We start from the raw sequence: 72,089 nt of genomic DNA, 5'->3' as shown, positions 1-72,089 counted from the left end.
GTTGAAAAATTTAACTCATCTAAAATGCACATCTATATTGTGTATGTGTTCACCTTAACGTTAGAAATTGTTATACTTCTATTTTAATGCATGACGCTTGATCCCTAAGGGTCTGTTCTCTTACGTTGAAATTCAGTTCAGTTCAGTTCAGTTCAGCTCAGTTCAGTTCAGTTCAGCTCAGTTTAGCTCCTAATTTCCTTCTCTTATAAAATATTCAGTTCAGTTCAGTTCAGTTCAGCTGAGTTCAGTTCAGTTCAGTTCAGCTGAGTTCAGTTCAGTTCAGTTCAGCTGAGTTCAGTTCAGTTCAATCAATGAGAACATGCCCTAAATCTCAAAGATACGAGGTGAGAGCGATGTCACTATTCCATCACCTCAACCTCACGGCGAATATTGAATAGTGCTTTAAAACTAACAAACATGTCGTGCTTGTATTTCTATTCATATACTTATATAAACAAGTAACCACCCGTCAAGTATAATTAAACGTGTCTACTGTAATGATGACCCGATTAATATTTAAACGATTAGAAATCCTTGATACAAATTCGTTTTTTGAGTTCAATTCGTATCATGATATCATGTTGAGTAAGATGTTGTAAACTACTAAACTCTACTCTGTTTTTTTTTTTTAAATGGTGAGATACAGGAAGGGCCCCCTCCTCCTATCACTAGAGGGGGGATGAGGATTAGGATTACATTAAACCCTCATTACTTGTGAAAAAATGTAGGACTAACCATCTCTTTAGCTCCTAGATCTTCTTATAAACTTTGGTTATAAGTTATAACGATAAATAGTTTGTAAATTTGGCAAAATAACGTGAATTATAGTGGAAAAAAACGATATTTTGAAAAGTAATTTTCTTACGAGTACTTAGAGTCTGTTCATATTTACTGAACTGAATTAAGCTGAACTGAACTGAAGTGAATTGAAGTGAAATAAATATTTTATGAGAGAAGGAAATTAGGAGCTGAACTAAACTGATTGGAACTAAAATAAAGTAAACTGAACTAAAATTAAGCTGAACTGAGTAGGCTCTTAATATCAGTAACGAAAAATGTGTTAAAAAAAAATAATAATAAAAATAATAATAAAAAAAAATAGAGGAAGAGAGAGAAAAAGAGGAGGTGAGCTGGGAAGAGGAGGTGCAACCGACAGGGGTCTAATTGGTCTAAAAGGAGACTGCATGTGATTTGCTGGCAATTAATCATTTGTAAGTTTGTTTTTGATGAAGAGAGAGAAAATTAACATTCTTCTTAGTTCTTACAACCAAAATACTGCTACTTTGGTATTATTATATTTTGGGGTTCTTCACTTTTTTTATATTCTTTTTGACTTTGCTTTCACTACAGAATTGCTCTATTCATTGGTTTAATGTTTTTAGATTTTGCTTAATTTTAGAGTGGGACTAAGGTTCTGTTGTTAACAGATTATTTTCAATTCAGTTCAGTTCAGTTTACTTTACTTTAATTCAGCTTCTAATTTTCTTCTCTCATAAGATATTTAGTTCATTTCAATTCAGCTCTAATAAGTTCAGTTTAGTTCAATTTAGCTCATTTCAGTCAATGAGAACATACCCTAAAATTAATTCATTTCTTGGATTCTTTTAAGCAACTTTTTTTGTTATCATTATTAGTTCATTGCTTGTAAAAGCTATGATTTGTGTTGTGCGATTAATAGGTCCAAAGTTGATGAATTGGGAAATTATTAATCATGATTCTTATTTTCACTAGTTGTAAATTACATCTGCAAATTAGAATTCATTTTTGTTGAATTGATAACACATAAAATCCAAGTATTGTTATAATGTTATTAAATTTCCTGATTAATATGGAGTGTATTTGGATTTTTTTTTTTTTTTTTTTTAATAATTAAAATAAGAGTGCATTTAATTTAATTTTGTTATAAAGTTCCTTTTTTTTTTGGCTTATGCACCCTTGTTTAATGTTTTATCTTGTGTTTTCTAGGCTATATATATAGAGGGTGTAGAGTATGTACTTTCTACATGTCAATGTGTCATGACGCTTAAGTGTAGCTTGGTGTCTTGGTGCTAGTTTACAACTATAACGCGTCCAGAAAAAGAACTATAATGCCTTAGATATATATATAGCTCAATAAATATGTTTGATACTTTTAAAACAGTTAATATTTTTAAAATAAAACCTCTTTAAGAAGTGATCAATGAAAAACGAAAAAGAATTAATGTTTCATACATATAACCTAAACACATGAGTTATTGTTATTGCCTACAAATTAGTCCCCCAACCCAAGTCCCCAACCCTTTGCATTGTTGCTTATTATATACTCATTCTCATCACCACTGGTGAGCCAATGGCGAGTCCGGTGGGTACAGGGGGGACAATTGTCCCCCCTAAAAATTATAAGTAATTTGTGTGTAGAATAATGATAAAGAAGAAGTGGTGATATGATGGTAAAAGTGAATACAATTGTTATTTCGAGGTCTCGAATAATTTGTCACGTTGAATGTGTAAAATCGCTCTTAATTGACCCTCACTCTTGTCACTAAATAAGCAAGTGTTTTGAAAGTTTAAATTGTTTGAATCGGATACTCATGTACTACAATACTAACCCTCTTTCACTTTTGGCTTGTTCCCTTACCACCTTAAACCAAACGTATGCTGCAAGACCCGGTGTTAAAACATTTGCATTATAACACTTAGATCCCCATTCTCTTCTACTCTTTTTTTTTTCTTCATATTGAGCTTTAATCTCTGTGTTTATTTACTAATTGAACTCACGTCTAAAAATTCACTTTTAACGTGTCCTTTAATGTTAATATTTGTTACTGTTTTAAATTGATGGAAATTTTGCAAAATAACACTACAAAGAAGACAATTTTGATAATAACACCACAAAAAAAAAAAAAATTATTATAACACCAAAAAAAAATACCAAAAATTTGAATTCAACACCACTTAACGGATTCTTGGATGGAATCAGTTAGTGGGGCCCTTAAAGACAAGCGTCAAGTGTCTACTGGTTTAAATGAATAAATTAATAAAAAAAAACCTAACCCTTAACTCAGCCAGCCCCACAACCAACATCACCTGCCCCAGCCGCCGGAACCTCCTGCCCCCACTAAAACCGGCGAACCTATCCAACTTCCACCCTATAACCGCTGATTCCACCGCTTCTCCCCTTCCCCCTCCCCGAAAACCACCCCAGGCCCATCAAATCATCGCAAAACCAACCTTACCGTCGAGCAAACCCCCCCTTCCTCCAGCCTTGAAACGGCCAAATCGGCCATGAAAATAGACCATTGTGGGTTTCCATGGTCGATTTCGACCGTTAGAGGGTAAAGGGTTTTCATGGTCTGTTTTCTTAGTCGGTTTCCATGGTCAATTTCGGTGGTTTCGATTGTTGTTTCGGCTTCTACGGGTTTTAGCGTCGGTTTTGCAGTGGTGGCTGGGGCTAGGTGTACGACTTTAGATACTCTAGGCGGAATTTCATGAATCACATATAAGCATCTAATAACCAAGATCATTGCATAACATATAAAGAACATATAATTGTACCTTTGAAGCCTGATTCCACGTGCAATCGAGCAAGAACAATGGGAGATAAAGAACCCCAAGCGTGATTCCTTTACTTGGTCCACGGGCACAAGTTAAACCTCCACTAATGCTAGTTAGTCGTGATTGAATGCTTCAATCAACCCCAACGGAGAAGAGAGGAATGAATGAGCCACGAAACACCACCACCACCACCACCGTGAGCAACCACCTTGCTTGGGTGGTCCGTACCGTATGGACAAAGGGGAGGAAGAGAGAGGCGTGTGAGATAGAGGGGTTTTTGGGAAAACTGGTTGCCTTATGTCACAATTTACTGACTGTTAATTCTAACTTATATCAACCCTAGGCATGGCCTCTATTTATATATCACATATATGATTAGAGTCCATGTGAAGCCCAAACTCTTAGCCCACTTCTAATTACACTAGCCCTACTCCTTACATGGCTTGTCATATCCTCATGAGACCCATTAATTGGCCTCTTACTTGTTTAACCCAATACCCCTGTTGTGTGACCTCATAGGATCCATTCTATTGGGCTTTGGACTATTTAACTAGCCCAAAGATCATTTGTCATATCTAGCACCAAACAATGACGACCCAAAAGAATGAACTTATTATCTCCATAATAGTGATCCTTGATATATCTAGTAATTGCACTTATCGAAGACATAATTCCTTCAATCTCCCATTTGTCTGAGACAAGGACGCAATATTCAAATTCCTTAAGTCAATGTGCGTCGATTTGATAATATGATTGCATCTCATGTCGTGATCATATTAATCTACAAATCTTTCTTGAAATCTGAGTGAGAATTACAAAACAAATGATTACTATGTAATCCATTTGAGCACGGCCATGCATTTTCTGAATTCTCCCTCTTCAAGGGGCCAAGACACCTTCCTAATTAAATAGGTAGACTCAATCCAATCTTGTGGCAACCAAAGCTCCCACTCAATTCTTGAAGTAACCGGGAAACATCCTTTATAATCTCCAGTTACGGGTAGAATCCTTTATAATCTCCAGTTACGGGTAGACGTTTGAATGTACCACAGTTAAATCAATTATTGAATGGAATTATTGTTCCATTCATGTCAAAGGAATCCACTAATATATCCGAAAGCTCTATACTTGAACTTCAAAGTGGGTCTATAGTTCAATCATGCATCATTCATGCATATCCATGTGATTGACCGAACATCATCACTATGTCCCTATAGCCCATGCAAGTGCGCTATCCAATCAATCTTACATGCTACCTAATGAGCCCATCAATTCATAATTATTTTGGACATTTTATTTAATATCAAAACCATAATTAAATAAGATTGAAACTTTGTTTCAATTGATAAACGTAATTCTACAAGTTAATGTATTACTTATGTGATATGATTTCTCAAAACACATACAACTTAAACTACATAACTTACTTCAATCCAAGAACCTTGGTATGACTCTCATACTTTGGTCATGGACGGGGTTTAGTAAGTACAATTCATGAGACATTATCACAAATATGAATTTTGCAACTTCTAAATTTTATAATAATATTCATCTCCATATATTAAGAATCTTCCTTTGTCCTTTCGCAAGGAACGTAGGAATTTCTAATTTGTATTCCAACGTTATATTGGATTTCGATTGAAATCTATCATCATTTGTTCTTAAAACACGTGAATCAAATAGACAAGTATAGTCCATGACATGTATGATGCACCCTTTGCATACTGCATAAGAAGCATCAATCAAAACCTTAATTTCATCAACCTTTCTCAAAGCATTGAATCTTGTTAAGCTTTGTGCCATGTTACATGGGATTGAAACTCTTTTCAATATAATGTTAAACCTCATAAGAATCTTATCAATATAAGCTTCTTAAACAAGCTCAAACACCCTTCGAGACCTATCCCTGTAGATCTTGAATCCCAAATGTACTCATCATCCTCTTCCAGGTTTTTCATACAAAATGCATTAGCCATTACTTGACTCTTCAAGAAATGAATAATTGCTCTTTATACTAGACCAAGAAGACTTTATAGCTCCCACTAAACATCTTGTGTACATAACATCTTCATTTTATGAGAACATCAAACAATTTTGATTAACTCCTAAAAATCAAGAACATCAATCAACTCCATGATGCGAACTTTAATCCATTCATACACTTGCTTATAGACTTAGAATCTATTCAGATTTCATGTTTTTTTAAACCACTTAGGGTTATAACTTGTCAAATCATCTTTATTACTTGCATAGTCATCATGTTCCAAAATATATATTTTAGAACTCTTAGTCATATGAAATCATATTTCTTTGGCTAAGTTTTACATATGCTAGTCATCATTGTGGGTTTTTATGCAACAATTGAAACTTATACAACAACTTTGTTTAGTTTTCAATGAGAAACGACAATAAAGGATGTGCACTTGGAATGTACTACCTTCAACACATGGTTATTATTCTCATTATACTTAATGAGACCACGCGTTATCATTTATAACATGAGGTGAATCATGCTCATATTGTTACTTTTATTTGATTAACTTCTCAAATTTCTTCAAGATTTTCGATTAACTTTTCTTGAACTCTTTCAAGACTCTCGAACTTTTCGAGATTCTTATACTCCCACTTGCCTTTTGAAGAGGCACATTTAGCATAAGGTGAACCAACCATAGTTTGAACCATGTTTGTTTGTTGTTTTTCTCGAACTCTTTCGAAATTTACACTACTCCCACTTGACCTTTTGTAAATGACATCTTTTCCATAAAGGGCACCTACTTGAGCAACAAACATTTTGTGCTAAGTATGACTTGTGTAGTAGTACCCCGTGCTCTGTATAAGAATTGAACTTGTATCAAACGATTTAATATAACTTTTACTCCTTGCTTTGTAGAAAGACTTTATAAGAACTTTTCTTATCCATATCACATATGAAGCCTTTGCTACATTTTGATTTGACATATGTAGTTTTGTTAGTTTTGTAGCTCATCTTAAAAGTGTATCCCCTGAATAATGGTTAGAAGATAGGGTATTTACATCCATTATTAAAATATATCCCATATAGATTGATAGCTCCCTCCATAGACACTTTATAAGGTTTTCTTTCGGAGTTTGTTGTAAAACGATTTCACAACTGTTGGATGTTTATCAAGGTCTTGGCTCAAATTCTTATTATTAAGATCATATCGCAATATTTTGAATATATTGCCAAGTAAATGTCTTGACTCAAACTTTCACCATTACAATCATATTGTGGTGTATTTATTATCTTGTCAAGTTGATTCTGAACTTCATACTAGACTTTTGAAATTTTCAAAATTTTCATACTTTAGCTTCAACTAAGCACAAGTGATCATATCACAAATGAAGTTTCATTGTCCGTCTCTAGCTTTTGAACCTTTGGTTTTCTTACATCGATATGTATTCGACCTTGAGTTCACATCATCATTTCTCTAAATGGTGACTTTGTCAAGATTTTCACATTAGAATGATATTTACATATACCAATGGATTCATAATCTAATGATATTGAAATTCCATCCCTTTGATCTTCCGCATGCAATGTTCATTTTCATTCGAATTAATTGACATTTTAGAGACAATTTATATATATAGAACTGGTTTATCTTTATCTATCATATAGAACTTTTAAACCTATTTAGCTTTTCAAAACACATCATGACTCAATAAAGCATAGAATAACATTTACTCCATGTTTTTGAATCTTCAATGCTTAGTCATTACTAACATTGAATGGGTATGTTTTGATAATGACAAGAATAAATAACATTTATTTAATTCTAGTCAATTATTAGGTTAGGTGAAATATAGGTTCTATTTATAAAGTTGCAACTTTTGCTTCCAGACTTGTAAATTCTACTTGTGAAGTAGCAACATTTGCTTCTAAACTTGTAGATTTATTTCTCCCTAAGCTATACTTCTTCATTTAGTTCAACCACATTCGCAATGAGAGAGAACTAAACATGACATCATATGTCCAAGAAGTAGTAATATGCTAGATCAATTTCTATAATATACTTCTTAAATTAGAACATTTCCATTCTTTTACCTTCCAACTGTATGAGGTTGCTTCTAATCAATTGGAATTGGTCCATTTAATTGAAAACATTTGTTGCTCATAACAACTTTTATCATATAAGTAGTTTTAGGTTTTAGAACTAGCAACTTTCTTGCATTTCTTGGCCTATAACTTCTTAATGCAATCCTCATATATTCTTAAACCTTTCCCTTTGAGCCACTTAGAACACTTCTCTTAGGTTCAAAATGATGCTTGCTTAACTTATTTAAGCACTTTTCATGATTTTGCTAAGTCTTATTCAATCATTATTCATATTAGAGTTTAATCAAATATTTAATTCTAGTTGAAATGGATGAAGAATAATGTCATTTGATCAACTTTTGATCATAGAGACTTCCAATCACTTTCTTATATTCAATCATATTGAAGATAAGAGATTTTTTTATTGGAATTCTATACTTGTCTTTTAGAGGGTTTGTACCTCCCATGTCATTATAATCGAATTGAAACACTTTTCAAAATGAAGATGTGTTGGCATTTTACTCAAACATTTTGAATAAAACCAACCTTAGACATGTGACATGGGTTTCTAAAACTTGCCTTTTAGAACCATCTTAGCAAAATTGGAATATAGGTTTATGGATTATCTTTTAACCTTTTGAGAACGTTTCTCAACTTTATTTTCAATCGAGGAGATTATATATTAAAATAAAATTAGAACGAAATATTACTCATAAATAAACGCAAAATTCAATTATGTTTAATTAAATTTAAAGTACCATAAACGAATTAAATTTGGTAACTTTAAAACACTTTATTCAATTTAAATGATCCCAATTTGAATTAAGTGATTCCAAGACCCTTTATTTGTGCAACAATTGACCGGACTTTGGCCCTACCATCAACCATTACATTTTCAAGGTGAGTAAACTCTTTACTAATTACAACTCTTGTAACTCTTGGTTGAATAATTAACCATCACATGTTTAATTATTACCCTTTGCTTCAAGGTTCTAAACACTTGAGGTAACCTTGTTGAGTATAACCAATTAAAATTGTAAAACTTGATTTACCCCAACTCTCCCAAGATATAAAATGACACCCAGCTTTGGCTTGACCTATCATAAATATCAAAGGTTTATTGGGTTTTTAATTGGAAGAGCAATCTCAATATCACCGAGACCTATATTCATTATGTTTGTGATTAATTTAGTGAACTCTAGCGCATCATCAGAAACATCAATAAAATCTAACATGCATAATCTACTAATACATAAATAAAACATGACATAGTATGGCCCCTTAACCCTATGAAAACTAATAAAGCAAAACTCTCACTTGAACCTTCATGGATCTCATCCATCTAGCTCCTTTGGGCCTTCACTCCATTGGCTTCTTGGATCAACTGCAACCTGTAATACTATTCTATTCTATCTACTACTTAAATAAAATAAAATAAATTACAAAAATACTTAACGGTACGCAAATCGTATTTAGATTACAAAAATACGAAACGATGTGCATATTGTATTTAGAATCTACTGGGCCATACTAGGTCATTATATAGCAACATAATATCATATATTATAAAATTGCCACATAATAAATCACTCATCATGCTTTCCTAAACTACAACATCGAATGTTCATAATTAAGGAAACATGACATCTAAATATCTTATATTTTAATTAAATTACCGCAATTAGATAATATCATATATTATTCATGACTATCAATAAAATATCATATATTTTAAATTAGGCATGAGATAGAATTAAAACTTATTTTAATCTTAAAAGATAAATCATATTTATCCTCAAAGATTATCCTAACAAAATTAAGAGATCCTATCCTAATTACTAGCCAATCACAAAATTTTAAATCAATTATTATCCTAAAATAATTATGGGATAATCACATTATTTAATCAATCTTTATCTTTTTGGAATCTTGCTCAATAATCCTTAAAATTTTCAAAGATTAAAACAAATTTTAAGATTTGAAATTATCTTAGATAAAATCAATCTAAATTTAAAATAAAACATATAATTTTAGTAAAAAAAATTTATTAATTAATTTTTTTTTTATTAAATTCTGTTGCCACGTCAGTCAGGAAGAACCCAGCCAACGCAACAACAGGAAAAACGCATTGTGCGTCAGTTAGGGAGAACCCCAACAAACGCACAACCGTAGCCAGGGGCAAAGCCCAGCCACAGCGCCACCAGCCTATTCCAGTCGAACGCCGGCGCTGTTGTCTGAGGGCTGTCTGCCCGTCGCAGCTAGGCCGGAGACCATCCATAACCAGCAAACAATAGGCTTCAGCAATCGTCAGTACCTGCTGCTGCCTGTCCGCGACTTGCTGCTTCCGCCTGTCCTCCAGCCGCCATCCTCCCTGACCTCCTCTTCGACCACCTGGGCAGCCATCGTGGCCACCTGACGGTGGTTCGTCCACCCAGCCACGGCTGCCCCTTCCCCAAAAATCAATATTTTTTTTTTTGAGATTTAATCTACTTAAACAACTTTTGTAAAATTAAATTAAATTGGGTCTTTTGAATTAAAACATAACATTTATACCTAATTTAATTTTGAAATTATATTCATAATTCAATTTCAAATCTACGGTTTTTCACAAAATTAATTTAAATTTAATCTAACACTTAGATAAAATTATTAATTATACAAAAATCACATTTTGTGTATCAAAACAATCCAATTAAATTTATGAAGCATAAAGTATTCGAAAATTATCAAAATTAAGCACAAAAATCAAAATTTAGGGCTTTATTTCAATCAAAATTTTCAAAAATCCTAGGGCTTAATTCGGATTTTGTTAGAAAAATTGAGCAATTTAAATCACATTTAAACAATTCCAAAAATTAAATCTCCATTTCCCTACCTGTAATACCCCGTATTTTTATGTATTTTTATAAAGTATTTAAGTATTAATAAAATATATTGTTAAGGGCTCAAATATTTTAATTAAATATTTTAAAGGGTTAAAGTATTTTAAATATAAGGTTTTATAAAAGTAAAATATATTTTGGACCAAACGTTTATTAATAATTTTCAGATTTTGTAAATTTTATAACCTAGGGTTTTTAATTATTGAAAATCACGATTTTAAGGTTTTTACGAACAATTGATTTAGGGATTTCATAGTAATGATGTTTGAAATATTGGTGATTATAACTACTGATTAGTTTAACTTAATCCCAGAATGTTTTGAACACGTAAATTCGTGTTTTAATTCTTAGATTTCCATTCGTTAATATTAATCCCGTTTTAATCCCGATTAGGTTTTGAACTCATCCGATTTTGATAAAAAAAGTAGTGTTTTCCATGTGGAAACAATGTTTTAAGAAAGACTCACTACCTTTGGTATTGAGAACCACCCTCTCGTGGCCAAATTCAGCCTCTAAACATGATTTTTGGGCAGTTTTTGATTTTTAACGAAGTTTTTTTTATGCTTTAAATTTTATTCTTGAGTTTTAAAGGGTTTTTGATTAGTTTAAAATGATGGAATTTTATTTAAAGTAGTATAATTGTGATTTTAATGAAAGGGTGTGATTACCCATTAAAAAGGAGTTTAATTAGGGGTTTTTAAATAATTTTCAGATTTTTTTTAAGTAGTCTAAAGTAAATTTAAGTTGCTGGAAATTGTGTATACAAGGAGAATTAATATAGTATTATTGTCCCTTTATGTAGGAGACTTGATTCGGGAATTGTTGTAGTGTAATCGGCTATTTTAAGGGCTTATTTGAGGTACGTTCGCGTACTTAGCATAATTACATTGATGTAGTAGCATGCTAAAGGTGTTTAATTGATTTCAAGTAGTATCATGCTAGGTTTGGTTTGGAAATTATGATTTGGATGTCATTGGTGATTGGATTATGAAGCATGATTTATTTATGATGGAAAATAATAATTTGGAACATTATTTATGAACCACATATTTATTTATGGTATGATAGAGAGCATGTTTAATTAAACTAAATGTTTAATTTGGTTTGGAATATTGAAAAAGAATTTATTTATGGTTCATATAATTTTTATTGATGCTATAAGCATGAGGAAAGGAGCTATATAAGTGTCTATGTACACGAGGAATAAATTGTATGTTGGTGCCTTAGTGCACTTAAGGTGTTTTTAATACCGAGGGATAGGATTTGTGGCGCTTTATGCGTTTAAGGTGTCACTGGGACCGAGGTAGAATTAAAAAGGGTTCAACATTAAATATTATGTGGTCACTAATTATTCAAGAATTAAATTGATATATTTGATTGTTTGAATAGTTATTGTTGATTGAATGATTATGGTTTGAGAGTCATCACCAAGTTTAATAATCGGTAAATAACGTAAAGTGAAAGAGATTACGCACCAAAACTCTTGGTACGTATATACCTTGAGTATGAACATATGGGGGGAGTTACGGGGTTTTATATTTAACCATAACTTCTAATGGAGTACAGGACGCTGTATATTCCTTTTTATTATTATTATGCGCAGGAATTCCGCCACCTATGTGTGGTTTTTTATGCTGGCACGGTTAGCTCCCGTGTCAGTAACCTCAATTTATTAGGGGAGGTTAGGGGGAAACCCGTTCGATGCGTAATCAATGCTAAATAAATTATTTAGTGTCTAGTGAGAATTTTATTGAATGTTGTATGCTTGAAAAAAACAGGTGCAACAAGGTAAGTCGTATGTTGATAGGGAATTGTATGCTAGTGTGTTAATTACGCTTATGTACTCAGCTTTGCTGATTGTGTGTTTTGTGTGTTTGTTGGCCTTGTCTTTATCTTGGCCCTATGATGACCCATTTTTAATGGAGAGTAGTAGAAATAAGTAGAGATAAGCTTTTCAGGTGATGAAGCATTTTCATGAATGGGCATGAGTGAAGAGCGTATTATGCTAGTTTCTATAAGTATATGATGTGTTATTGCTTTAATTATTTATGATAATATTATTATGCGCGACTAACGATGAATTTGGTTTGGTTTGGTTTTAATAAGGGCCTATAATGGTTCCAAGTTGTAGGTTGATTTTATTTTACTTCATTTGACTTTGGTTTGACTTTACTTTCGTGGATTGACTTTTCAAGTAGACTTGTTTTGAAAAGTTTTGAAGTTAGTCTTCCGTTGTGTGTCTTTGATAGTTGCCTTAGCCGTTCTCACGGTGGCGGTAATGTCTTAGATATTCCTATTTAAAGTTTTAAATAGGACAAAACAGATATTTTAAAAGAAAGGAATTTCTAGAGTGTTACACTACCTTATAAAAAGTAGGGGATTGTTCTTATGAATAGTGCACGGACCATTATACCCCTTAAAATTTTTGTTTACCTTATTACCCCCATATGAAGTAGAGCTTGGTGATTCCATTAAATGGATGAATTTGAAAGACCCACAATTAATTAGAAATTAATTGGAGAATGGAATAATAATCTTTAAAATTCTTTATATTGAATGGGTTTATGGTATAATTACATGACAACATTAGTCACTGGACACAAAATGTATTGCATTATGTGGGCGTTTTTTTCTTTATTTTGTGAAGGCAAAAAATAACGCCTAACCCATAATTGTGTTTAAAGGAAATTGAGACTAATGAAAATAACCTATGATTGTGTCGAAATAGATATACTAGGAAGTTAGGAAACCAAACTGACTACGGTGAAAAGCAGAAGAAAGCAAGAAAGGATTCAAGGAAATTATCAAGGATGGACAAAGAGGTTACAAGTAGAGCTTCATAGAGCTAATATTACTGCAAAACTAAATTCTTAGAAGCATTTTGTTCGAGTTTATTTTCCAATTATTTGTTAACTTCTGAGCATTGTTAAACGGGGGTGTAAATACCACCAACAATTTTTATCAAAACCGCCAACATTTTAGGTGAATGGACATCAATGCCCTTACTATACCCCCACCCATCTTCTTCTTTCTCTTTTATTTTTTTTCTCTCTCGTAACCTAGTAAAGGCCACAACCACCCCTTCCCAATCACCATCAACTACAACAACGACTTTACTTCGGAGGTGAAGGGAACCGAAGGCCGTACGTTGGAGGTGGAAAGACAGCGACGGTGGTCGGCAAATCAGTTGGAAAACCGATCTGTTTTTTTTAATAATCTCCTGCATGCAAAACCGATTAAACACCATGGAAAGTTGGAAACCGGTTTAGGACGCCGGTTATCGTGGTCAACTAGCGTGAAAACCGGTCACCCGAGACGGTAACCGGTTTTGGATGCCGGTTACCATGGTCAGCCGGCGTTAGAAATCGTTTATCGTCCTGGGTGACCGGTTTTGCGCACCGATTGTGCTGGTCGCCGGCAATATAAAAAAACCACCACCCTCGTGCCAATGAAGGAAGGTGGTGGGTCGTTTTTTGATGATTAATAATGTTGGTGGTTCCGATAACTCAAACAAAAATATGTTAGCTCTTGGTAAATGTGGACTTGTGGGCAGTGATGGTATGTAGTGGTGGTCGTGATCCTGGTGGCGTGGGTGATGTTGGTCGTGCTCAAGGTGGCGTGGGTGGTGGCAAAACTGGCAATGGTGGTTGCCTTTGTGGTGCACGGTTGACGGTTGAGTTTGGGCTTTATGGACTTAAGAGAGAGAAAGCAAAGTGGAGATGACTGAGGGTAATTTTGTCCCTTCATCACTTTTGTTGGCAGTTTGATAAAAACGTTGGCGGTATTTAGAAATCCACTTGTTAAATCATGTGTATCTGAGTACCGAGTATTATATATTAATGTCACTACTATGTATTGTGATGTACCTTAGACTGCTATATGTTGTACCTTGTTGTTTCCAATCAGGTCAATGAGCGCAAAAGATATATTAGCACCGTAAATTCCTATATAAAGTGTTAACATGTTGCTTCTAAAATCGTATGTTATCTTTATGAAAAGCTACTGGATCGTCTGGATGCTTTCTCTTCCTCACTACTATAGTATTTGGTATTTTTGAGTCAAATATCTTGTCCTTTTCATGTGAAGTGCAAACACAAGCCAAGAAAAATTAAGCTGAAACAATAGATAGATAAATCTGGTCTTACCAAACCTTTAGCCATATAAAGTGCAAACATAAGTCAAGAAAAATTAAGCCGAAAGGGCTTATCATCTCGCGCGCAACGCGCGCGTTGACTGCCCTAGTAATATAAAGATTGAACCATAATTAAATTATTCTCCCTCTTAATTGAATTAAAATTGTGGACTATCAAAGAATTAAAATTCATATGCGTAAATGCAATAGGCTAACTGATACCACTGTAGGACTTTAGATACTCTAGGCGGAATTTCATGAATCACATTCATAAGCATCTAATAACCAAGATCATTGTATAACACATAAAGAACATATAATTGTACCTTTGAAGCGTGATTCCACATGCGATCGAGCAAGAACAATGGTAGATAAAGAACCCCAAGCGTGATTCCTCTACTTGGTCCACGGGCACAAGTTAAACCTCCAATAATGCTAGTTAGTCATGTTAAGGCCACTTGTTATCATCTACCTGATTTTCAGATTGGAGAAGTGAAAGCTCTTAGGGAGGCCGCGGAGGTGGAAAGTCCACGGAGGCAGGGTAGTGGTCCAATTGTTGCTCCTGTGAGAGCCAACAACTTAAGAGGGCAGGCTGCATTACACCACAACAGCAGCACCCAGCACTGCATCCTTTGCGAGAGATGGAGCAGCTCTTGCGGGCCTTACGTCTGATTAAGTCCAGCAGCTCTTAGCCCCTTTGAATAGTCTTACATCCAAGACTAATGGTAAGTATGACTCGGGTTGGATCATTGACACCGGAGCATCGAATCATGTCACTTGCGATTTATCTTTGTTGAGGAACATTTCTAATGTTTAAAATTGTCCGGTGGGATGGCCGGATGGGAAATATGCCAATGCAAACTTAATTTCAATGGATGGTGGATTAACCATTGAGAATGTCCTCTTTGTATCGCAATTAAATTGCAACTTAATTTCAATGACTCAATTGAGTGATGAATCAAATTGTGTTATGCAATTTACTAACAAGCTTTGTGTTATACAGGACCTACTAACGACGAAGGTGATTGGAACGGGTGAACGAATAGATGGACTTTATTACTTTCGTGGTGTTCCTCGGGTGAAGGCTTTGGTTGTGAACGGGAATCAATTGTTTGAGCTTTGGCATCAAAGAATGGGACTTCCTTCAACAAAGGTTATGCAATTTCTTCCGATTGTGAGTGGTTCTAGTAGAAGTTTTAAGAATAAATCATGTGATGTATGCCCTCGAGCAAAACAACATAGAAGTAGTTTTCCTATTAGTATTAATAGGGATAGTCGTATCTTTGAACTTGTTCATGTGGATTAGTGGGGGCCTTACAAGACACCATCGTCTTGTGGAGCTCATTATTTCCTCACTATTGTAGATGACTTTTCTAGAGGTGTTGTTGGACTTAATGATTTTGATGATGACACAACCTCACTTACTTACATACTAATAAAGGCTTGATTGTTTGAGTGTGTGATCGGTGCAAAGACTAGGAGAATTAAGTGTCGAGCAAAGATACCATGAGGAACAGGAAGGCCAGAAACAAAGCTATCCAAAAAGAAGAGTTCCCTCACAGGAACTGGCGCTTCAGAAATGAAGACTTGAGAAGAGAAGGTTCCCTCAGGGAACAGAAGCTTCAGAGAAGAAGCATCACCAGAGAAGAGAAGTTCCTTTCAAGGAACAGAAGCCTCGGAGTAGAAGCTTCATCAGAGAACATGAAGACTAAATATATTTTTATATTTTAGGATTTATGTAAGTATAAGATATTAAATGGCACTCGAAAAATCTGTGTGGAATTGGTCTAAGAAGATAAAATTGTGCATGCTAGTTTTTAGGAAAACGGTTGCAATCTAAAACGTTTATCTTTTGAAAGGGATTTTATTTCTTTCTGAATTTCGAAAGTATCTTGTGCAAAAAGATTTTATTTTATTTTCTTACTTTCGAAAATATCTTTTGAAAAAAATAAAATCACCATGTTTTCCAAAACTTGCGGCCTACTCTCCCACGTTCTTCATCAAGTCGTGGTTCTGCAAAATTGAGGAGTTCATGGTTCCTTAAATTAAGGGACATGATCTTCTTAGTGGGCATGAGTAGTGGCGTAATGGGTTTGCTGCACAATGAAGTTTTCCAAAGCGTTTATAGCTCTATAAATAGTTCATAATTTCTGTTGGAAAAACTCGTCCTTGCTCACATAAGTTTTCAAGCTTTTAATTGAGTCAAGCGTCCAATTCCACATAAGTTGATTAGAGTGTTCTTAATGTTCTTATACTAGAGTTTGTTTTTCTTTCGAGTTGTAATTGGGGAATGGGGAAGTTCGAGTGAACATTTGTGTATGAGAAAGAGAAGAGAAAGAGAAAAGAGAAAGAGAAAAGAGAAAGAGAAGAGAAAGAGAAGAGAGAGAACAGAGAAGTGAGAAGAGAGAACAGAGAAGTGAGAAGAGAGAAAGAGAAGTGAAGAGTAACAAGTTGGGTGACTTGTTCCTCAGGGTCTCAAGTTCATAGAGGAACTTGAGTTTGAGTCTTTAGCTTGTAATAGGATCATTTGCCCTATTCTAGTGAAGATTCTTTTCCTAAAATCCCAAGTGGTCGTGGTTTTTCTCCTTGTTAGGGCCAAGGAGTTTTCCACGTAAAATCTCTCTTGCATTCTTTAGTTCCTTCAGTTGATCTCTCAGTTCCTTTAGCTAGCTTAATTTTAATTCCGCAAAAAGTTTGGCTAAACTCTTATACTACAATTCAACCCCCCCCCACTTCTTGTAGTATTCATTGAAACAACAATTGGTATCAGAGCCTAACTTCTAAGAGAATCAGGAAACCCTGAAGAAGAAAGGTCTTGGAGAAAATGAATACTCACGAAAAGCTCGAGGAAGGATACTCAACTTAGAGACCTCCTATGTTCAACGGGAAGTTCTATACCTACTGGAAGAACCGTATGGAGATCTTTATCAAGGCGGAGAACTACCAAGTTTGGAGGGTCATTGAAGTTGGTGATTTCGAAGTCACCAAAACAAATGCTCAGAATGAGGTAATCCCTAAGCCTATGTCTGAATATGAAAAAGAGGATTTTGACAAAATGGAAATCAATGCTATGGCTGTGAAATTGCTCCATTGCGGGCTTGGACCTCATGAACACAATCGTGTTATGGGGTGCAAGAACGCAAAGGAAATCTGGGATTTGCTGCAGATTACTCATGAAGGAACTAATGAGGTTAAACGCTCAAAAATCGATCTACTTATGTCTAAGTATGAAAGATTCGAGATGCAACCTAAGGAAACCATCCAGGAGATGCTAACTCGTTTTACTAACATCATAAATGAGCTGGTTTCCCTTGGTAGACAGATTCCTACAGATGAGCAGGTTAGGAAGGTTCTCAGAAGTCTTCCACAGGACGAGAGATGGAGAGCTAAGGTGACAGCCCTACAGGAAACTAAGGACTTCACCAAGTTCAACATCGAGCAACTTGCTGGCTCTCTCATGACCCACGAGTTGCACCTTGGAGTCAACACTGAAACCATGAGGAACAAGGGGTTGGCTCTGAAAGCAGAGGAGGAGGAAGACTCAGAAGTAGACGAGGATGAAGCTGCCATGATCGTTCGAAGGTTCAAAAGGATATTCAAGAAAGGCCGCACCTCAAGGAACTTCGGGAAAAAGAACTCTAATGCCAAACCTGACTACAGCTGCCACAAGTGTGGATCCCCAGATCACTTTATCAGAGATTGTCCTCTCTGGGAAAATGATAAAGGAAAAGGAAAGGGCAAGGAGCAAGGAAGAGAAAAATTCAGCAAAGCAAACTTTCAAAAGTCGGACATGAGGAAAGCCATGATTGCAGCTTGGGGTGATTCTGACAGTGAAGAAGATGAGGATGACCAACCAGAAGAGGAGACAGCCAATCTGTGTCTGATGGCCAAATCAGATGATGAAAAGGCCAACCTTGAGGAACTCCACAAAGAGGTATTTCTTGATCCTAAACAGCTTAAAACTCTCTCTAAAGATGTCTTAATAGATTTGTGTCTAGAAGAAGAAGAATTCTTTAGAGAAACTTGTGTGAAACTAAATAAGTGTGAGAAGGCTCTTAAGGTTTGCAAGGAACATGGCACTTGGTTGGAAACAGCTTATGCCAAGTCCCAAAGCAAATTGCAAGAGCTAAATGTTAAGTATGAACACATAAAAGAGATAGCTGATAGAATCAAGAATGAAAGTATTCTTCTGAATGTTGAATTAACTCAGTATAAGCTCATAAATTCTGATATCAGTTCTAGCAGTTCCTCGAGTGATCAGTTGCTTAAATTCAATGTTGATTTTGAAAATCTGAAAAATGAACTTTCGACCTTAAGGAATCAAAAAGATCAACGTGAAAATGAACTGAATGCTAGAAAGGATAGGAGTATTGACCCAAAAGTTATACCCAAATGGATTGCTGAAGCTCAAGGAAAAAGAACAGAAGGACTTGGTTATATGACCAAGAGAAAAGGTAAACAAAAGAAATATGTTGAGCTTCCTAGCATGAAGATGTGTACCTTTTGTGGTAAGACTGGACATCTCTATGGTCAATGTTGGAATAGAGAAGAGGCTAATAAAAGGAATGTAAAACAAGTGTGGGTCAAGAAAACTGATATTGCATCCACGTCAAAGGAACCCAAGGAAACCTGGGTTCCTGATACTAATGCTTAGTTTTCTTGCAGGTTCTAGTGAGGGGGAACAACTCGTGGTATCTCGACAGCGGGTGTTCAAAGCATATGACAGGTGATAAATCAAAATTCCTCTCACTAGAAGACTACCCTGGAGGAACAGTAACCTTTGGGGACAATAAGAAGGGCGAGATCATTGGAAAAGGAAAAATTGGAAGATCAAAATCTCATTCCATTGATAATGTGTTCCTGGTCGAGGGCTTAATGCACAATCTGCTCAGTATATCACAATTTTGTGATAAGGGAAACTCTGTAAGTTTTACTTCTGATTCTTGCAACATCATCAACAACAAATCAGGAAAGGTTGTTCTAGAAGGAACAAGAAGAGGGAATACATATACTGTAGACCTCAACTTAATCCCAAGGAACAACCTTACATGTCTGAGTGTTGTTGAAGATGATCCCCTGCTATGGCATAAACGTTTTGGACATGCTAGCTTTTCATTACTTAACAAACTAAGGTCAAGGGACTTGGTTGTGGGACTTCCTATTATCAAGTTCCTACAGAATAAAGTTTGTGATGCATGTGTGAAAGGCAAGCATGTTCGTTCATCTTTTAAATTGAAGAAAATGGTGAGCACTACAAAGCCTTTGGAACTAATCCATATGGACTTGTGTGGTCCCATGAGAATTCAAAGCAGGAGTGGCAAGAAATATGTTTTGGTTATTGTTGATGATTATTCCAGATTCACTTGGGTTATTTTCCTTGCAAGTAAAGATGAAACTTTTGACGAGTTTGTTGCTTTTGCTAAGAAAATACAGAAAATCAGTGGTTACTCACTAGTCCATCTCAGATCAGATCACGGAACTGAATTTGAGAACTCAAGATTCGATGAGTTTTGCAGGGAAAATGGCATGAACCATAACTTCTCAGCTCCAAGAACCCCCCAACAGAATGGGGTCGTGGAAAGGAAGAATCGAACCCTTGAGGAAATGGCTAGAACCATGCTGATTGCAAGTGGATTGCCAAGGAACTTCTGGGCTGAAGCCGTGAATACAGCATGTTACATTCTTAACAGAGTAACAATCAGAAGCATCATCAACAAGACTCCCTATGAACTTTTCAGGGGAAGGAAACCAAACATATCTCATCTTAGGGCCTTTGGTTGTAAGTGCTTTGTACATAATAATGGTAAGAAAAATCTAGGCAAATTTGATGAGAGAAGTGAAGAGGCTATATTTCTTGGATATGCCTCTGATAGCAAAGCTTATAGAGTTTACAATAAGAACTCAATGTGTGTTGAGGAAAGCATTCACATAATATTTGATGAAGTTAATCAGTTTGTGAGTGTACAGGAACAGGAAGAAGATAATGATTTTGAAATAGGATTGATCAGAGACAAAGATGAAGAAGAAGATCAAAAGCAAGCCAAAGAAAAGCATCCTGCAGCAGAAGAAGAACCTCAAGAGAATGAAGACGTTCCTCACCAAGATGAACAGGTGAATGAGGAACAAGCTGAAGAGGAACAAGCAGAGGGAACAGGACAAGAAGCTCCTCAAATTGGAGTTCCAGCAAGGGAATTTCATCCCAAGCCATTCAGGTATAGAGGTTCCCATCCTACTGATCTCATAATCAGTGACATTGGGAAAGGAACTCAAACCAGATCACAAATGAGGAACTTTTGTGCGTTCCAAGCATTTCTATCCATCCTAGAGCCTCGAAATCATCAAGAAGCCTTGGGAGATGCTGACTGGATAGTAGCCATGCAAGAGGAACTAAATGAGTTTGAAAGGAACAAAGTCTGGCACCTTGAGCCAAAGCCTAAGGAAAAGAAGATCATTGGGCTCAAGTGGGTGTTCAGGAACAAGCTGGATGAGCATGGTACCATTGTAAGAAACAAGGCAAGGTTGGTTGTGAAAGGCTATAACCAACAGGAAGGTATTGATTTCGATGAAACCTTTGCTCCAGTAGCTAGATTAGAAGCTATTAGAATCCTAGTAGCTTTTGCTTCTTTTATGGGTTTCAAACTCTATCAAATGGATGTGAAATGTGCTTTTCTAAATGGTTACTTAAATGAGGAGGTGTTCGTAGAACAACCTCCAGGTTTCGAAAATCCTAAGTTTCCAAATCATGTCTTTAAGCTTGATAAAGCTCTTTATGGGCTTAAGCAAGCACCAAGAGCCTGGTATGAAAGGCTCTCAAAGTTCCTCCTGAAAAATGATTTCAAAAGAGGAAAGGTTGATAAAACCCTTTTTCTTAAATCTAGAGGAACTGATTTGTTGGTAGTACAGATTTATGTTGATGATATTATATTTGGTGCTACTAACAATGGTTTGTGCAAGTACTTTGCTGAGCTAATGGGTGGTGAATTTGAGATGAGCATGATGGGTGAACTAAATTTCTTCCTTGGACTCCAAATAAAGCAAACAGCAGAAGGAATAATGATTCACCAGCAGAAGTACATCAAGGAACTTCTGAAGAAGTACAACATGGAGAATGTCAAGACAAATCACACACCTATGGGAACAGCAATGAGACTTGATGATGATCCACAAGGAACAAGTGTGGATCAAACGACTTATAGAGGTATGATTGGTTCATTGCTATATCTAACAGCCAGTAGGCCTGACATCTCTTTTAGTGTTGGATTGTGTGCTAGATTTCAGTCTAACCCTAAGGAATCTCATCTAATGGCTGTTAAGAGAATTTTGAGATACCTCAAAGGAACAGATAACCTGTGTCTGTTCTATCCTAGAAGTGATGACTTTATGCTTAGAGGATTTACTGATGCTGACTATGCTGGTGACTTAGTCAACAGGAAAAGCACCTCAGGTATGGTTCAGTTCCTTGGCTCTTGTCTAGTTTCTTGGGGTTCCAAGAAACAAAATACTGTTGCATTGTCTACTGCAGAGGCTGAGTATGTAGCAGCAGCTGCTTGTTGCTCTCAAGTCCTTTGGATCAAACAACAGTTGCGTGACTTTGGTATTAAATTTAATTGCATTACTATCTATTGTGATAACACTAGTGCAATTTGCATATCTAAAGATCCAGTCCATCATTCAAGAGTCAAGCATATTCATATAAGGCATCATTTCCTTAAGGATAATGTTGAAAAGGGTTTAATTAAGTTAGATTTCTGCCAAACTGACAATCAAATTGCAGATATATTAACTAAGCCCTTGAATAGAGAAAGGCATGAGAAGATGAGAATGGAACTTGGGATGATTAAGTTATACTTAGAGAAATGCATCAAGTTCCCTCAGGTATGAAACTCAAACTGACGTGCTTAAACTATTGTATACTGTGCACAAGTGTTATATGTTTAATTACATAGTTAAGGCAAGTTGTGAGCAGGAGTAACATTTACTAATGAGCATGTAAATTTGAAAGTCATAGATATTAGAAGTCCAAAATTGATTGCATGAGCCTTGTTGAATTGTTCCGTGTATCAAGTTGTATTTGCAAGAAATTTAATTATTTGAATTCAAAAGATAAAATTGTTGTGTTTATCTGATCTTCAAAATTCAAATTTTTTTTATCTAAACACTAAATTCGGATGAATATATCAAAATTCATCATTATCTTTTGTTCAAAAGTTGCCCACATCCATTACTCTCTTGAAACACGGTTTACGTTTCCCTAAGCAATAAATAGGAGTGTCAAATCAACTAAATTCACCTCACCTCCCAAACGACACCTCACTTCCTCAAGTTACCTCCACCATAAAAACATGTCAGCCTCACCAAAATTTACACCACTCAAAAATTACCTTCTCTCTCATCACTCCGATCAAAATTTCTCACCAATGTCTGTCTCACCAAAAACCCAAGTTGAAGCCGAAGCAAACACAAACCTTGTTCCAGAAATCACCATGGAAATTATTCCGGAAACCCAAAATCTCGAAGCCTCCAAGCATGAGTTCCCCACTGAATCTAATACTTCTCGCAAGAGGAAAGCTGATGACATGCAAGAAGAAATCGAGAACATTCCGGAGATGGGTATCAACTATCGAGACAAACCGGCGTCCATGAAAAAGTTGGAGAAAAGCAGTGAGCACTTTGTAACAGGTTTGGTACTTAATTTACCTTGGTGTAAATCTGTTAAGCTTTATGAATTGTTGGATTTGCTTGAAGCTCAAATTTGGGTGAATCTGTTGGGTGAGTGTTTTAATCGAAGTTTGTATGTTGATGCTATGAAAGATTTTTGCAAAAGCTTTAAGTGCTCTAAGGGTACTATTCACTGCTGTGTGTATGGGAAGGCTATTGAGTTTGATGCTATGTATCTGGCTGAATTGTTTGATGTTCCCAATACTGGTTATGATATCTATTTCAAAAATAATGTGATAAGGAACCCGATTCCTGATGCTAATATTGATGAAATAGTGGAGTATTTAGGAGGTGACCCGGAGGAAACCTACATAAACCACAATGTCCAAACCCCTCTTGACAAAATCCTGCTAAAATTTGTGTTCAATGACATAATCCCTCGCTCTCAAAAGAGAGACAGTGCAAACAAGCTTGATTCTGTCCTAATCTACTGCCTAGCCAAAAAGATCCAAATTAACTTTCCCTCTATCATGATCCAACACCTATCTCATTGTGTTCCTAAAGGCTGGAAGGTTGGATATGGTAACCTACTCACTTATGTGTTTGAAAGCTTTGGCATTTCCTTTGCTGACAAAGAACCCTTGCCCCTCAAAAACACTGAATACATACAACCCATTTTCCTTGAAAACCATAAGATGAAAGTTGTAGATGGGTGTTTTGAAGTTGTGCAGGAAGAAAGGAGGCCAAAAGAAGTAGGTGGTCCAGTTGAGGGGGAAGTAGGAGAAGATCAGGCAAGAGAGGCAATAGGGAATGTTGTTCAGGAGTTGCAGGAACAAGAGGAGGAAGAGGAAAGGCAGGTGGAAGAGGTTATTGAGACAGGGGGAAAGAAGAAGAGGAAGAGTTTGAGGTTGATGAAGAAAAAGGAGGCCCCAGCACCTATCTGCATAGATATAACTGGGGTACAAGAGGAACTGCAGAAAGTTACCACCTCTCCTACTTCAGGCAAATATGCATCTGCAGGAACAGGTTTTGCAGCATTTAGTTCCCCACCGAAGGTTCCCAGCGAAGATATGAAGGAGATGCTCCAGAAGGTGCTGAAGGAACAAGAGCAATCAACGGTGAAGATGGAGGAACTAAAGAAGAGTGTTCTCACTCTTGATGCTGATCTGAAGAAACTGGTCAATAGCTCAGAACAGGGGAGACTGTCCACAGTGAAGGACATTGTGTCTCAAATCAGCAAGAAGCTTGAGGAACTTGCTGAAGATGAAGACCAGAGCACTGCTTCCTAACCTCCTTTTCCTTGCAGCCTTTTATGTTGATTGAACTCTGTTTTTATCTGTTTTTGGGAAACAATTTCTAACCTTGGTCTGTAATATTTTGGGCACTTTATTTTCTTTTGGTAAACTTGCAAATTTGGTACATTGGCCGATGTTTTAAATCGGTTTTGGATGCTGAATGTCTATAATGCTTTTGCCTATATGCTTTGTGAATGTTTTCTCTATATATGCATGCTTCTTGTCTTAACACTAGACCACTTGATGGTGCTGTGTTATGGTATACTATTGTTTGTGTGTTGGTTTTTGATAATGCCAAAAGGGGGAAAAGATGCAAACTATCCAAGGAAACTTAATCATTCTATGGTCTCTGTTCGAAGTCTTCTCAGCAAGCCTACATCTCTACAGGCAGGTATATTGTATATACAAGTTTTTCCATTTTTTGCATTTTTCTTGTTTTTGTTCTCTGTTTATTTTTCTTTTCTATTTTCTAGTTTTAGTTAAGTAGTTTATTTATGCAATGCTTTATATTTTTGTATTTTCATTCCTTAGTTTAGGGTGGATTATCTTTGTTTCCTTGTAAGTAAGTTTGGATTGTTTGTCATCATCAAAAAGGGGGAATATTGTTGGACTTAATGATTTTGATGATGACACAACCTCACTTACTTACATACTAATAAAGGCTTGATTGTTTGAGTGTGTGATCGGTGCAAAGACTAGGAGAATTAAGTGTCGAGCAAAGATACCATGAGGAACAGGAAGGCCAGAAACAAAGCTATCCAAAAAGAAGAGTTCCCTCACAGGAACTGGCGCTTCAGAAATGAAGACTTGAGAAGAGAAGGTTCCCTCAGGGAACAGAAGCTTCAGAGAAGAAGCATCACCAGAGAAGAGAAGTTCCTTTCAAGGAACAGAAGCCTCGGAGTAGAAGCTTCATCAGAGAACATGAAGACTAAATATATTTTTATATTTTAGGATTTATGTAAGTATAAGATATTAAATGGCACTCGAAAAATCTGTGTGGAATTGGTCTAAGAAGATAAAATTGTGCATGCTAGTTTTTAGGAAAACGGTTGCAATCTAAAACGTTTATCTTTTGAAAGGGATTTTATTTCTTTCTGAATTTCGAAAGTATCTTGTGCAAAAAGATTTTATTTTATTTTCTTACTTTCGAAAATATCTTTTGAAAAAAATAAAATCACCATGTTTTCCAAAACTTGCGGCCTACTCTCCCACGTTCTTCATCAAGTCGTGGTTCTGCAAAATTGAGGAGTTCATGGTTCCTTAAATTAAGGGACATGATCTTCTTAGTGGGCATGAGTAGTGGCGTAATGGGTTTGCTGCACAATGAAGTTTTCCAAAGCGTTTATAGCTCTATAAATAGTTCATAATTTCTGTTGGAAAAACTCGTCCTTGCTCACATAAGTTTTCAAGCTTTTAATTGAGTCAAGCGTCCAATTCCACATAAGTTGATTAGAGTGTTCTTAATGTTCTTATACTAGAGTTTGTTTTTCTTTCGAGTTGTAATTGGGGAATGGGGAAGTTCGAGTGAACATTTGTGTATGAGAAAGAGAAGAGAAAGAGAAAAGAGAAAGAGAAAAGAGAAAGAGAAGAGAAAGAGAAGAGAGAGAACAGAGAAGTGAGAAGAGAGAAAGAGAAGTGAAGAGTAACAAGTTGGGTGACTTGTTCCTCAGGGTCTCAAGTTCATAGAGGAACTTGAGTTTGAGTCTTTAGCTTGTAATAGGATCATTTGCCCTATTCTAGTGAAGATTCTTTTCCCAAAATCCCAAGTGGTCGTGGTTTTTCTCCTTGTTAGGGCCAAGGAGTTTTCCACGTAAAATCTCTCTTGCATTCTTTAGTTCCTTCAGTTGATCTCTCAGTTCCTTTAGCTAGCTTAATTTTAATTCCGCAAAAAGTTTGGCTAAACTCTTATACTACAATTCAACCCCCCCCCTTCTTGTAGTATTCATTGAAACAACAGGTGTGTTGACCTACTTGATTAAAAATAAAACGGAAGTTGAATATATGTTTCTCAATTTTATTTCTATTGTTAGACGACAATTTGATCAAGAAATTAAAATTGTGAGAAGTGACAATGGAACGGAGTTTAATTCTTTGAGGGATTATTTCTTTGATAATGGAATATTCTTGAGACATCATGTGTAGGCACACCTCAACAAAATGGGAGAGTTGAGTGTAAACACCAACATATTAAATGTGGCGAGGGCACTGAGATTTCAAGCTAATTTACCATTAAAATTTTTTAGGAGAATGTGTGCAAGCGGCTTGTCATTTGATTAATTGAACTCTTTCTAGATTGCTTGACTATAAAACTTCGATTGATGTGTGTAGACACCTAATTGTGTCTCCCCAAAAACCAAACCCAGTGATGAGTAACCTTCACGTCACTTGATCATCGAATAAGGTGAAAGTGTGAAAGTCTTGTGATGCGGTTGTTTTAATAGAAACCTTTCTTTCTGTTTTCGAAAATCTACTCTATTTTATGAAAATAGCTAGTCCAATTTATCTTGGTCCATGACAAGGGTCCGATAATAGTGTAATTAGGTCGAGTTCGCAAAGAGCTTTCCAATGATATATTATAGGCCCAATTCCGATGAATAATGAGGAAGTTATGGCCAAAGTACTAAATTGGGTCTCAAATAGTTTTATGGCCTAATGATCTAGTGGAGGGCCTATTAATTATTATTCTTAAAATTATTAGGATTGATTCTAATTTTCTAGAATAGTCTGGAAGGTTATTTTGAGTTCTAATAGAGTTAGGATCGATAATTATCTTTAGAGAATAACGAATTTGGTTTGAAATAAAACAAGTGTTTTATTATGATAAAATATGATTTTAAAATTGATAAACACGGAGTTTAATTGCTTAGTTATATTAAGAAAAGGATTCCGTACAAAAGCGCGTTTTATCTTTTAATTAGCGCCAAACGACAGGCCCTGTTGCCATGCGTGATGCTTGTCGTTTCGCGCTGGATCCTGTCGCTGAAGACAGGAGCCAGTTTTATTTCGATTCTTTTCTATTGTTTCCGGAATATTTTCTTTATAAATAGGGTCGTATTTCCCCGTTTTTATTCATTCACAATCATCAACAATCATATAATTCTCTTTCTATTCTCTCAAGCAATAGCTTATTTTTTCTCCCTTTTCCTAAACCTTCCCTTTTACAAAATACCACATTCACGAGTTCTAGACACACCTAGCCAAGTTCGAAGTTTCCTTCACCCTCGACATGAAAGGTTGATAATTTCTGAGGGTTTGGTCCCAAATCTTATTTCAATTCTTTGATTAGATTTACTGTTTAATATTTTCCTTGAAGTTACTAACGTGTGTATTGTTTTGATAGAAAGAGATATGAGGCATCGAAGTAAGTAATTCGATTATTTACTATTCTTTTGATATAGAAATCATGTTTCTTATATTATATTAATTCCTAGTATCATGTTAGGATGCTTTTGTTGCTTTCTAGTATCATGCTTAGGTTGCTTTCTATTTCTTCTATCATGATAGTATCATGCTAGGGATAAAGATTTGATCTTTAATGTTTAGTGACATGCTAGGATTTGTTATTAATCATGTTAGTATCATGCCTAGGATCTTGCTAATATTATTATGCTTTCATGAGATTGAGATGACGATGATGATTTGTTGTTATTATGTTGCTTGATATTATTATTGTTATTTCTTGATCACGCCCTCTCTTGCAGGTTTAAAGGGAATTTGCACTTGTAATCACGCTTAATAAGATAATTAATAATCTTGTTTAAGCTAATATGATTATAATTCAAGTGATCGCCAATAATAGTTTTGTTTGTGCATTAATATTTAACCAACATAGATTAAACAAGTTTAGGATTAATATATTGATTGTATGTTAGTCAGAAAGCGCAAATGAATATGAGAAGAATAAAGTAGAGGCCTATTTTTAGGGCAGGTTCAATCTCTTTTAGGTTAGATTTGTACCTTCATCCCCGAATATCTAGTCATAGTTCAGGACTACTATGGAGTTAGCGATCTCATGGATCGTGAAGGGGTGTAACCTTCACCCTGTGAACGGTTTACAAGTTTCTAAAACTTGTTGGCGACTCTTTTGCTCTAGCTTCCTTCCCTTTGGACGCCACCATGCTTAAGTGTATGATCACAGTGGGGCTCAAGTGTGGGATGCTTGAAATATTCCCTACAATGTGTTATTTAATAAACCTTCTTTGTATGATTATATTCGAGTTTTTGAATGTTTGTGTTATGCTTATAACCAACGAAGTAAGGGTGACAAATTTGCTAGTCGGAGTCGGAGATGTGTTTTCTTGGGGTATCCCTTTGGGAAAAAGGGTTGGAAAGTATATTAGAGACAAAAGAATTTTTTATTTCCCAAGATGTTCAATTTCATGAACTTGAATTTCCGTTTGTTACTCTGGTGAATGAGAATCCACCTAGGGGGTATCAAGTGCCTAGGATGGAAGAGTATTTTAGTGATAGTGAGTGGGATGTAGTGTAGGAGGTTGGATTAACAACAAAAGATGATGTGCATGGTGGGGCAGCATGCTCCGCAACTAGGCCGGGACAGACAGAGATAGACCGTAGCCTGCCTACGAAGGGTACTGCCACGCCTAGGGGTGCTAATCGAACGAGTCGATCACGAGCTAAGGTGTGCTCGACTCGTGATCGTTACTCGCTAAGCTCGTTAACATACTGCTCGACTCGTGCTCGTTTAATTTTTTCGTAGCTCGACTCAAACTCGACTCAGCTCGTGCCTTATTAACATTCGATTACTCACTTAGCTAGATCTACTAAAAACACCCAAATTGCAAACGCCAAATTGATTGTATCCTTGTCCACACATATTACAATTGCCCAAATTAATTATAAAATTGATCTACTGGGAAGAAAAGCTCAAATTAGTTGTAAAATTCAACTAGATCTACCGGAAAAACGCCCAAATTAATTGTAAAATTCTCCCTCTACTAGAAAAAACGCCCAAATTAATCTCTAATTTCTCAAGAACATTAAAAATTGTCCAACTTCTTGAATAAATTTTACCAATAATCTAATAAAATTATAAGAACAACTACAGATCTACAAGACTACAATAAAAGATAGTAACACAATGCAACTGCAATATAAAAAGCAGGTTGCTTGTTAAATTTGTCTTTTACTTTACTTGATCTTAATCCCTTCTTCTTTCTTCAATTCATATCCTGAGCTTATTGCTTGAGATTTGAGTAATTATGAGCTTGCTTCAGATTTGAGAATGAAAGAGAAAAAAGAAAGCAAAAGTATAAGGAGAGAGGAGTATATAGCGGCTGTGAATGAACTTAGGAGGAGAAGTGTCTAGGGTTATTTTTTTAAGTGAATGAATGAACTAGTAGTCTAGCTGTGTAGTACTAATTCCAGAGGAGTGACTTATTTTATCTTTTCCGTATAAAATTGCTGTATTTTTTCTACATGCCACGTTTATTTTATTTTATTTTATTACATTTTTATAAATTTATATGTTTCGTATAACATTTTCTTAATAAAAAATTATCGAGCTGCTTGCGAGCTTATCGAGTTGAGTTGTAGCTTGCTCGACTTGTGCTCGTTAATGTTTCGAGTCGAGTCGAGCCAACTCGAATCGAGTTTTGACCGAGTCGATCTCGAGCTGCTCGCGAGCCGCTCAACTCGATTAGCACCCCTAGCCACGCCCTATGAGCAGCTTATTAGGCAGCCTTCTTGTGATCAAATGACCAACAACCAGTAGGCCATGACCCTAGACCAGGATGTGCAGCAAAGGGAGAGTAATATGGGGGAGATTGAGCAGTGAGAGGGTGATGGTTTAATTGGACAAGAGCAGCGTGAGGGTGGTGATTTAATTTGGAATGAGCAGCGTGACACTCTTGAGATGGGTAAAGGCATAAGACAAAAATTTCCCTCGGTTAAACTTCGTGATTTTGTGACTCTCACCATACAAAAAAAAATGTCCATCTACTCCTCAAAGTTCACTCGTGACATCGCCTCCCTCAGGTCTTGTTTATCCTTTAACACATTTTGTTGATTCTAATTGCTTTTCCATGAAACATAGAAGGTATATTGCTGCAATTACAAGAGGCAACGAGCCCAAAAATTTCAGAGAAGCTATGAAACATGAAGGTTGGAGGAAAGCAATGGCGGAAGAAATTCGGGCTCTTGAGGAGCAAGGCACTTGGGTGCTTGAAAAATTGCCACTCGGTAAAAAAGCTCTCGGAAGCAAATGGGTGTATAAAGAAAAATTCGATGAGCATGGTAATTTGCAGCGATTGAAGACGATGTAAGTGATTTTCGGACATCATTAGGTAGAAGGCTTAGACACAATAAGACTTTTGCTCCGGTGGCGAAGATGGTGACTGTTAGGACTATTCTAGCAGTTGCGGCAGTGAAAAATTAGGATGTCCATCAGATGAATGTTCATAATGCCTTTCTTCATGGTGATTTAGAAGAAGAGGTGTATATGAAAATACCTCCAGGTTTTGATAAAAATAACTCTGACATGGTTTGTAGGATGAAAAAGTCATTATATGGTCTCAAACAAGCTCCCCGGTGTTGGTTTGCAAAGCTAGCTACAACTTTGAAATCTTATGGCTTTAAACAGTCATACTATGATTATTCTTTATTTACTTTGACGAGGGGAAAGATGCAACTTAATGTACTAGTATATGTCGATGATTTAATTATTGCAGGGAATGATAAATCTGCTATGATTAATTTTAAATCATATCTGGGAAATTTCTTTAAGATGAAAGATCTTGGAGTGTTGAAATATTTTTTGGGGCTAGAGGTAGCCCGGAATGCACAACTTTATCTGTCAGAGGAAATTCGTGTTGGATATTATTACTGAGGCAGGTTTACTAGATGCCAAACCTGCAGAGTTCCCTATGGAACAAAATCACAGGTTGACATTGGCACATGGAGAGTATTTTCATTATATAGAGAAATATCGTCGTCTCATAGGTCCACTGATTTATTTGTCTGTTACGAGACCAGATTTAACATACTCTGTGCATATTTTATCACAGTTTATGCAAAATCCCAGGATTGATCATTTGGAAGCAGCTCTGCGAGTTGTTAGATATTTGAAGAAGAGCCCGGGATAGGGAATTTTATTGAGATCCGATAGTGCTCTACAATTGGAAGGATGGTGTGACTCAGATTGGGCAGGCTGTCCTCTTTCCCGGCGATTTTTGAGTGGTTGGTTTGTGCCTCTTGGTTTGTCTCCAGTATCATGGAAAACAAAAAAACAACCTACTTTTCTCTTTCTTCAGCAGAATATCGTTCGATGGCTGCAATGACTTGTGAATTAAAGTGGTTGAAACGAATTCTTGGTGACTTAGGTGTTAAACATGAGAATGGGATGCACCTTTATTGTGATAGTTAGTCAGCGTTATACATTGCGCAAAATCCAGTGTTCCATGAACGAACGAAACATATTGAATCAGATTGTCATTTTATTCAGGATGCGATTACAGATGGGACGATTAAACCTTCGTTTGTATCTACGACGGTTCAGTTGGCTGACATTTTTACTAAGGCATTGGGAAAAGCTAAGTTTGAGTTTCTACTTTGCAAGTTGGGTGTCCGAGATCCGTACTCTCCAACTTGAGGGGGGGGGTATTGGGATATATTTTAGGAATGATAATATTGTGAAAGAATATCTTAGAATATATTGTGATTATGTTAGGTTATTTGGCCTTGCCCTCCAAGTATACCTATATATAAATATTGTATGTGGCCGATGCGAATCAATGAGAAATACACAGTGAAATACTTTAAGACCTTGAGATTAATTTAACATGTCATTATTTCAAATATGTAATTTTTATTATTTTTACTAGCTAATACATGTAATAAGTAAACAAATATAATAAAAATCAAGAAAATTTGACATTTGCTACCACTTAAACCTACTGGCTTCAGATTTGCTACCTATTTAAATTTTTTTTTTACTTTGCTACCACCCTAAACTGATCATGTTAAAAATAACTACCATTTAACGTTTTCTGTGACAGAAGTTGTTAGTGGGCCCCACCTCACCTAACTAACTCCCTTTTTTCTCTTTCTCTCTCCCCGTGTCTTCTTCTTCTTCTCTCTCTACCATTTCTCATTGAATGCTCTGAGCTCCATTTTTACCCACGAATTTCACCAATTTTTTACCCAAATTAACCTAAATTCTCTCTTTCTCTCTCTGTCGGTGTGTTTCTTTGCTTCTCTCTCTAACTTATCCTTAGATCTGGGCTTGTGGTTTGCGTGGAAGCAGTTCATTGGAGGAGGAGTTCCAACTGGGTGAAGTGTTCGTCATCACCATTGCTGAAGTGGAAGTGGAATCTTCTTCTGACAGGTAAGAGCTTCTTTTGTACTACATGGGGACCAACAATGGTGGTGGATTTGCAAATGATTGATGGAATGTAGGGCAATTTTGGCAAAAAAGTAGTAGTAAACCCTAGAATATCGAGCTTTGCTTAATTTAAGCCTAATTATTCAATAATTCTGCAATTAAATATGAATGTGTGTAAACAGTCTTGTTATGTGCTTTATTTGGTTGCAATTGGTAGTTTATGCACATGGGTACTTGTGTTCTATTTATAATTGCTTATTGTGTTCTGTTTTTATGTGCTTAATTGTAGAATAATGGATGGTGATAATGAGAATGTGGACATTAAGGTTAGATTGTTTGGTGGGTTTGTTGCAAAATATAGAAAAGGCAAAGAGTATTGGGTGTATGAAGCTGGCTTCACTTATTGGAAGCATGATGTCCCACTGTCTTCTATTGATGTAGCATTCCTTAGGTATGTTTGTGTACAAGGGTTTGTTGAAATGGGTTGGGATGTCCCTAGCATTTTCAGTATATGGTATAAGGAGAAGGGATTGACATGGACTAATGGGAAAAGGAGGATTTTGACTAAAGAAGATGTTAGGGGATTCATAGAGGCCAAACATAGGGATGGGTATTTAGAGCTCTTTCAAACTGTGGGGGTAGAGGAGTGGGACAGGTTTCATCCTACAACTGGGGCTACAAGAGTGGAGCAGGACCTTTCCAACCCACCCATTTCTAATCCAAGTGGATCAGCCTACCCATCACATTCAGCCCAAACTGGCATTGGATCACAGCCATCCCAATCAAACCCATCACAACCCCACCCATCTCAAAATAGACAATGCTCAAATCTGAAAACCACTCCATTGACTAAATCAGGCCCAGACCTTAGTATTGTGCCAGTTGTTAGGAGAAGTCCTAGGGTTAGCAAAGCTTCTAAAAGTCAACCCCCCATTAATAAGCTACCTCTGTCAGAAATTCAACCTTCCAACCAAATTAAGCCAGTTCTTAGGAGAAGCCCTAGAATTTTGAGCAAATCTGGAGTTGGGGAAGGCTTAGTTGCTGTGAATGAAACTGGAAAGGCTGTTTCTGGTGTGAGTGAGAAGGGGAAGGCTAGGAGGAAGCTGTTTAAGGGAGAAAAGTTGGGATCTGGGTCAGGTTCATCCAGTTCTGATGTAAGTGACTTAGAGATAGATTGGGAAGCTGGAGAAGAAGATTTAGGCAACAGTGAGAAGGAGGATGAAGAGTGGTTTAGACAAACAGGCAAGGGTTTGTTAGGGGAGCTACAACATTTAACTGAGTACAAGGATCAGAATCAAGACAAGGGTGGGGAGCTAGATCAACTAGTGAAGGATATAGGCTGCAAGGATCTTGTGCTGTAGGAGGAGGGAAGTGATTCAGATGAGCTGAGAAGTCTGCATGGATCCGATGAAGATGTAGATGAAATCCCCTGGTTCAGAGAGGAATTTCACTTTAAGAAGCCTGTTGTTCTTCAACAGAAGCAAAGGTTTACCAGTAGTAGGGTGCTAAGAAAGGCATTGAGAGTGCATGCTATTGAGAATAGATATGAGTTTTATTATCTACACAATGGAGGGGAAAGGATAACTATTTTTTGCAGGAAAAGGTGCAACTGTGTGTGGAACCCAAAGAGAAGCAGTCTTGGGTTGTGTAATTGTACTGAAGAGGTTAGGAAGTGTAACTTCAAGGTATCTGCAAGGAGGATTTATGAGAGTTCAGCTTGGCAAATTAAGGAGCTCAGATTGAAGCATAACTGTATGAGGTCTAAGATGAATGCATGTGTGACATCTGAGTTTTTGGCAAAGAAGTATGTTGAAGAATTGAGAAGCAATCCAAACTGGAAAATCAACAGTTTTAGGGCAAGGGTTCTTAGTGACTTAGGAGTGAGTGTAGGGTACTCTCAAGCATGGTTGGCTAGGGCTAGAGCTAAGCTTATGATATATGGTTCTGCCTCAGAGCAATATAGTAGAGTATGGGATTATGGTAAGGCATTATTGAAGCATAATCCAGGGAGTAGTGTGTATGCTGTAGTTGAGGGAATTGACAGACCAGAACCTCCCCTGTTTCTGAGAATGTATGTGTGTTTACATGCATTGAAGACTGGTTTTAATAGAGGGTGTAGGCCCCTCATAGGATTGGATGGCTGCCATTTAAAAGGGGCATATCCAGGGCAAATTTTGGTTGCAGTTGCCAAAGATGGCAATAACCAGATTTACCCTTTTGCTTGGGCCACAGTGGAAGTTGAAAACAAAGAAACCTAGGGCTGGTTTCTTGAATGCTTGAAGAAAGATGTTGGTGACTGCCATGGTGGATTAGGGCTGACTTTCATGTCAAACAGACAGAAGGTGAACAATTGAACTTAAATTTGCTTCAATTCTCACTTGAGTGTGCATTTAATAACACATCTGATTTGTGTTTACTTTTTTGACAGGGATTACTTGAAGCCTTCCAAGATGTCATGCCCTTAGCTGAGAAGAGGTATCGTGTTAGGCACATTTGGGCCAATTTCAAGCTTCAATTCACTGGCTCAACTTTCAAAGAGTTGTTTTGGAATGCAACAAGGGCAACAACCTTGGTATGAACCTTCTACAAATCTGTCTTGGCTTTGATGTGAACTAGTTTAGCTAGATTAGGCAGTGAAGTATGTTTTGGTTGTGATGTCAACTTTACTTTTGCTACAAAAATCATAAAACTGTGTCCTTTGCCTGTGATGTGTGTTATTTTTGCTACATATAACTATTTGGAACTTTTACTTGTGATTTTGTTTATTTTTTGTTACAACCTTGTGTTTACGTGTCCTTTTTTTTCACATGTGCTAGTTTGATTTTTGAGGTTGCAATGGAGTCCATACATTTTCTGTCTGAAGATGCTTATGATTACTTAGCCAATATCCCAGCCCAACACTGGTCTAGACATGCATTTTCAGACTTCTGTAAATCAAACATGATTTTAAACAACCTATGTGAAACCTTCAATGCTATCATCAAGGATGCCAGGGACAAACCTATACTTACTCAGATGGAATGGTTGAGGAAGTATATGATGAAGAGAAATATTGAAAAATGGAAGACAGTCCAGAAGCTTGAATGTAAGAACATGCCATATGTGACTAAAACATTTGAGAGGATGGAACCTATAGCCAGACACTGTATTGTCCAACTGTCTAGGGATGATTGTTATGAGGTTGAGCTCAATGGTGACCAGGTGGAAGTGCACTTGGGGTTGAGGAAATGCTCCTGTTACCATTGGGAGTTGACTGGGCTTCCATGTGTACATGCATTTGCATGTATTTTGGACAAGAGAGCTGACCCAGATGACTATGTGGATGCCTATTACAGTAGGGCAACCTATTTGCTGGCTTATGGTGATGCCATAAAGCCTATGCCTGGGCCAAGACATTGGGAAAGGGTAGACCTTAGGAGACCCCTGCCACCTCCAGTAAGGGTTATGCCAGGTAGGCCAAAGTCAAAAAAGAGGAAGCTAGAAAAGGGAGAGAGAGCTGACAGCAAAGAGCCACCACAAAAGAAGCAAAAGAGGTGTCCCAAGTGTGGCCAACTAGGTCATTATGCCAAGACATGCAAAAACTCACCAAAGCCAGGACCATCTGCTGCTGCTGAGCCTAAGAAAGCTGCTAAGCCTGTTCTGAACACTCCATGGCTGCAGGAACAAAGGAGAAAGAAGGCAAAAAGGGCATTGAGAAATGTAAGGGCATGTTTTTCTTCTTTTTAAATATGTGTGTGCATGTTGTGTATTTTGATGCTAATACACATGTTGTGAGTGCAGACTGCAGCTGGGGCTGGACCTTGGAGCATTGCCAATAGGACCTTTCCCCAAGAACAGATGCAGGCCCAAGGACAGAGCTCTCAACCTGTTACCTGCAGCCAAACCACTCAGGATTCTGCTACTACAACAGCCCTCCCCCTAAAGAAGCAGTCAAAAGCTAAGGGCAAAAACAAGATTGTCTGACATTTCAGTGTTGAAGACTTATGTAATAGTTTTAGGTGTTTGGCTTCACTGAATTATGAACTTAAGTTGCCACTACTGTCTGTAATAGTTGAACATGCTTTAAGTATGCCTTAGGTACTTGAACAACTCATCTTTTGTATGATTGAACATGATTGAACAAGGTTTAAGTTTGTATTAAACATGACTTTTTGCATGAGTTTAGATCATGTTTATTGTGAAATGTCAGCAATGAAACTTGTGTTTTCCAAAACAATTGACTTTTCCATTAAACTTGTCTTTTTTCATTCATAATTAACCACCTTACAATATCATAGTGTCCACTTCAAGTGAGTAGACTATTACAACATAATAACAGCAAATTGAACAAAACACAAAATATGCCAACACCTACAACAACTACCCCAAATCCAACATTGCTTTGATGGCCTTCCTTGGAGTATTTCTTCCTGTCACCACTCAAGGCTTTGCACTTGACTCTGAGGTTCTCATTCTCAGTGAGCAAGCACCTTCTTTGCCCAATCAGATCCTCAACTTCCCTCTACAATGAGCTCATCTCACCCTTCATCAGCTTTTTGTCAAGAACCAACTGATTAATCACATCTCTTTGCCAATCTGTGCCATCATCTTCATCCAACCACTGAAAGCACTTGCAGCCCCTAGTCTCTGTTTTGGGATCATAGAACTTGCAAGTCAAGAACTTCCTGCCTGGATTCTCTCTAGTCCACGAGGTCAACCTAGCCATGGGAATGCCACAGTCACACTTCTTGTATTTTGAGGGGGATGATCTAATCAAAGACATAATTCCCTGCAAATATAACATCAACAACTATTGTAAACACCAACAAACAACTTCAATTTCATGAACATCAACCTTATACAAAAACCCCCAATTCGATTTTTGTCAAGAACCCTACATTCTGCTCATCAATTAAACCTCAATTTAACTACAAATTAATCCCTGTTTACATACTAAAATCAGTAATACATGCTTCTAGCAGTATAATTACTAAGTTAAACAACATTAATTGCATAAATTCAAGCAAATTGTTCGACAAATTACCTGATTTCCGCCAACAATTGCTTCGCAAAAATTCCCAGCCAACCCTAAACTCTTACCAATTGAACACCCTCACTTGATAAATTTTAGTGTTTCACAGCCTTTGTGTTTTTAATTGATGCAATTTCAACCAAAAAAATTTAAGAAAAAAAAATATCAGAGCAAAGAATTAGAGAGAGAAGTTCATAAATTGGGGAATTCGTGTTTAAATTGGGGAAAAGTTCATATAGCCGTTCGAGTGGGCCCCACATAGTGGAAAAACTAACAGAAGTTGTTAAATGGTAGTTATTTTTAACATGATCAGTTTAGGGTGGTAGCAAAGTAAAAAAAAAATTTAAATAGGTAGCAAATCTGAAGCCAGTAGGTTTAAGTGGTAGCAAATGTCAAATTTTCCTAAAAATCAATCTAATTTACAGGTATTCCCGTTTTATATTTTTGACTTGATATGATTTATATTTCGTAAGTAGTAAGTAATGATATGTTAAAATAAGTTCAAGAAACATAGCCTTAAGGTGGGCTCTTCTAGAACTGTTGATTACTGTGCAACAAATTTTCTTTAAATAATCCCAATAATTTAGGAATAGGATATGCATAAACCAAAATCCAAAATCCAAAATCAAAGAAATACAACATATGTTAGGGTGCACAATTATTAAAATACTTGTATATGTTTTTTTAGGTGCATAAGTATCTAGTTGATCATAAAACTAATGTAGTCGACATGAGAAATGAAATAACGATAAGATATCCTTGCCAAATTTCAATAAAGTAGAAGTTTTGAACCTAATTATTATGATTGAAGTTCATTAGAAAAAACCAAAACAATTGTGATTGATAAAGATCGACGAAAGATGAGGTGTTTCTTCCCTGCTCCGTCCATAAGACCATAATGCATGTTTGAGCTAAAGCATAGACGTGTAGTCTTTCTTTTCCACAAACAAATTTCTGGTAGTGTATAATTTAAGAATCGACTAAATAATTTGCTTTTAAAATTATACTCGTTGAATAGGATGACTTAAAATTAATTATCAACTTTGGAAGAGACTAATTTCATATTGTAAACATGTCAAATAATTAAGTCGTTGATTTGCATCCAAAAATTAATTACAACCTATTAATTAGGTGACAACTCTTATCTACCGTGTTTGTACCTTGGATACATGAGTACATGACTTACTCCGTTTAGTCCTTTCACTTGGATGATTAGTTAGTCCGATACCCCTTTTATCTATATAGTTTGTACATTGGATCATATATCCTACTCCTTACTTCCTTAGTTCCCTTGAATCTCTAAATAGTTAATATGGCATCCCTCTTATTTACAAAGTTTGTACCTTAGATAACATGAGCATATATATAGTATAGTCTATATGATGGATAATCCTAGTCAGAGCTTATTATACAAGTTATTTATCAACACTATTCTCAGTTTTAATAATTATACCAAAATGTATTGATGATTTTTTGTAATAATGTACTTGTTACTCTGTTTAACTTCTATATGACACTAGTTCATAGTATAACATTTGATCATAACTAGAGTGGCAAACACGTGCGATGCACGCGCCTTAGCTGGCAATATTCGGGAAGATCTTTTGGTTTGGCCTTACGTCATAAATTTAGTTGTTAGTACTTAGAAAATATGTAAACAAATATTTGTAGGGGTATAATGTCCGCACAATATTTTTAAGAGTTTAAAAATAGCTAATTAACATTAATAGGGGTAATTAAGTAAATAAACATTTTAGAGGATATAATTGTTTAAACACTATTTATAAGAGTTATCTCATACTTTTTAAAAAGGTAGGGATCTATAAACATAACCAAACAAATGTATTCTACTCGTATCAAGACACACTATTAATTTATACTTCCTCTGTTTTTTTTAGTTGACACATTTCTATTATCACGCTTGTCTACGTATATTTTTAACGCTTAATAATTTTAATTATCAACATTGTAAAATTATAAAAAGTGAATATTAATAATATATATATTTATATATAGACGATTCAAACAAGATCCCACATGATTATATTTTATTGTATTTATAAATCACAAAAGCGAGTCAAAGTGTAGTTTATAAATAGTGTAAAAGTCAAACGGTATCAACTAAAAAATAAATAAATAATATTTTATTTTTTTTTAAAAAGGTGAAGGTATTACTCAATAAATTTTAAAACAAAATCTCCTAAAGTATGATCCTATCATCATAACATATAATTTGAGTAAGCAATTAGGAGCGACAAAACACATATGCCAATCTAGATTGTAAAGTGTCCAAGGTGTCAAAAAGCAAGCCTAGCTAAAAAGCCTATATGTCCAACGTTCTACCTATTATGAATAGTCTATTAGGCTAAACATTCTTGGTAGTTGGAATTCTTGGGAAACACTTCCTAGATACCACCCCAAATCTCTTGGACTATGCTAAATAATTCCGTTAATACGTTGTAGCCCATATTTGATAAAATCGTTAATTTCCTTTTGGGCCTTGATCCATCACAAATTCTCCACCCTTCAAAGAATGATCATTAATTATGCTCATGTGCCCATGAGGGCATGAAGATATATTGATATTCACTTATCCAGTTATTCACCCTTTCAAGGCCTTGACAAATGATGTAAGAAGGGTCCGATCTCCAAGTTAAGAAATTGTTTTTTCAATCTTCGGTTTGGTCCGATTCAAAACCCTATAAAAAATGGTCTTGGATCAGACCGGTTGTTTTCTTAAAATTATACATAAGACCTTGATTAATGATTAAGAATTATTCTTAACAAGCTTGAAAAAATTTAGTTGTATGACCTTTTTTTTACTACACATACAAAAAAAGACGTTAAAATATTGTTTTTCCTTTTTATTTTTTCAAGTTTTCCAAATCATTTAAAATTTAGGAAAAGTTTTCCCTACCTCCTTATCTTATAAAAAGTAGAAAGTTGCTCCTATGAACAGTGCACGAACCTTTATACCCCTCAAAATGTTTATTTACCTTTTTACCCCCATTTGTAATTTTGTATTTTTCTTACGCTTTTTGTCTTTTTCCCAACAAATTGTCCGTTCATTTTCTTACCCAAAATCAATTTTGAGCTTTCACTCTCCTCTCCATCTCTGTTCACCTCCCTTACTGAGCATTAATTTTTAACTTTCTATTTCTTCTCCATCTCCGTTCACATCTCCATTGAAGTACCTAATTCCACAATCAGAACAATTAAAATCAAATTGGGGCCAAAAAAATTCCAAAAATTCCAAATCAAGAACAATTAAAATCAAATTGGGGCCAAGAAAAGTTGATAATATGAAGAAATAATCCAAGAAACAAAGGGAAAAAGAAGAAATGACAAGAAAATGAGGTGAGGGGGAGGTGGTGGAAGAGGGCGGCCGGGGTCTCTGTAAGGTGGGTCACCGGCAACTCCAGTAACTCTCTTTGCTTCTCTATTATATCGAGGGTGGAGTTTTGGTTTGTTCAGTCATTGACCAAGCTTCCATGACCGTGACTCTGTGAGTATAAATGTTTTGTACTTCTGCTTCTACATTAACAAAGTATTAGCTTTTATACTTGCAATTAGAATCCTATTTTGATGTCTAAATTAATAATTATTTAGAGGGAAATCATATAAATGATGTTTGCCCATTCTATCAGAGATCGATACGGCCCAAATGTTTGCAATATTCTACTGCTATATTCGATTACCTTGATTTCAACATATTGTAATGCTTCTTTTCAATTAATTTGTTGTAGGTTGTTTTGGTAGCCAATGATTTGCCTTCTTTTTTTTTTTTTTTTTGGTAGAAAACTGACTTCTATCAATATACATTATTTTTCCACATTTTATCACAGGTATTTTTGCATCTCACAAGGCTTGCTGGTATTTCTGTTTTCTTTATTAGTTGAAGGATGAAAATAGACAATTCATGGGAATGACTGTAGTAATTGGTAACAATTATCTTAAGAATTGTGTTGAGGAATGGAGTCTCTTCTAAGATTTCCACTCCCATTGTACGTGTTTCGGGAACACTTCTTGCAAAGAGGTTATCATTAATTCATAATGATGTGCTATGAAGTTGTCATATCACTCATACTGTTTTATAATCTGGCTACTTTCTGATAGTGTTCCCTCCTGATTTCAGGAGATCATGGGATCGATTCTCAGTTTCTCACCTCTACCCTTATGGCTCTCTAAACACCCAAAAAAATAATTTGGCTATTTGCTTGACTTTTACTATGCATGCAAACTTGCTATTACATATTCATACATAGTCTATGTCCAAGGGGAAGGACCAACAATTTAGCACCCGATCACTTACAATCGTATAGGTAAGCACATAATCATCTATTTTGGGTCAATTAAAGTCACTGTCCTTTATTTGACACAATAATAACATACCATGCTTTTTCATAAACAAACCAGCAACTAAAATTTCATCATATAAATAGACTTTTTCTACATGAGGTTGTATGCATCAGTCTATTTCCCATGATCGAAATTAATTAGAAGACTCTATTAGTTGGATGAATTTGAAGATCTACCCAATTAATTAGAAATTCAATGGAAAATAGAATAATAAAGTTTAAAATGTTTGATATTCAATGGGAGTTATGGCTTAAGTGCATGTAAGTTTCAACTTTACCAATAAATTTTAGCAATCACCTAATTATATTGTGTTATAAGCTTTACCAACCACACTAAAATTTCAACTTACAAATGCAAAAAACAATGTTGATGCAATAGAGAGATATTCTTTTACCAATAAATTATCTCAACATTGTCCTAAAAAAAAGTGCAAACATAGGCCAAGAAAAATTAAATTGTAATGGCTAACCACTCCGCGCGCAACGCGCGCGTTGGCTGCCCTAGTTTTATGAAAATTCTAAAATCGGTCCACACCAGTCCAGGTTTGGGCCAATTTTTTTGGTCCGATTCGAAATTGGTCCTAGCTTAATCGGTTTGGTTTTTGGTTCTTGAAATTCAATTTTTCAATCTTCAGTCCGAATGAACAACCCTACCTCTCAAGATGTCGAAAAATGATCCGGTCTTGGGTACTTTGCCAAGGTTTCTCTTTATATTTGTTTGCTAAATTAAAAATGTTGTTATTGGATTGATGTAATATTAAGAAATTTTGCTTAGCTAAGGATTGGTTTATAAACTATGTCATGTCTCCTTATATGAAACCCCATTGGAAATGTTAGCTTAGCCCAAGATTAATGAACTTTAAGAAATTTAGCTATATTCCAAAGAGGGGTAGATGAGAATCGAACAAGATTTGAACTCGTAATTATTGTGTCGCATAGACTCTGATACCATGTTAATAAACCAACTCAACCAAAACTCATGATAGGTTTACACTAGATTAGGTTCCGTGCCATGCACGGTTATTTCATTACATTTAATCAATAAAAGAAAAAAGGGTGCTGATTTTGCCAAGGCAAAAAAGTCACTTCCAAAGTTCCAAGGCAAATTATCTACCCGCTGCCCGTAATATTTGAGAATCTAAATATGTCAAACTTATTAATTCAATAATATACTTTGTAATATTTTATTGCCTATAATGTTTCCATTAACAATCAATCACTTTATTTTGGCATATACCAAATCGGCATATGATCTGCATCTCCACATATACTAAATCACTACTGATAGGCGTGTCGCGTACCTAATAAAAATAAGCTAACAAGACCATTACTATGTAGATAGGCAAGAAGGATTGAATCCCAACAGACTATGGTTGACTAATTAAACAAAATCAAATAAATACTAAGCAAGTAACCAAAGTAATAGTGAGAATTAATAACTAAAAATATTTAAAACGATCAAATACTAAAAACATTCTAGATCAAGCATCACCACGAATACAATTAATGCAATATTCGATCTAACCCTAATACATAATTCAATTGATTAAAGAGGAAAAGTAATCCCTATATAGTACTTATGATCTCTCCCGAGTTATCAATGACTTCCCTAATAGAAATCAAGCCTACTTTCGTGGAATCATGTAAATTAAAGACTTTGAGCACATTACTCTAACTTCCTAATCATCCATTCAACTACTCCCGTGATAAACATCAAACCCTTAATTGATTTTGTTTATTCAAACCCGTCAAAACCTAACTTCCGTTGCGATTAAAACAATGAATTAATAACAATACTAATTATCCCTAACCTATTATTGGCATTAGCACAATCAATTAAGCATATCAATTGCAATAATCATTAAAGAATTTAAATAATTAAATCATGCATTAATCATATTCGGGTTCCGCTAGATCTTGGAATAAGGAAACTACTCACACATATTAATGAAAACAATAACAAGAATTAAAGAAAACATAATTAATAATAAAAGAAATTAAAGAGAATAAGAAAATACCAAATCTTGAATTACAAGAGATAAATGAAGAATCTTGAGTGCATAATCTTAAATTACAATGAAAATAATATCTAGAGAGAAAACTAGGGTTCTAAGATGATAGATAATGAAATTATAATGCTAAAGAGTATTTATAATAAAGCCAAAAGATTGGATAGAATAAGGAAAAAAATCGGATTAAAACCGGCCAAATTTGTCCAGGCATGGGCGTGTCACACAGGACATGCCCGTGCCCAAAGTCAGAAACATTTGTTCTTCAATTTCTAGCAAGACATGGGCATGTCAAATTCTGACATGGACGTGTCTTGCTGGAATGACACTCACAGCAGCTACGTCACTCGTAAAGACATGGGCGTGTCTCATATTGGCATGGGCGTGTCTTGCTGGGCCAACTTCACTCGACAAGGCATGGGCATGCCTAGGGATGGCAGTGGGTCGGGTAACATAGGAGACCCGCTCCATACCCGCCCAAGTGGGGCGGGTATGCGAGGAGGTTTGGTGGGTGGTGGGGCGGGGGTGGGTATAAAAAATGTACCCGCCATGGGTGATGGGTAGGGTATAGATTTTAGAATAGATCCGCTTTATACCCGCCCCGCCCCATACCCGCAATACCGCCTTATAAGGTAAGTAGGATGATTCTAAAATCCTGGCCTTTCTATAAACTACTATATATAATATAGTAATACACAAGTAATAAAAATAAAAATATTTAATATTACTGTAAAACATATGAATGAAACACTAAATCCCTAAGACCATATTCTCTCTGCTCACCTCTCTACATCTCTCACCAATGATCAATTCATCCTCTTCCCCAATCACCATTTTCTGTCAGTTCTTCTTCATCCCCAGTTATGTATCATTCCATCCCCTCCCTATAATTATCCAATTTAATTGTTGCTCATGTATTTTTTAATGAGCTGATTTTATTTTCTTCTGGAATAAACCCATTTTAATTTCTCTATCTATCTTGTTTTCTTCTTTTAATTCGAATACGGTGATGTTAAAGTTTCATATATTGTGAGATGTCAAGGCATTAAGGTCATTAACCATGATTTGGTGAGCGTTTGTGCGATTATTGTTAATGTCTCATAGCAATGGCAACAAGTTTTGGGAGAATTTTGAGGCGGATTTGGGGCGGGTGTGAGGCGGATATGGATATCCAAGTGGGTGGTGGGGCGGGGATGGATAGTATCTTGTACCCGGCGGGGCGGGTATGGATGTGGGTATTATACCCGCCATGGGTGGTGGAGCGAGGATGGGTACAAGATTTTTAGGCGGGTACGGGTATGGAGGTACCATCCTCCGCATCCGACCCGCCCCGTTGCCATCCCTAGGCATGCCTCAGTTAGACATGGGATGCCTCATATAAAATATTAAAATCAAACTTTTTGCCTCTTTAAAACACATTGACATGCCCATGCCCTATGTGACATGGGCGTGTTTGGCCGAGATTTAGCTTCTTTTCATTTCAACATCAAACAATGGCCTTCAAAGTGAATTGCAAGCTATGATCACGATCCACAACTTCGTAAAACCTTCAAATAGCTTCGTTAAATCCTGAAATACATCAAAAACAACGAATCTACTCATAAAAGTATCATATGATCACAATCAAACCAAATCAAGCCAAAATAAGCTATGAACAACTAATCTAAACTCGAAAACTACCTAAATGGACTCTAAAAACACGCACAATGCACGACTTATCAACTACATATATACACACATGCATTATATTATTCTAATAATCAATACTGCAAGAAGAATCAAAACAATCAAAAGTATGAATTGATTATTGCAATGGGTATAAACCAAAACTTCCAACAGCTACAAAAATGGTCCAAATTTACAAATAGTCATTAACAAATTAATTAAGCACTTGATAAATAAATAAAATTAATTAATAAACAAGTTTAGAGGTAGCTAATACCTATAAATCTTTGATAATGGTGTCTCTCCCAATAAAATGTTAAATTTAGTGAGTATATGGTATGAATAATTTAATTAATTGCATATTTTGACGAGAATAATTAGTAGTTGGAGTTGGAAAGATTTTAATTGGAATATTTAGCTACTAAAATTATTGGCAATAAAACATTACAAAGTATAATATTGAATTAATAAGTTTAACATATTTAGATTCTCAAATATTACGGGCAACAAGTAGATATTGCCTTGGAAATGGTTTTTTTTTTTTTTTTTTTACCTCGGCAATATCAGCCCCAAAAAAAATAAAATAAAAAATAACATAGATAAAATACAACTATATATAACTTACAAAATATTTATTATCTTCTTATTTTGCTTATATAATGAAACGAAAATGTTATATAACGAAAGAGTCGATAAGAACAATGAATATATTGAAACTACATGTTTGACCGTATGAGTGTTTTGAAATACAATGATAAGTTAGTACTTTGTGTCAATTTTCTTTTTATTAACCAAATAAGTATTTTAATTCATGTATTACACCTCATAGATAGAAATAACAACCCAATTCAAGATATTTGGTCAAATTTTTTCTCCTAAAATATGATAATATATGAAGGTATTTGAGATACATATAAAAAAAATTGAAATTTTAATCAATTATCTTTTCTTACGTGATTATATATATATATATATATATATATATATATATATATATATATATATATAGAGAGAGAGAGAGAGAGAGAGAGAGAGAGAGAGAGAGAGAGAGAGTTTATATTGTTAAGCTAAGTTGTTAATTAAACTCCCTTCATTTTGTTATATTCTTCATATTAAAATTAGGCAAGAAACCAATTAAATAATAATAATAATAATAATAATAATAATAATAATAATTTGTATAGCACAAATTTATTATTTAAAATATTTATCAATTTAAATATTATTACAAAATTACCTTATTTAAAATATATTATTTTATTAATCATTTGAACGAATAAAATATGATGTATTAAGAAAATGGCATACAGAGTAATATTTACTACTATGATGTATTATCCTATTATTAAGAGATATGAGAAAAGGTGTATAGTAACAATAGCTATAAAGGAATAAATATTGTAAAAGATTCATATAAATTATGATGTATTAAAAAAATATGGCATATAGTGTAATATTTATTATGATGTATTGTCCTATTATTAAGAGATATGGGATAAGTAAGGAGTATAGTACGAATATATATAAAGGAATATATATATCATTAAAGATTCGTATAAAAGATTTGAATGATATTAATATATTATGCTAGTTATATTATTTTAAAATTCCCAAAGAAGATTTTAACAAAAAGGGAAGGGATGTTTTGGAGGGAAAAGCTACATCAGGAATTGACGTGTGTCATTCTTGGTGTCTATTTCAATATTATGTTATGATTCTACTGTGAAAATAGGGGTACATGAGATTCGAACGAGATTTGAACTTGTGACCTTTGTGTCACGTTAGCTTTGATACCATGATAATGAACCAACTCATTCGAAAGTCATAATCGGTTTATATAATCTATCAAAATTTAATTAAATTTTGTCATTTTAAACTAAACTTTACTTATTCCATTAAATATTTTTACATACTAAATTTCTTCCCCATTAGTCCTTCAACCATGCACCATTAGTCCATTACCAACAATGCGCATCATAGATCGTACTTCCTCGAGCTTAAACCATGAAACTTACTTCAATATATGTCCCAGTTTGATGTCCATCACATTGAAAAAAAGGTCAGTTCCCCAAGCAAAAATAAGCCCCGTTTGGTTTGATGTAAAATGTTTTTATGGAAAATGATTTATTTATTTATTTATTTTTATTTTCCTTCGTTTGGTTTGTTAAGGGGTCGAAAACAATTATTCCAATGGTGGAAAATTGCATTCTTATGATGGAAAACATTTTCCTTTTCAAAACAAGGGAAGCCACATTTTCCTCTCTCCTCCTTACCTCTTTTTTTACTTTCCTCTCATTCATCCTTATTTCCACTCCTATTTTTTATTTTTCTTGAACTTTTCTTGTATGCAACCAAACAAAGGAAAACAAATTTTCAATTGTGCTTTTCCTTGAAAATATATTTCTCATAAAAACTAATTTTTCATTGAAAATGTTTTACATTAAACCAAACGGGACCATAGTGAAAACCATAAGTCTCCACAGCGAAGCCATACATAAATTCAAAATAAGAAACCATACTCGTACACTGAACAAGAAATATTCCTACATTCAAAGCAAGAAGACTGGTTCCGGCCAACAATTTCATAGCTTGAACGATAAATATTACAACTCTCCACAATTGTAACAGTACATATTTTAGAAACAGCAGGGCAATCTATTGCAAAAACACCATTTCAGTTTATGCTATAATGTCATACCAATGTAGCAGACATCAGACCAGGCCAAGAACAATAATTAGCAGACAAAGGAAGCTTCAACATAGTCATCAGTACAATAAAGTCCAGGACGCTGAGTAAATCCTTGACGCTTGAGCAACTTCCTAGCCTTTGTCACAATCTCATCGTTCCTAATGTCTCCATCAGACTCCCTCAGTATAGCTTGAATCGAGTTGCTGAAAGCACCATAAGCTTCACTGTCTCTCCCAGAAGGGCTAGCATCAGCAGAAGTCTGGTCAGTCTGACAACCACTAAGAAGTATCCCATTTCTAGGTAAACTCCGCTTGTTTTCACCTGCATACACCTCCTCTTTCCTGTCAACTTGAGCATCCTGTGCAGGTTTAGCATAGTCATCGTCCTTTTCATCAAGCTTCTGCTTAAAGAACTCCATTGCGAGTCCACCAACAGCAGCTATAATATCCCCGGTGCTCCCTTCTCCTCCATGAATCTTGTTGAGGATTACTTTCATGAACTTCTTGACCTTGGGACTAGAATCCTCCCCGAACATGTCAAAGAGGGTAGGTCGGATTTTCCCAACATCGATGTCATCTTTCCCAGTCTTATCCTTGAGCATTTCAATGAGGGTAGAAAGGGGAAGAGATCGACTTTTCACATAGCCACTATGACCTTCGTAACTATCTTCTTCAACTACCCTGTACTCGGGTTCATAGTCCCTACTGTGATGATGAGGGAGATGAATCCCACGAGATTCAATGGCATCAGAAACAGTCTCCCTCACTTTACTCTTCAAGAAACCAGATAGGCTGAATCCTGATGATGAGCTACTATGGCCTTGATGAGACTGTGTACTTTCTCCTATCTGCTCTTTAGCACCACTAATTAGGCCTCCACTGTGGCATGAATCCGAGACTATTGTGATCCGGCAACCATCTGGGACTTGGCACACCAATTCCTTGAAATCCTCATCTGCTCGAAATGAAATTGAAAGTAAGCAGTAAGTATTTAAGGATTTGTGATACGATGCAGATTTAGCTCATCAACCACATCATATTAATGAGTAATGAGCATGAAAATTAGAAGTTGCAGCACAGAATTGAAGTCATAAACAATGTTTGATTTGGTAATGACAAAATGCATTCTTAACTAGTCACCTGTAAATGTAAATAAGTAAACCTGTATTAAAATTTCAAGGAAATCATGTCCAAAGTTTACCACATAGCATACAAAAACTAGTTTTAGCAGCATCACATCTTGAATTCTTAGGGTTAAATATCTATGAAACAAGTTGATTAGCGAGCATAATTTAGAATTTCAGATCCTGATATTATTATGTGAGTAGTAAGTTCAATTCTACAGGACAAACAAATTTCAGTGAGTTACACAAGAGCTTACTGATATATCATGTAATGTGCATATGGTTAGTCTTTTTAGGTAGTTTTTGAGTCTAGATTAGTTGTTCATGGCTTATTTTGGCTTGATTTGGTTTAGTTTTGATCATACTATGCTTTCATGGTTATATTCGTTGTTTTTGATGTATTTCAGGAACTAACGAGGTTATATAAAGATTTTATGAAGTTCCGGATCTTGATCATAGATGTTGAAGTGAAAAGAAGTCAATCTCCAGCCAGACACGCCCATGTTGTGTTAGTATGTTTTGAAGAGGCAGGAAGTCGGAAGTTGAAGTTCTATATGGGGCACGCCCATGTTCATTTGGGGCACGCCCATGTCGAGTCGAGTGTTTCGAGCTAGCAGCTATGTGCTAAGGGAAGCATGGCCGTGTTGAATGCGGGCATGCCCATGCCTCGTCGAGTGAGGTTGGCCGAGCAAGACACGCCCATGTTAGGATTTGGCATGCCCATGTCTCGCTGGAGATTGAAGCAAATTGCTGCTGAATTTAGGCACGGGCATGTCCTGTGTGACACGCCCATGCCTCGTCGATTTAGGTCGATTTAGTCCGATTTCTTTCCTTAATTAATCCTATCTTTTAGCCTTATTATAAATACTCTTGAGGATTATTATTTCTTTATCATCTTAGAACCCTAGTTTTCTCTCTAGACATTATTTTCATTGTAATTCAAGATTATGCACTCAAGTTTCTTCGTTTATCTCTCGTAATTCAAGATTTGGTATTTTCTTATTCTCTTTAATTCCTTTTATTATTAATTATGTTTTCTTTAATTCTTGTTATTGTTTTCATTAATATGTGTGAGTAGTTTCCTTATTCCAATATCTAGCGGAACCCGAATATATGATTAATGCATGATTTAATTCATTAAATTCTCAAATGATAATTGCAATTAATATGCTTAATTGATTGTGCTCATGCCAATACTAGATTAGGGATAATTAGTATTGTTATTAATCCATTGTTTCAATCGCAACAGGAGTTGGGTTGTCCGGGTTTAAATAATTTAATTAAGGGTTTGAAGTTCATCACGGGAGTAGTTGAATGGATGATTAGGAAGTTAGAGTAATGTACTCAAAGTCTTTAATTTACATGATTCCACGGAAGTAGGCTTGATTGTGATTAGGGAAGCCATTTATAACTCGGCAGAGACCATTGGTACTATTTAGGGATTACTTTTCCTCATTTATCAATTGAATTATATATTAGGGGTAGAACGACTATTGCATTAATTATATTCGTAGTGATTCTTGATCTTGGATGTTTTTAGTATTTGATCTATCATATTATTCAGTTTACTCGTTCTTCTTTATTAATTAGTTATTAATTCTCACTTATTTGATTTGGTTACTTGCTTAGTAGTTACTTGAGTCTAATTAATTAGTTGAACCATAGTCTCTTGGGATCCGACCCTTACTTGCCTGTCTACATAGTAGTGGTCTAGTTAGGTTTATTTTTATTAGGTACGCAACACGCCTATCACTTACTCGACAGGAGTTGAATAGAAAAAAATACAGGTAACTGTAGACTTTCTTCAAGAAAAGATTGAAAACTTACAAACTTTCATCAAGCAAATATAGGTAGAACAGATTCAACAGAACATTGAATTCGTAATCTATATCCAGTTGCATCAGCAGGATTTATGGTCTGCAACTTATAAGGAGTTACATGGCAAGTGTATACCATATCAAACAAGTCCTTGTTTACCCTTCACAATACATGTATAGCATATCTGAAATCATCTTCATCTTTACTCTCTTTTTTATTGTCTATAATCCATATAAAGTCATTTCAATTTGATCTTTTTTTTTTTCAGACTTTATTATCACATGTTGATGATGCAATTCATGAATTGGCCAGTTCAACAAAATTATAATTAAGACAACATATAGAAAAGTAATTAGCTGTAGTCTGACTCAAATTTTTTTTAAGCCTAATCTAATCATGTTAACAAAAATGGGAATCATCCCATGTGTAACTATACCTAATATGACTTCATATTCTATTACATAAAAGCGGTCTTCAGAAGGCAAGACCCAAATACACAATGACCCTATTCACAAGTTATACAAGTATTTTGATTGTTGTTACATTTTCCTTTTCGTATCAGGGTTGATGGATTGCCGAGTATATGTTCATGAAACTAAGTTTAGCACTCCTTTAATTTACATTTACACACGCCTAGGTAGAACTCGTAGAAGCATTGATTCTAGTTCTTAGCAGTCCTTTAGTTGTCACTATGATAGCGTAATTTGATTTAGTATATTCATTTAATTTGAGTGTAGGCTTGAAGTTGCAAAATGTCATAGAGAGGCATGGAGCAGCATTTTCTGGTAGCTTACTGAAAAAACAACAACAATGCAGCTTAAGATTCAGTTTTCTTCTAGGGTAGTTTTTTTATCAAATTCGCAAAACGTCACAAAAAGCAGCATTTTAACAATAATGTGCTACTTCTTGGCTACTTCCATCATAAACCTACTTTCTACCGTGTCTAAAGGTCGAATTTCCTAAAAAACGCAACTTCTTACATCTAATCAAACGCCACTTAAAAAGTTTATAAACCGTGAATTAGGTGCTTTTGTAAAAATTCTTAAATCCTAACTTTTAAAATGCTAAAATCAACCCCACCCACATCCCAAAATTCAGGCTTCAATTAATTTTGACCAAATGGAACAAGCATATTGTATAATACTAGGAATAATTTAATGATCCCAATTGGAACCAGGGGAATATCTGCAAAGGAATTAGAATCAACACTTGCACACCACAAGGTTCCATCCTTCTATTGGTTGTTCGCCTAAGGATTCCAAACCACTTTCATTTTGAATTAAAATAATACGAGTACCAGAATTTTCATTTCCGATTCAGAAATATTCATTTTAATTCAAAATAAAAATGGTTAAGAACCCCAATTCAAAACAACCAATTCAAACTTATACATACAATATCTTTTGCAAACCTCAATCTTAATATTTAAAACCTCAAAAACATTCCTTTTTTCCCTGTTTTTCACATTCACAAATTGAAAAAAAAAAAATTAAAATAAAAAACTACAGTAAAATAATCAACTAAAAACACAAACTCCGATAATCAAGCAACAATCCAAAAAAAAGTCAACGCAACACATTGAGTCAAATTCAATCAAATTATACAAATCACACATCAAAAACTGACTAAAAATTAAATTAATCAAGTTAAACAAAAATAAAAATGAAATTACCTGTAATAAGATTCATATCAGAAGGAACAATACACTCATCAAAACCGGTATCATCTTGTTCACCGGTTTCAGCCGGTAAACGAGTACCATGACCACTATAATGAACAAAAAGATAATCACCAGGTTCAGCAGATCGAACCAGATTTTGAAGAGCACGTCGTATATTTTTACCGGTTGGTTCGGTATATGACCGGTCAGTATCAATCAAAATCGTGATATCTTCTTCTTCAAATCCATAACGATTGATCAAACATTCGTGCATTCTTTTTACATCGTTAATGCATCCTTTTAGCTCTGCTTTTGTTCCTGGGTAATTGATTCCTATTAACACTGCTTTTTTACCCATTTTTTTTTGAAATTAAAAAGATTTGATTTTTCTGGGTTGCTCTGAGAATGGTGGGTTTGGTTTTGTGGGGGTGGATGATTGATTGATTATTCTGGGATTTTGATGTTTATTTTTTGAGGGGTTAAATAGGTGTGTGCTAAAATTATTTTGTTGACCACTTTTTAAATTTTTATTTTTTATTTTTTTTTATTTTTTTTATTTTTTGTCATTGATGGCTGTAAAGGAATTGTTATAATAATGACTTAATGTAAACTTTGAGGAAAAACGTTGTTTTTGCACTTGTTGGCCATATTTTAACTGATGTGTTAATTACAGTAATTAAAGCTTATAAACAATATTTTTTTTTTTTTACAGTAAAAGTCTTCATATTTGATGAGAATCGATCCTAGTATCTCTTGAAATTGAGAGAGGAGCTCTAACCACTTGAAACTATCCCTCACTCTTAGATAGTTTATTATTGATAGAATATAAAACATATTCCTAGGCCAGAACCATAAGTGGGTTTGAGTTTCATCCACCACTCATTTTAAAGTTGACTATTGATATGAACTATTAAAAATTCCACCATCACTTCTTTATTTATTTTTTTTTGGTGCAAACCATCACTTCTTTATTAATGGTGGGTAAATAAAGTTTTTTCTTGTTAAACAAGTTTTATTTTCCATGTTTTTAATTGTCAGTTTTGATAATCTTATTTTAATTTATTTGAGGAAGAATAGGTCAAATAAATATATTTAGGAAAAATAATTTGTAGGAAAATTTGGCTAGAAAAATCTTTTAAAAGCACTATTTTACAAAAAAAACAAAAAAAAAAAAAAAAAAAAAAATCATTTTTTTCCAAGGAGAAACCTGTTTACTTAATCACCCTCTAATTTCCTTGATTACTCTCTAATTTTCACTAATTATCCTTTAACCCATCTAACTATTCAATAATTAACTTTAATTTATAAAAAAAAACCCACCATCCTCAACCACTAGCCAACCACCTCCTCCTCTTCCCCTTCCCTACCCCTTCCCCCTCCCTCGTCAGACCCGCCGCCCAAGTTTCCCCCACCCCTGGCGACCTACCTCCAATGTCGGTCGACCCTCCCTTTCCTCCTTATACCCGTCGGCGACCACCACCTTCATTCGAACTTCTTACTCTCATTTCTTTCTAAATTACTCTCAAGCTCACTATCAAAATTTGCAAGGATCTTCTTGGAAGTTTTAAATCAAGTTCTCCCACACAAACAATGTGTTTTTACTTCAATTTATCTTATAATTTGCTTGAATGTTGTGATTATTTTGTCCAAAAACCCTAGAAAAATCAATTTGGGGGTTTTTAATTTTTTGCATCTTGCTTGCAATTGATGATTGTTTTGGCTTTGATTATGTATGTATTTGATGCTAGGGTGATTTAGAAGCAAATTACAATTGTTTTGACTTTCATCTTGGGAAAGGGTGGGAGAAGAGAAGGATTTGACGATGGTGGAGAAGAAGGGTTTGGAGGTTTGGTAATGGTAAAATTTGAGGTTGAAGAGTTTGACAGAGGGGGAGATGTAGGAGAGAGAAAGTGGCGGCAAAGGGGGCTACTGCCGTCTGCGAGGGGTGGGGGAAAAGGAGGAGGCCATGTGGCTGGATGCTGATTTTGTTTTGTTTTTTTTTTTTTAATTTACAAATTGATTTAATTATTATATGTTATTTGAGAGTTAAAGATAATTAAAAGTAATTAGGGACTAATTAAGTGGATTAGAGATATTAGGTTTTCCTAAAAAAAAAATTTACATTCGGGTTTTCTTCTGCCAAAATGCTAAAAATCGGGTATTTTTTTGCCAAAAAGCTTTTATTTATTTATTTATTTTTAATTTTTTTTTTCAAAGTAGTGCTTTTAAAAGATTTTTTTTTTTTGACAACTTTTCCTAATTTTTATAAGTGTTGATCCAATAATTTGGATAAAACAATATACCTATACGTAATCCACATTAAAACAAACCTAGAAATCTAAAAATGATATGGAATAATCTAATCAAATTTCCTTATATTTTTAAAACCAATTTTTATCAAACATAAACTTAATGTTTTTCAAGCAATGATGCCTTCGTAAGTTTAGGACTTATTTGATAAAGAACTTTTTAAAATGATTTTAGCTTGTTGAGGTTTTTTAGAGGTTTGACCTAGGGTTGGTAATAATCGAGTGAGTCGATCACGAACAAAGGGTTGCTCGACTGGTGCTTGTTAAGTTTCAAGTCAAGCCGAGTCAATCATAAGCTACTTGTTTCAATGTTTAGGTCTCTTGAATTTCAAACATTTGTTGATTATATTTTCTTCTTTTTGTATAAATTTTTCCAACTAAAGTGTATTAATTTTACTTTATTAAGTGTCAAGGTAAATTTTTGATTTTAAAGATAGAAGAATAGAAAAATATTGAATTTCTTGTACACTTATAAGTTTCGAGCTGATTCGAGCTAGCACGAGCCAACTTGCGTCGAGTTGAGTAGTTTTGACCGAGTCGAGTTTGAGCTGCTAGCGTGTTGCTCTACTCAATTAGCATCCCTAATTTGACCAAGTGAAAGATCTAATTTGATTGTTTGGTACGAGTAAATAGCTTATTGAAAGAGTTTTTGGGCTAAATAAACTCTTTTTGAAACATCTAAAAAATGATATTTTTTTTTTTTTTTAAAAAAAAAAAAAAAAAAGCTTATTGCGCATATAGCTTTTTAATAAGCTATTACATAAACTATATAGTTACGAAGTAATAATTAACTACTATTTACCAAACACTTTTACACAACCAGCTAATACAACCAGCTAATCAAACCAACTAATGCAACAACCTAGTCAAAACCAATTACAAGTAATATAACAAGTTATATAAAACATCTACTAGGTAATTACCAAGTAAATCCTTTAATCTTATTTAACATTGAAACTATTTCAAATATTAGAAAAGCATCATTTTTTTCTGACGGGTAGTGGTAAATTGAACTTAAACTCATATTATCTTAACTTTTATTTTGAATTATATTATTTGAATGTAGTAACCTTTATCTAACCGTATTTTTCTTATAAGCACTTATCCGAATTATAATAGAGCATATTAGGGTATGTTCACTTCAACTTAATTTGAGTTCAATTCAGTTCAGTTCAGTTCAGCTCCAATCAGTTCAGTTCAGTCCAGCTCTTAATTTCCTTCAGTCATAAAATATTCATTTCAACTCAGTTCAGCTCAGCTCAGTTCAGTTCAGCTCCAATTTATTCAGGTCAGTTTAGTTCAGTTCAGTTCAATTCAGCTCAACTCAATTCAATAAATGTGAACAGGTATTTAATGAACATAAATAACAAGTTAGTAAGTGAGTCAAATTTTAAAATAGAGAAGGTAATAACTACATTATTATCTTAATTCTTAAACCAAGTGGATGTAGGATTATTCCTAATTAAAAATTTTAAAGACCCAACAACCAATCAAATGATGAAATGACTCAATGAGTGGTTGAATTGTTTATAATAGCCATTGTCTATTTGGTATGGTGGGTATGGACAAATGGACCAATTCATATTCAACACTCAATTATTTGTGGCAACGTTAATAGGAGTAACAGCAAAAGGCTGCTAATCACTTGTGAGTTGTGAGGCCTTGACTCCTGGTTGAGTGGGCGGTAACAGCACTACAGCCGCATGCTGTTAGTTTCTACGATATTTACGTGTGTTCTTTTCACCATAATTTTTTACTAATATTTTCTCCGTAATGACTAAAAGATACCAAGAGATATTTTTTATACTCTCTTCATCTTTTTATTAGAGTCAGTTACATTTCTCTTTATTATGTGAATAATAAATGTTAAATGAAATTCTAATAAAATGTTAGAAATGAGACTCTAATAAAAAAATGAAGGGAGTAATACTATATGATACACCATTCTTACAAGAGATGGACATGGGATGGGTTGGCATGAGGTCGCTTAGGAGCAACACAAATGGGCCCAACCCGATTCCACAAGGGCACGCTAATGTGCAATGGTCTGTGAATGAACATCATTTTTAAAATATTTGACTTGAACTATGCATTAGCATGACGGACCAACCTACTTATTTCTTAACCAAATTATAAAAGATATAAATTTACTAAAACTCCCTCTACTTTTTTTTTTTAAAAAAAAAAACCTACACTTGCTATTTTCGTCCATTTTTTTTTTAAAAAAAAGCCACACTTTCTCTTTTGAAAATCCCTTACAATTAGTGCTGTCAAATTTCAAACCGAAACCGTTTAACTGCCCGAAACCGACCGACCCAAATGAGAACCGAACCGATTAAAAACCGATTTTTTTAAACCGAAAACCGACCCGAACCGTATTTTAGTAAACCCGAAACCGAATCGACCCGAATAATGTTAAACCGTATAAGGACCGAACCCGTTAACAAACCGAACCAAAAATAAACCGAACTGAAAGAAAACCGAACCGAAAAAGAACCGAACTGTATCTAACCCGAAACCGGTTCCAACCCGAAACCGTTTAAACTGGCAAAAAAACCGCTTACACCGAACCGTTAGCAAACTGCTACTCATTTGCACCGAACCATTTAAAAACCGAACTGTTTGTAAACCAAACTGGTTATAAACCGAACCGTTTATGAACCAAACCGCTTCTAAATCGAACCGTTTACAACCTTTTGTATATAATTAAATGGATTTTTTTTTTGACGGGAATATAATTAAATGGATTAAATATTAGAAATCTTAGAATATTTTTTTTTTAAAATAGCAAGGCAAATCATTCATTAATGATAATCAGTGTTCACAAACAAGAGCAAAACAAGCAGGCTCAGGCCCTGCCTCAAACTATTAGCAACACTACTGCCTCTAGTCATGTATATAAATGATTAAATAAGAAGTATATAATAACCTAATTGTAAACACAGTAATACATTAATATACTAACTCTTATAATCTACTCCGTAATAAACTAGTAAGATCAGTATGACTAAACTTGAAACAGAACATAATATGTATTTATAAAATCAATGAGAATTTGTTTATAATATGATGCCTAAATAGTAAATATGAAATGATTCGCGACTTTATATAAAACTTGTGAACGAAAAAGGTTAGCAAGTACTATCAAATTTCAAACCAAAACCATTTAACTGCCCGAATCCAAACAACTCGATAAACATTTTATTTTTTGAAACCGAAAACCGACCCGGACCGTAATTTAGTAAACTTGAAATGGAACCGATATGAATAACGTTAAAGTGGTTAAACCATCGAAGAACCGAACCAGTTATAAACTGAACCGAAAAGAACCGAACCAGTTATAAACTGAACCGAAAAAGGACCGAACCAGTTATAAACTGAACCAAAAAAGAACCGAACTGTTTCTAACCCGAAACCGTTTCCAACCGAAACTGTTTGAACCGGGATAAAAACCGTTTACACCGCACCGTTAACAAACTGCAACCCGTCTGCAGCGAAACGTTTACTACCCGGACTGTTTACAACCCGAACCGAATTAAAACCGCTTAAGAATAAATCGAAACCGAATCGAACCGATAACTATTTAAACCGAACCAAAACCAACCCGTGAGACAATTAAACCGATTCCAAACCGACCCGATTGAATACCGAACCGATTTCAAACCGAACCGAAACCGAACTGTCAAACCGTTTTGACAGTGCTACTTACAATAGAATAATACGAAGTATATATTTACCCATTAATGTCCCCACTCTCTCTTACTTTATCATTTTTCACCCCTTCAATGATCCTCATTCCCTCTCACACCATTTTACTTCCCTACTGTTTAAAAACTATGACTATACCCTTAAAAAAATTTATTTACATTTTACCTTTTAAAAAGTACGATATGAGTAAACTCTTATAAATAGTGTTGAGACGATTATACCCGTAAAAATGTTTATTTACATATTTACTCATTTTAAAAGTATGACTACACTTTTATGAATAGTGTTGAGATAATTATACCCCTAAAATATTTATTTACATAATTGCTCTCATTTATGCTAATTGTTTTTTTTAACTCTTAGAAGTAGCGCATCGACATTTATACCTGTAAACACCTGATTGTGACTCCCCAAAACCAAACTCAGTGATGAATGTCTTTCATGTCATTTGATTATCGAGCGAGGTGAAATGTGAAAGAGTCTCGTGAATCTCTCTGTTTTTAATAAAAATACTTCTTTTTGTTTTCGAAAATCTTTCTTTTCGTACCCTGTTTATGAAAAACGTTCAGTCTAATTTAGTTTGGTCCATAATATGGGTCGAATAATTGTGCACTTGGATGGGGCTCGAAAAGAGCTTTCCAATGATATATTATAAGCCTAATTCCGATGAATAATGAGGAAGTTATGGCCAAAATACTAAATTGGGCCTAAAATGATTTTATATGTGGTCCAATGATCATGTGGAGGACCCATTAATTATTATTCCTAAAGTTATTAGGATTGACTTTAATTTTCTAGAATAATCTAGAATGTTATTTTGAGTTCTAATGGAATTAAGATTAATAATTATACTTTTATTTTATTTTAGAAAAGGTAATAAATTTAATTTGGAATAAAACAAATATTTTAATGATAAATTGATCTAAGAGGGAGGACTCCGTACAACTTTTTTATCATAGCCGCGCCATCGCGCTGCGAGGAGTCTATCGCGTCGCGATAAGAGCAGTTTTACTCCGAGTTGAATTCTGACACTTTTCTATCGTTTTGGATGTTTTTCTCTATAAATAGGGGGCGTTATTTCCCATTTTCAATCATCAACAATCATCTATTCTCTTCTCTCTTTAAGCTAGAAGCTTATTCTTTCTCTCTCTTGATTTCTAAGCCTAGACTTTTCTAAACACAATACCGCATTCACGAGTCTTAGACGCACCTAACCAAGCTCAAAGTTGCCTTCGCCCTAGACGTGAAAGGTTGATAATTTCTGAGGGTTTGGTCCCAAATCCCTATTTCAATTATTTAAATTAATTGTTTGATTTAATATTTCCTTGAAGTTACTAACGTGTGTATTGTTTTGATAGAAAGAGATACGAGGCAACAAAGTAAGTAGTTTTATTGCTATATTTTTAGAAAGCATGCTTAGATTATTTTAATTCCTAGTATCATGTTAGGATGTCTTTATGATTCCTAGTATCATGTTTAGGGTAATAACTAATATTTCTAATATCATGTATGTTTTTAGTATCATGATAGGTTGCCTCCGATTTTCTTATATCATGTTAGTATCATGTTAGGGTTAAAACTTTGATCTTTATTGTTTTGTGACATGCTAGGATTTGTCATTAATCATGTTAGTATCATGCCTACGATCTTGCTAATATTATTATGCTTTGATGAGATTGAGATTGCTATGATGATGATGATGATTTGTTGTATCAATATTGTTATAATGTTGCTTGATATTATTGTTGTTGTTTGATCACGCCTCTCTTGCAGGTTTAAAGGGAATTTGTACTTGAAATCACGCTTAATAAGATAATTAATAATTTTATTTAGGCTAATATGATTTTAATTCAAGTAATCTCCAATAATAGATTTATTTGTGCATTAATAATCAACCAACGTAGATTAAATAGGTTTAGGATTAATATATTGATTGTATGTTAGTCAGAAAGCGCACATATATGAGAAGAATAAAGTAGAGGCCTATTTTTAGGGCAGGTTCATTCTCTTTTAGATTGGATTTGTACCTTCATCCCCGAATATCCAGTCATGGTTCCAGACCACTATGGAGTTAGCGATCTCATGGATCATGAAGAAGTGTAAACTTCACCCTGTGAACGGTTTACAAGTTCCTAAAACTTGTTGGCGACTCTTTTGCTCTAGCTTCCTTCCCTTTAGACGCCACCATACTTAAGTGTATGATCACAGTAGGGCTCAAGTGTGGGATGCTTGAAATTATTCCCTACAATACCCCTAAAAATATTTGTTTACATGTTTTGTCTCATTAGCGTTACTAACAATAAACTAATAGAATTTGTTATATACACCCAGATGTATCGTATACCCAGATAATTTATTAAATGAGCAAAAATTATTGAGCATATTATTCAGGTGTACAGAACAAGCTCTCACAAACTAAAGTTGTAACATAAGGACAAACCGAAAGAACTTCCCGAACTAGCTAGCTATGACTCGTGTATGATGCGTGCGTTAAGTTTTAATAAAATAATAATCTTCTCTATTCTGCTACTAACATTTTATTTTATTAAACCTACTAACTCTAACTTTAAAAAAAATTAAAAAAAAAAACTAGTTTTGTGCCCCGTGTAATGCCCGGCTTGTTTATCGAATTTTAAAATAAAACTTCTTTATATATATGTTATTTGAATTTCCTACACATGTATTAATAATCACTTAACAATCATTCTTGTTCGTTTGTGGGTATTAATATAATGTACAACAAAAAAGAACAGTCGTTTAAAGCAATGATCTCTTTTCATTTTCTCTGAATATATAGGTAAAGGCTGGTTGTATGTTGAGACTTAAGAGAACGGTTATATATAATCGCAAGTCTCATTCATTTTTTTATTTTTTCCTTTTGTATATCTCTAGATCCGTTATTTTTATAAAAATATTGATATTTTATTGAAAATAAAATTCTAAACCAAAAGTTTTATTGAAAACAAATGACTAGGCCTGTTCATTTCAGCTTATTTTCAATTCAGTTCGGTTCAGTTCAGTTCAGCTCCAATTAATTTAGTTCAGTTCAGCTCCTAATTTCCTTCTCTCATAAAATATTCATTTCAGCTCAGTTCAGTTCAGCTCCAATCAGTTCAGTTCAATTCAGTTCAGTAAATGTGAACAGGATTTATCCAAATTTTATTGAAAATAAAACTCTTAAATAAATTTTTTATCCTACTTAATCTATCCAACTTTTTATCCTATTCTACAAAAAAATATATTCAAATAAATTCTACGTGTCGTATTAATAATTAATTGTCGTCTACGTGGCACGACATTTGGCGAAAAGTTAAAATGCCAAGTATCGATGTCTCATGACCTGTCTAAAAGTTTAGGTTTATATATTAGTTACTAGTTTTGTGCCTGTGCGATGCCCGGGTTGTTTATTAAATTTCAAGATAAACTTTTTATGTTATTTGAATTTTCTTTTCATTGATTAATAATCACCTAGACAATCATACTTGTAAAATAAATAAAAAAATGTACTCCCTCCGTGTTTTTTTAAGTGTTACAATTTAATTGACTTAAATAAAATAAGAGGTAAGTGGGGTAGTTGGAGGATTAAAAAATTGTTAAAGAAAGATAGTGGGATTAATTGTTTATTGAAAAGTAATGAATGTGAAAGGAAAGATATAATAAAAAAAAGTAATAGTGGGTTTGGGTGGGGACCATGAGAGGAGAGAGATATAATATTTTAATGTAGTTTTTTGCCAAAAAAGGAAGTGTAACACTTATTAAAACACGATCGGATTTCGTAAGTGTAACACTTATTAAAACATGGAGGGAGTAGTATTACCTTTTATAAAGATATGAGTGGTTTTAGGAAAGAGTTTAGGTTAGTTGGTAGTTCTTGAAAGTGATGCAAGCTAAGTAGCATGGTCAAGAGTATTTAGAAGAAATAAGTTTGAAGTTGCACCTATTTTCACATTAATGGATAAGTTTTCTAGCATAAACTGTGATTTTAATATTGTGGATAAAAGTATTGAAACATAAATTTTTTGTGTTAAAGGAGATAAAATATAAACTATTAAACTTTACAAATGAGATTACTAAATTTAGAACTAATGATTCCAAAGCACTTATTTTTATATAAATTTAAGGTAATATAATATTAGGAAACCATAAAATATTAACAATATGAAGTACATACATGAAGCAAGATAATTAATTGATACTCTTATTTGATAGTAGTGCATTATGTTCAAGTTTTACATCTATGAGTAGTACCAAAGTTTTTTTTCAAAAAAAAAAAAAAAAAAAAAAAAAAAAAAAAAAAAAAACCATATGAGTGTTTTGGATAAAAAGGAAAAAGAATAAATAAGAAATAAAGCAAATATTCAGAAAGTTGGGTTTGACAGAAGTGAAATATAGGGTTGTAGGAGTTTGTTGTCTAAAGCTGTGATCTCTTTTTGTTTTCACTTGGTTGCATGTTAAGACTTAAAATACCAGTTATATATACTTATATATAATAGTATGTCTCTTTGGTTTTTTATTTATCTTATTTGGGGGAGGAGAATGGGAGTACAATTGTACCTCTATATGCCCTTTGGATCCGTCACTTGTACATACTACGTAAAAAATATTGGTATTTTATTGAATATAAAATTCTAAACCAAAAAATTTATCTTAAAAATCTATCCAAATTTTATTGAAGATAAAACTCTAAAATAACTTCTTTTTTTTATCCTACAAAATCTATCTAAATTTATCCAATTTTTTTTTTTCTTTTTATCTAGTCTATAACTAAAATTTAGCTTTATATATTAATACGTATCCCCGGACGATGCCTCATGTTCCTTCTATAATATATATCCTTATGTTTTAAAAATCCTTGTATTAATTGGCTACTTTTAAAATAATTATATATAAGGAATAATTTCTTTCTCAAATGTAATTACTAATGTCTATATTTATCCACGTTTGAAAAATTAGTTGCTTTAAATGCAGTGGCAGATCCAGGATTTCAGAGCTTGTGAGTCACCCTAAATTATTGATCTCCTGTAAAAGTACAAAAAAAATTTCGAATCCAAACATATATACAAAAAAATATATATGACAACCACCTTGATTTCAATCAAACAAATAAAACAAAAAAAAATCCATACTACAACCAAATAATACTTAAAAAAATCATCTTACAAACTGAAAGTACTACAAATAATATATTACAAGCACATAGTACAATAAACTATTACAACTGTTCACGACGAGTTTTCAAATTTTGATATCGATTAATAATGTGATTTATTTTAACATTCGAAAACAACTCACTTTCTAGAAAAAGTAATCAAATAATCATTCAACATTTGATCTCCCATGCTATTACACAATTTATCTTTCACGATCGTCATACCAGATTATACTCTTTCAACACTTGCTGTTGTAACGGGGAGAACCAACACCAACTTCAATAGCAAGTATACTCTACTATGAGTTTTAGACAATCCCGTCTCAACAAGTTTCTTTGACAACTCACTAAGACTCTTCAAATTCCAAAACCTTTCATCTTCTCTAACGACGACAAAGAAATTTTGAAGTATGTGTTCAAAGTAAATCAATTCCGAGCTTGAAAATTCATTTTGAAGTGTGTGTTCAAAGTAAATCAATTCCTGTCAAGATTCAAGAACTCAAGACTATTAAATTATAATTTATAAATGAATGAAATTAAAATTTATTAAGTAATTAACACAATAATGAACAACAAATCAACAAGACAACAATTCAGTTCAATTTAATCAATCAAATGACTGAAATTATACATAATTAATTAAAACTGAAAGTCTGAAAAACAAATTAAATAGTTCATTGTTCATAATTTTAATTTTAAATACAATAATACCTTCCTGCTTGCTCTGCTTCAGGCCTTCAGTGCTTCAATCGGTGCTCGGTGGACTGTGGTACTTGCTCCGATCAGCCAGTCAGTTGTCGCCGTAGATCCGAGGGCGGCGGCAGGCTTGGCTGCTTGTGAACAACTCAACCAAGGCCTTGTCGAATTGTCGCCTTGAAGGATGAGTAGACGAACGAACGACCAATATTTGACATTGTCGGCGGTCGGCTACTCAACCCCTACTCGGCTGGTTGATGTGACTATATGAGAGAGGGAGTTAAGGTTGTCAGTTGTGAGGTTTGAACTTTGTTTCTTTCGTTTTGGTTGTTTGAAATTAGGGATGACAATGGGGCAGGTCGGATGCGGATGATGGTACCTCCATATCCATACCCGCCTAAAAATCTTATACCCATCCCTGCCCCACCACTCGTGGCGGGTACAATATCCACATCCATCCCCGCCCCACCGGGTACAAGATATCCATCCCCCGCCCCATCACCCACTTGGATATCCATAACCACCTCATACCCGCCCCAAAACCATCTCAAACCCATTGTCATGATGTTATATTGTTTCACATTAATAACAATTATATCAAATTAGGTTAAAAAAATTGGGAATTTTACTATTCAAGATTATTGGGCTATGAAGTTTCATAAATTCTAAACATTTCGAAAGGAAATATGGTGCGGGTATAAGGCGGGTACGGGGCGGGCCGGGTATGGGGCAGGTCTACTCTAAAATCCATACCCGCCCCATCACTCATGGCGGGTACACATTTTATACCCATCCCCGCCCCATCACCCGCCAAAGCTCCCTCCATTCCCGCCCCACTTGGGCGGGGATGGGGCGGGTCTCCCATTTAATCCGACCCACTGCCATCCCTATTTGAAATACCGCTGGAAATCACGCTTTTTTTTTTTTTTTTTTTTTTTTTTTTTTTTTTTTTTGCACTGTTGAGTCACGTGACTCTGTGTGCACACATGTAGGTCCGCCACTATTTAAATGTTCATAATCGGATGAGTAATTTAATTTTACGGTTCCATTGAAATATAATAATTTGAGTACTCCTATACTTTATTCAAAACTCTCAGTTTGAAAGTAAGTCTTCAGCTTCTAGATTTTAGGATTTTTTTTAAAGACGATTGCCTATTTGAAATTTTAATTCGGATGGCGATGCCCAATTTGTTAACTGAATTTTAAAATAAATTTTTAGTCTATATGCCAAATTTTAAAACATATCATTGATACAAACATTTTTATGTAAGAGGTATATAACTCTTTTGATTTGGTATATTTTGACATAGGATTTATATTAAAACTGATCGAGTAACCCTTGTAATACTAACTGAATAACCTCTAACACTGACTAAGTAACCCTTATCTATAACACAGATTGAATAACCACTACAACACTGACCAAGTAACCCCTATAGTACTAATGAAATAATTCTAATCTTGTAATAGTTGGTGATATGGTTTGGCCAACTATGTAAAAAAGTTTGTGATTAAGTATACTATACATGAATCTTATTTAAAAGAACTTTTTAAAACAAATTTGATTATGGAAATAGAATTGAGTTATTGGATATTTATTGTACGTTATGATTAGTTTTGTATATATGAAATATTAGAATTTTATCAATAATAAAACTTTATGCAATAATTGTATCTTAAAAAATCTATCCAAAAATCACTTACTTAGCATAATATGTATCACAATAATACCTATTTATCTCATACGTGGCGTGATACTTGGCGAAAAACTAGAATGTCAGGTGTCGCTATGTCGTGACCTGGTTGCGAGACTGACTTTATATATTAGTTATATGATTATATAATAGGAGGGATGATGATTATGGGCTCCAATTTTAAAAGAATGGCATGAGCCTATCATGACACGACTTAGCCCGTTCATGACCTAGCACGAAGCACACTAATCAGTTGTTGAAGGCTGGTCTCAAGACCAGGTACATATTCATGGTCTTTCATTCAGAAATGAACATTTACTATAATAAAAATGAACGTTATTTTTTAACTGAACATATATCACAATAATTTTGTATTTTTCAATGATTAAAGGTTTATTTTCATGTAATATGATGTTCATTATTATAAAATAAATGTTCATTTGCATGCCGTATGATGTTTATTCTAATAAAATAAATGTTTATTTTCTTTTTTAATTAATATAAATTTTTGTGTTTGTTCAATTGTATTAAATGCTTGTTTTTATAGTGAAGGATGTTCAATTGTATAATGTTGGTGGTGGTGATGAATGTAAACTATCAGCTGATGTCGGCGTCAAGTCCACGGAGTTGGAGGAACAAGATTCGGGGAACCTGCAATAAATTACCAAGATTATTTTAGTACCCAATCTCATGAATAGAAATATCATCATGCTCAAATCGAAAGATAAATACATGAATTGCTCAGTAGTAGTACTTATACTATACTCTGGACCTGCTGTCATGAATTGCATTACAATTACTTCGCATATCATTTATGGATAGTTGCTCACTTGTTTGGTTGATTACTATAAAAGCTCATTCAGTTACGGTATATAATAATAGATGTACAATCTTTTTTTCAGTTTCATAATATAGTCTCATTATTTTATTATTATGGTATAAATGATCATTTTCATATATTGCAATGTTTAATTACTAAATGTTTATTTTTTTCTAGTAAATATTCATTTTTGTAAAGCAAGACCAGACAGCTATAGTTGGTTGTGAGACCAGCTAAAAATTTGCGAGCTTGCAGCACACTAATACAACACATGGACCTACACGGCATAACCGTTCCCACCTTTAGTTTCCACCTATACAATGATAAACGGGCTCACTATGATCTACACAGTCTACGGTAAGGCCAGTAACCAAAGCACACGAGTTATTCCTCGGACGGTTGAGAGGAGAGTGAGTTACCACCAACTCTATTTTAATTGGGCCAAGCCTACTGTTGCCAACTCTACTTTAATTGGGCTAAGCCCACTAAAGTTTACCAACTCTAATTTAATTGGGCAAAGCCAATTGCAACCTTGATGGGCCATTTATTTCCTCAAAGTTGCCCAATCATTGTTATATGCGTCCTCAAATTTTATCGTTTTTGGGCGTATCTAAAATTTAAATGAATACTTCTTTTTTATATGGACATGTGGCTCACTTGTTCTATTACTTTATCCTCAATAGTATTCATTTAATACAAGGTGGAGGGAGTATATAAAATATAAATGTCAGGATAGGTTAATTATAAAACGGAGGAAATAGTACATTTAATTAACAATCACTTTTTATCACGTTTGTTAATGTAAAATTCAATCAAAATAACTTTGATTAGACAATTGTAAAAAATACAGTACTAAAAACTGAATTTCAACATATTTAAACAAATTTAACAAAATTCTACATGATTATGATTTTTTATATTTATAAATCACAAATGTTAGTCAAAGAAAAGTTTATGAATAATGTCAAAAATCAAAGCGTGACATCTAATTTAGAATAGATGAAGTATATGATTGAATCAAAAGTCAATCTTTCCTTAATTAAATACTTCGTATTATTTTGTAGATTGTCATTCACCCCAATGTGATATTTTGTTAGCAAAAAGAATGCTAGTATAGAAGTATGTTAAACTCATACTTTGTAATTTTGCATGATATAACTTAGTGATAAATTATCTAGTCTTTTAGTTGAGTTTGCATGTATCAACAATTTACCTTTTCATCAACTTACACAACCAACTTATATAACCCATTTTTCATCTTATTGGTTTCCATAATACAACTCTTTCAATTTGAACATAAATCTATTTTATTACTTAGCTTAAACTAATTGTGTTTGAATTGCATTTTGTATTTCTATGCATCACATATTCACATATAATGGAGGAGATATTATGGCCTGATAAATTGACTTAAGCACTCTTCTTGTGTCAAGCAGGAAATGCATTTCCCACCTTAAACTGTTTATCTTATTCGATTTGGGTCGGTTATTCGATCCGAAACCAGCTAATTGATGGGGGGACCTTGAGTAGTAGTACAACTATTATCATGCTCAAATTGCTCAACATGGAATAAATATCTATCTATTCTACAAAAAGTTTGGAATTGTTAGTTGTGGCCTTCCTGTACAACTGTCAAATATCTAAATTTTTTGTTTACTGAACAATATAATACAAACATATAGAACAAAATACATGAATCTTCCATCTTACCTTTTGAAGATGTATGGCTATTAGACAGATAATGTATACAACTATTGGTTCTTCTTCTATAAACCTTATCCTCGGTTATGCCTTCTTGGCATACCACATTACATAAATTGCTAATGTTGCAATGTTAACTTTTAAGACTTGAAAAAAAATCAATCTGAAAGTCTTAATACATTGTTCGTTACATGCCTATGTTAATGCAAAGATTATCATATAACGCGACATTGTCAGAAAGGAACAATGTTGTTACTTTCAGACAGATTGCAGAGGATTATTAAGTTGGACATAAATCACATAATTTGATTTAGTGTAGCATGATTTATATGGTAATTAAATTAGCATGCTGGAATGAACTTTATATTTTAGTTTTTGTATATTTGGCTATATTTGTGCAGAGTAATGAACGAAAACAACAGAATATGCTTTAATTCCTATACATGGGCTTGAACCCTTTAAAAGGGTAATTCATAAGATCCACTTATTTTTCTGTGGAATAGTCTTGGAATATTAGGAAGACTAGCAGAGTCTATTCCTTATAGTTGTCAAAAATGGCATTTTTCTGCTTCTTTACAATATCATGTGATTATGGACCACCTTATTTATATTTTCTCTACTACATAAAACATTGAAATATATGTATATCTAGCAAAAAAATTAACTTCAAATGACGCGAAAGGTAAGTTCAATTCACCATAGTTTGATGTTCTGTTTTTTTACTGGACTTTTTTTTTTGATGGACAACAATTAATTAGCTAAGTTGGTTAAAGTGTCGAGGGTGGTATTCCATCCGGCCTTTACACCAAGAATACCTTACATTTAGCTCAACTTCTCAAAATTTGTAAGGAATTATTTAAGTTCTGAAACTGAAATATACTACTATGTATGACTCAAATTCATGTATTCATATGCAGAGAAAAGCCTTCCTTAAACGACTTAATGGCAGAATACTTCCAGAAATAAGTATACATAATTTTCACTTATTCTACATGAAACTGACTCGAATTTCTTGCTATCTGATTTCTGAATACACGTATTGAAAGAAACACATATACGCGAACTTATCAGGCAATCATAATCACTGAAACGCAGATTTCTGTCATAGGTGTAAGTTACTGTATTACATTAATCATTTCTTGAGAAAGATAGATGTAGTAATCAACCATGATTTTGATTGTCAATCAATTGACAACATATATATTATCAGGTTATCAGAACATCTGAAAGTTAATTAGTGATAAATGACTGCAGTAATGATACATAGCACAGCTACAAATCAGAACAAAAAGTTGTTGCTTGTTTTTACTCGACTATGTATGGGGTCAAGCAATCACATGCGCCCCGAATTAGAAGTCTCAAACATGTGAGCCATTTCGACATTGGCCCAGCAGATTGGCTGTATTGATAAACAGCCGTGCTGCTTCTTTCTATATAAACAGGTATAGTACATTACCAATCTAACCACACCAAAAATTCATTACAAGCTTATTATCTATCTAGTCTTCAAAGATGTATCCTCAACTCTTCGTCGTCCTCACCCTCTTTGTTTCTCTTTACTCTGCTAACGCAGGAGACTACTGCGTTGCAGACATGAGCCTCCCTGACGGACCTGCAGGTTACTCCTGCAAGAAGCCGTCCAAGGTCACAGTCGATGACTTTGTTTACCATGGTCTAGCTGCTGCAGGCAACACTTCCAATCTCATCAAAGCCGCTGTCACACCAGCATTTTCTGCTCAGTTTCCTGGTGTAAATGGCCTAGGACTCTCCATTGCTCGCTTAGACATCGCTGCTGGCGGTGTCATCCCTATGCACACTCACCCAGGGGGTTCCGAAATCCTTGTTGTCATCCAAGGCCAGATTTGTGCTGGATTCATTGACTCAGCAAACGACGTCTACTTCAAGACACTTAACAAGGGTGATGTGATGGTTTTCCCACAAGGCCTACTTCACTTCCAAATCAACGCCGGGAAATCACCCGCCCTCGCCTTCGTTAGCTTCAGCAGCCCGAGTCCAGGACTTCAGATTACAGATTACGCTTTCTTTGCTAATGGTCTGCCAACTGATCTTATTGCAACAACTACATTCCTTCCTAAGGATGTCATTAAGAAGCTCAAGGGTGTTCTTGGTGGTAAAAACTAATGGCTTAACTAATTAGTAAGCCAATTTGCTCAGAATTTGTTCTGTTATTTAATTTTTTTTTTTTTTTTTTCTAGTAATTGAACAAAAGGGAAAATGCCCAAAAAAAAAAAAAAAAAAAAAAAAAAATTGTCCCCTAATAAAATTGAACTATTAGTTCAATTTTTGTATGGTTGTATTAATGTATTGCATTGTTGTTTCTTTGTATTTCCTTTCGGAATTTGATTTGTTGTTAATATAATTGTTTTTTTCATGTGATTTTATGCTAACTATTTATTTTTATCACATTTTGAACAATATTTTAGGCGAATATCCTTATTCAATTTATTTTCTTATGTTCCTTATAAGCTATATATTTCTTACAATACGTAGGGAGTATTCCTACGTCCCCAATTGGAACCTGAAGTAATTTTACTTGAATCAACAACTAAATTATAGTTCTTGGAATAATTTTTACAAAGGGCAGGGTGAAAATCGATATCAGAATTTCATAAAATCGGAAGGAAAGATTTAACCACTTGAGCTATCCCTCACTCTCTACTTCTTGGAATAATAATATAGGTACATCATCTTTTAAATAATAATTGACACAAATTGACTTTTATTGTTAATTAACTATAAATATTTAAGTATCCATTAGGAAA

The 72,089-nt window shown here is 34.6% G+C and overlaps 2 protein-coding genes across 2 annotated transcripts; one reads left to right on the top strand and one right to left on the bottom strand.

The window, feature by feature from the left end:
• Window positions 1–48,487: 48,487 nt before the first annotated feature.
• Window positions 48,488–53,726, bottom strand: LOC145580028 (metacaspase-5-like). The gene is made up of 2 exons (XM_081637343.1): window positions 53,242–53,726; window positions 48,488–49,582 (listed from the first exon to the last, which is right to left on the bottom strand). Exons 1-2 carry the CDS (start codon window positions 53,585–53,587, stop codon window positions 48,675–48,677), a joined length of 1,254 nt encoding a protein of 417 aa, XP_081493469.1. The 5' UTR covers window positions 53,588–53,726; the 3' UTR covers window positions 48,488–48,674.
• A 17,027-nt stretch (window positions 53,727–70,753) lies between these two features.
• Window positions 70,754–71,703, top strand: LOC145580027 (auxin-binding protein ABP19a-like). Its single transcript, XM_081637342.1, has one exon. It carries the CDS (start codon window positions 70,819–70,821, stop codon window positions 71,446–71,448), a length of 630 nt encoding a protein of 209 aa, XP_081493468.1. The 5' UTR covers window positions 70,754–70,818; the 3' UTR covers window positions 71,449–71,703.
• Window positions 71,704–72,089: the final 386 nt, after the last annotated feature.

Source organism: Chenopodium album, chromosome 14 (assembly GCF_948465745.1).
Source record: "Chenopodium album chromosome 14, dcCheAlbu1.1, whole genome shotgun sequence".
Lineage (NCBI taxonomy): Eukaryota > Viridiplantae > Streptophyta > Magnoliopsida > Caryophyllales > Amaranthaceae > Chenopodium > Chenopodium album.
Note: the sequence above shows the minus strand (reverse complement) of the source record. Positions and strands in the feature narration are given on the sequence as shown.

Coding starts and splice junctions, on each gene's coding strand:
- LOC145580028 (XM_081637343.1), bottom strand. CDS start 53,587: ATGGGTAAAAAAGCAGTGTTAATAGGAATCAATTACCCAGGAACAAAA. Junction 49,583..53,241: donor TGATATGAATCTTATTACAG/GTAATTTCATTT, acceptor CATTTCGAGCAG/ATGAGGATTTCAAGGAATTG.
- LOC145580027 (XM_081637342.1), top strand. CDS start 70,819: ATGTATCCTCAACTCTTCGTCGTCCTCACCCTCTTTGTTTCTCTTTAC.